At 35.8% G+C, this 64,157-nt stretch overlaps 4 protein-coding genes across 5 annotated transcripts; 3 read left to right on the top strand and 1 right to left on the bottom strand.

The window, feature by feature from the left end:
* The first annotated feature begins 13,401 nt into the window (after positions 1-13,401).
* LOC127974882 (calpain-7) lies at positions 13,402-24,568 on the top strand. The gene is made up of 21 exons (XM_052578439.1): positions 13,402-13,779; positions 14,015-14,123; positions 15,171-15,328; positions 15,967-16,034; positions 16,262-16,468; positions 16,806-16,892; positions 17,579-17,705; positions 17,858-17,943; positions 18,194-18,287; positions 18,416-18,562; positions 19,275-19,381; positions 19,674-19,794; positions 19,899-20,043; positions 20,129-20,228; positions 20,313-20,448; positions 21,282-21,357; positions 21,465-21,610; positions 21,687-21,749; positions 21,850-21,980; positions 22,315-22,407; positions 23,565-24,568. Exons 1-21 carry the CDS (start codon positions 13,678-13,680, stop codon positions 23,707-23,709), a joined length of 2,448 nt encoding a protein of 815 aa, XP_052434399.1. The 5' UTR covers positions 13,402-13,677; the 3' UTR covers positions 23,710-24,568.
* Positions 24,569-25,172: 604 nt separating this feature from the next.
* On the bottom strand, positions 25,173-42,013 carry sh3bp5b (SH3-domain binding protein 5b (BTK-associated)). Its single transcript, XM_052578440.1, has 9 exons — positions 41,733-42,013; positions 40,854-40,916; positions 36,237-36,365; positions 29,646-29,810; positions 29,441-29,571; positions 28,935-28,977; positions 27,978-28,197; positions 27,441-27,752; positions 25,173-26,635 (listed from the first exon to the last, which is right to left on the bottom strand). The coding sequence occupies exons 1-9, from the start codon at positions 41,811-41,813 to the stop codon at positions 26,421-26,423; spliced, it is 1,359 nt and encodes a 452-aa protein (XP_052434400.1). The 5' UTR covers positions 41,814-42,013; the 3' UTR covers positions 25,173-26,420.
* Positions 42,014-44,136: 2,123 nt separating this feature from the next.
* Positions 44,137-52,097, top strand: mrps15 (mitochondrial ribosomal protein S15). Its single transcript, XM_052578620.1, has 8 exons — positions 44,137-44,397; positions 49,733-49,795; positions 49,891-49,966; positions 50,093-50,141; positions 50,335-50,419; positions 50,544-50,602; positions 51,511-51,702; positions 51,789-52,097. Exons 1-8 carry the CDS (start codon positions 44,244-44,246, stop codon positions 51,885-51,887), a joined length of 777 nt encoding a protein of 258 aa, XP_052434580.1. The 5' UTR covers positions 44,137-44,243; the 3' UTR covers positions 51,888-52,097.
* Positions 52,098-54,131: 2,034 nt separating this feature from the next.
* On the top strand, positions 54,132-62,681 carry oscp1b (organic solute carrier partner 1b). 2 transcript variants are annotated; one of them, XM_052578619.1, is made up of 12 exons: positions 54,132-55,006; positions 55,533-55,535; positions 57,079-57,117; positions 57,660-57,814; positions 58,133-58,300; positions 58,606-58,686; positions 59,020-59,123; positions 59,760-59,888; positions 60,125-60,194; positions 60,345-60,484; positions 61,337-61,400; positions 61,635-62,681. In XM_052578619.1, exons 1-12 carry the CDS (start codon positions 54,895-54,897, stop codon positions 61,758-61,760), a joined length of 1,191 nt encoding a protein of 396 aa, XP_052434579.1. In that variant the 5' UTR covers positions 54,132-54,894; the 3' UTR covers positions 61,761-62,681. The 2 variants fall into 2 exon arrangements, with proteins under 2 accessions (XP_052434579.1, XP_052434578.1); XM_052578618.1 differs by lacking the exons at positions 55,533-55,535; positions 57,079-57,117.
* Positions 62,682-64,157: the final 1,476 nt, after the last annotated feature.

Below are 64,157 nucleotides of genomic sequence, written 5' to 3'. Positions count from 1 at the left end.
ACATAACGTTCAGTGGCCCAGGAACGAACCGACAGGGCAGGAATCCAGAGAGGAGCGAGGTAGAATTAGAGCCATGCGGTCGAGACAGAAGCCCACCAGGGCGGCGCAGATGTCCACCACAGTGGGATCGATGACACAGTAGAGCTTTGGCTAGGCAAGTCTGAAACAGAGAACATGAACAAGTTAAGGGTGGCCTCCGTGGCCACGACAGGATCAGTCGAGTGCTGAGAGAGTTCGGCTGAGACGTGACAAAGCTTTGGAAGTTCTGCAGAGATGAGGAGAGGCTCTGGTAGTTCAGCCGAGATGAGGAGAGGCTCTGGTAGTTCAGCCGAGATGAGGAGAGGCTCTTGTAGTTTAGACGAGACGAAGAGAGGCTCTGGTAGTTCAGCCGATGCGTGGAGAGGCTCTGGTAGTTCAGCAGAGACGTGGCGAGACCCTGGTAGTTCAGCAGAGACGTGGGGAGGCTCTGGTAGTTCCGCAGAGATGTGGAGAGACTCTGGTACTTCCGTGGTGTTTAGACTGGATTCAGGAAGATCAATGGTGACTTGACTCTGCTCATGAAGATCAATGGTGACTTGACTCTGCTCATGAAGATCAATGGTGACTTGCATTTGTTCAGGAAGATCAATGGTGAATTGACTCTGCTCATGAAGATCATTGGTGACCTGACTCTGCTCATGAAGATGTATATTATAAAGATATATATATATATATATATATATATATATATATATATATATATAGATATATATATATATATATATATATATATATATAAGATATATATATGTTATTTAAAGAGCGCATTGGTAGAAAATGCCCCTTGGGTGGGTCCATAGAGTACCTTGACTTTGCTTATTACACATGCGCATCACACAAACATGCCAAATATTAAAAACAAAATGATGACAGCGTATTTTGTATTGGGTACAGAAATATAAAAATGTAATGATGTTCATTGCGTGTATTAGAATAAGGGCTACCTATTTGCGATTCAGCCAATTACTACTAATGATGAATGAAATTGGCTAATTAATTGAACAATCATGCCAAAACACACACATATTAACTGACTCATTGCGCGGAGCTTTGGTGAATTCTTGCTTGTCCCGGGGTAGATGATGTCCTCGCACGCTTTAACTTCGCGCACGAGCAGATCGGTTTCTTCGCTTGAGAAGAGTTCAGCTTTTCCGCCAAGAAAGTCCGCCATCTAAATAGTAGGGCTGTAGTACTCGAGTCCGGTCTTGGACTCGAGTCCGGACTCGAGACATTTTTCTGTCGTCTCGGACTTGTCTCGGACTCGTTGAATTTGCACTCGGACTTGTCTCGGACTTGGCCATTGGACTCGCCAAGTCTTCTAGTTGGTCTCGACCGAGTCCAGCAAAAAAATAAAATAAAAAATTTCTCCTTCAAAACAAAACCACATTTGCATGATGTCGCGACTGAAAACGTGTGGAAAACGCTAGGCGCGCCGCTCTCCTTATTTCCAAAGCACTCTGTAGCCTGCGCTCGCGCTCCAGTGGCGTCTGCTGTTGCTGGGCAACCATGACCCGCTCTCCATGATGACGCAGAAGTTTCAGCAAAGAATAAATGGAATTCCAGCACTTAAAATCACTTGCAGTAGCTCTGCTAATAGATTCATTTAAAAAATGGCTATCCTTGTACAACTATGATCATCTGTTTCTCCATCTTGCCTTAGCTTTCAGTATTGTTCCGGGAAAGGATGTGCATGACCAGCGGTGCACTTACTGCGACCTGAAAAGTTTAGATGTTTCTAATTTAATTTTCTACCTGTTAGATTGTGTTTTATTTACGTCTACACCTAGATAGCCTTTGATAGCCTCTTTTTTTTTTTATCAATAAACGCGTATTAATGTATAGCCTTATGCAACAATTACATATGTAAATTTTAAAAACTTTATATATGACATTACATATTTACATTTTCATGTAACAGCCAGTATTTGTATCTGTAAAAATCACAAAATTTTTCCTATCTGCATTCGGATACAACATCGTACAGTTAGGCCTACTTGATAAGACTGTTATGACTTTTTATATATTTTTTCGTAGTTATCACTGAACAAGTATGTCGTGTTAAACTGAAATAATTATTAATTTCTAAAATAATATTTATCATGCAAGTAGAGAGATGTCATGACAAACGTTAAGTGATCATTTGAACACGACTGAATCCATTCAATGCGCACATTCTCATTTCGCAGAACACTTTGAGCGAGTCTTAATGTTAATGAACTTCACTAAACAGATGTGTGTGTTCCACGCAAACCAGCAAAAGGTAAATACATGTAGGACAAGTAGACAATGTATCCGTATCGAAGCTGATTATTAGCCGACTCTTGAACTGGTTTGGTTTTTGAGAGACTGAGACGCGCAGCGCGGCTGTTTGATTGGTGAGCGCGCTGTGCTTATTCCATTCATTCGTATCATGGTAGCCTAAGCTTTCAATATTTGCCTTTTAAATATATACAAATAATTTAACGTGTAGCTATGATGATCTTGCAACGCTCTGATTTCTGAGAGATGCACAGAGAGGCGACAACAATGCGGTGTTTGATTTGCGATCTTTTCACTCATAAAGTTTACATTCATTCACTTCTGGCACTGATGCCCTGGCTCAACTGTTATCTAGCAAACACCAGACTCTGTCAGCTTTAGCCGAGTATTCAGGCAGAATTATTCCTTGAGCGTTATTCGTTTTTTAAGCCATTATCCGTGCCATTCCGAATAAGGCATTCGGCTTCAGGCACAACCCTAATTATTACATTACATATTTTATTTTGACATGCAACATAGATAAGGTCATATAGTAACAGCTCCACGCAATATTGTAATTCTAAAATTCACGTCGTACTTGCAAACACTATGTATGCATTATGGTTAATGCATGCTGGAGTAGTCGATTGTTTCCGACAGAGCTCGACGTGCGCATGTCCAGTAGAGCCAAACGTATCCATTCTAGCCTTGCTGCGCGCATTTGTCATATCCCGAGCTTAGCGTGTGTCTGTGCACTGTGCCAATTAGGCATAGTCATATACATTTTTGACCACAGATATAATGTCAACAAAAAATAAAGTACATAAAAATGATTTGACCTTACAGTTCCAAACTTTGTTTGTTTATCCAAGTTTAGCTCCCAGGGTGGGACTGGGGGTAAAACCGGTACTCATTAGCAAGGCCCCAAAGGAAGAGAGGGCCCTTGAAAAGTATGAATCTGAAATATATATTTTTTACCTGGATATTTTCATGGGTGGGGGCCATGGGGGCCCATCAGGACTGCCTATGCATAGGGCCCAGGATCTTGTTTAACGCCCCTGTTAGCTTTAACCCTAATTATACACACTTGAACCTAATCAAGCTCTTACTAGACACACTAATCGTCCAGGTGTTTTAAGGCCTTCAGGACATTGGCCATCCAGGATGTAGTTTGGAGACCCCTGTCCTACAGAGTTGTTACTTTGCACATGCTTTTTGATCATTACAAATAATAATGTAAAATGATTTTCTTAGAATAGGAGATATGCTTTCTCTCGCATCACAAACATTATCAGTACTTAAGTATGTGGTCTTGAAGAGGACCCTTTTTTCTTTCATTTGGACTCGGTCTTGGACTTGGACTCGAAACTTTTGGACTTGGACTTGACTTGGACTCGAACCTCTTTGGACTCGGTCTTGACTTGGTCTCGACTAGTCCTGGACTTGGACTTGACTTGGACTCGACAAAGCCGGACTTGACTACAGCTCTACTAAATAGAGATCCGCCATGGCGCGAGCGCATCTCGCTCTTAAAGGGAATGGGAGATGACACTCTGGTTGGTTTATTGAACGTTACGCCCATTACAAATTAGGAGAATAGGGACAACCCAGTCCCAAAAAAATTTCCGTCGTTAAAATAGCAAAAATGGATTTGGACACGTCCTGAGTTCACCTGCGCCGTGCGCTTTACACTTTGCATTTAGATCGTTAGAGCCCATTGTGTCTGGCAGCGGATTGCCTAGTCTCATAAAAGGGAATTGTAGCTCTCAGTCAGAGATGAAAACATGTGAGGCAGACGATTGTAAAAATGTTTCTGATTTAGTAGTAGTGTCGGAAGCAGTAATTTCAGTTATTGGCATCAAAAATAATCATGTCTTCAACAAACATGTTCCATTTAATGCTACCAGCTCCCTGTCATACAGCTCATAAACACTCAAATCAAGTGACTTATGGCTTCTGGGGAAGTGTTTCTCTATATGGCATGAGGCCTTGCAAGATTGTAAAGGCCAAAATGAATAAGATAAATTTTATAAATCAAATGCACTGCACATTGTTTTTTTTAATCTTACAGTATTGATTTTTATTTTCCTCTCCTCCCTTGTGTCCACCCCTTGTCAGCATACTTTTGTTGTTCACTGTTATTCATGGTCTGTCTTTCTTTTTTATTCACTGCTTGCTGAGCAGTTCCTGGAAACTTAGTCTTGAACTCCCTTATCAGCTTGCAAATTTCCTAACCAAAGCCCCAAATTGGCTAAGATCTTCTCTTGTTAAATAGTTTCTCTTCAACAAGTATATGTTGTTTGTTCTTTTTGTATTTATCTTCAAGCTAGCATAATGACCTCATACTCCAAATGTGTCTGATTGGAGAATATTAATCTCTCAAATTCTGTCACTGAGCAGTTCTCCCCTTTCTGCTGCCAAAAAGTTACTTGGCAACTGAAGGATAACAGTCCTTTCCTAACTATCTCAAATGTACTTGGCGTCATGGCCCAGCTGAGGGACTACTTTCTGGATCACAGATGTTATAATAACTGGTTGCTGTTGCCATTGCTATTTGTAATTGTATATTTCCAGAATTTGGAAGTTTATAGGGAATAATTGAAGTTAATATCTAATATGGATGTAATGTTTGGCTTTAGATCGACCTATAAGGCATAAAGTGAAGTCCGTGTAATAATAAACTGTAATTTGATTTGATGGATTAAAATAGCTTCATCCCTAAATAAAAAATTAGATAAGAAGGCAACTGTGACTCTGATTCATTTAGTCACTAAATATTATATATATATATATATATATATATATATATATATATATATATATATATATATATATATATATATATATATATTATTTTTTTTATTTTTTTTATTTTTTTTTTTTCCTGAAGCTTGATTGAATTGGCTGTAGATTACTGACTCTGGGTTGTTTTTGGTTCAAAGCCAAGGTTTCACACAGTCATAAAATAGTTTATCATGCAAAAGCAAAGAGTTAATTTGTTGTGCTTATTTCAATGTCCATCAGACTTGCCTTTATAGTTTGAATGTTTAGTTTAGAAATATTTGTGGGGAGGGGGGGGGGGGGGGGGTTGTGTGTGTTTTTTGATGTCATTGTTTTGGCTGCCAATAGTTGCACTGCACAAAACAAATTGTGGGCTATGTTTATTCTTGTCACAAATGAATCTGTATTTAATGTAGGCAATAGCTTTTCTTTTAACTTACTGATGAAGCAATGATGTGCAACATGCTGGCTGCATTGCTTAATTTACCTTCACAAAAGGAGAGGTTCATTTGTGCCAGAATATAACGAAAGAAATGGAAAGTGTGTTCTCCAACCTTTTAAAATATTTAAGTCTATTTATTTTGTTTTCCTGTCCAATGAAGTTGATGTTTATTTGTATAGCACTTTTCACAATACATATAATGTCAAAGCAACTTTACAGAAAATGTAAATGTTTCAGTGTCAACACAATGTAATTAGGACCTAATGATGCAAAACAAATAATGCATTAAATCAAGAAATTACCTTTAATCTTTTTGAGACCCACTGAGCAGCCACAGTTGGCTGAGTCAAGGAAAAAACATTGAGGAATTTTTGATGGAAATCAGACTCACATTGGGGCCCATCCTCCCCAGCTGCAAAATTATCTCATAACACTAACATTTCATATGAACTGTAACATTAGGTTTTAAGATGGGTTATTTGAAAGCTTATGCTAAGAGATGTTATTTTAATCTAGATTTGATCTCAGTTCAGAGTTTAGGAGCTAAACATGAGAAAGCTCTTTCTCCTTTTTTGACTTTGATATTCAGGGTACTAGATATTCAATAGTCCAGAGTATTAGGTCTGTTATATGGTTATGGCAAGGGTGATTTCAGCAAGTACAACATGTTCCTGGATCAACAAGGAACAACATTCCAATCAACCAATCAGAATTGAGATATAACGTTTTAAGAAATATCTGTTTTAGGCTTACAATCAGGGGTAGGTGCTTCTACACCCTTGTTAATCAGTTATCATTTCCCACTGATTTTAGGAATAAATTATGGTTAGGGTTAGGTTTAGGGGTAGGGACTGGGTTAAGTCTATATTTTTTGGAAAATAATGTTGATCCAGGGTCATCAAATGATGTTGATCCAAGAACATGTCTTACTTGGCAAAATCACGACGACCTATGCTTAGTAGAATTTTATTATTCAAATCTAGCGTTGTTTTGCAGACTTACAGTGCATAAGCTGCCTGAGAACCACTGTTCTAGCTCATTAGACATGATGTAATGGTTTCTTTGAAGCCTGTCTGAAACCGATTAGGGGGCTCATTTACAAAATGTGCCTGCAAAGTCACTGACTGACTGGGAAGCACAACTGGACTTTTAGTCCCACATTTTGTTACATTTTGTATTTGAACTACCAAATCACACAATTTATTTTAAATTGCTTGCAAAACTCTTTTACACCATCGTCTGTTTCAAAACTTAAACACTCAGAGAGCAACAGGTGGCAAATATCTGAAATGAATGTCTCTTTAGCCAGATAAATCTTGTTTCAGTTGCTTCTGGTTATATGCCATCTTTCTTAAGCTCTTGGAACTGAGAATGCCCTGTTTAATAAAATCCCTCCATAGCCAAAAGAACAGTGAGAGATGAATGTTGACTGTTGCCAGGAACTCACTATGATTCCTTGGAAATTTTCTCATGGACCATCTGGTTTTAAAACCACTAGCAATATTAGCTTTAATAAATGAAGTAATGCTAAAGGGATAATTCCTTTCTTTTTTTCTGTGGAACACAAACTAATATATTTTGATAACAGTCTTTTGGTTGCTTGCTAACCAAACAGTTGGACTTTCATAGATGAAAAGGCTTCTTTTAAGAGAAGATAATATTAAGATTATATTTTACTGATATTTTGGCACAAAACACTTGGCTGAAATCATTGTTAGAACTTAACTGTGATGTCAAGATGATAGCACACATTAGTGATGCTCTACTCCAGATGTTCCCAATTTCCTCATTAAGCCAAACATGGATAAAAGTGAGTTGTGATATTTGACAGCTGCAGAACAAAGTTGGAAATGAGCTCTAAACATATGCAGTTTCTGTTTTCTCAAATGAAGCTGAAATGAGTATAAGAAACTGAAGTAGCAAAATGAAACACTGAAACAGGGTTGGAGTTTTATGAACTTGAGAGAAAATTTTCCATGTAACAAAACTCTCAAAAATTGAGAGATGGTGTTTAGAAGTATTTAAGCTCCTTTTTTGCATAAGATTACTCAGTGAACTGCGGAAATGAGTTTCCTTTGTTTACTTAACTTAAAGGATAAACACTGACAAAGGAAACTTTTAACCCTTTATTTACATTTCCAGGTTAAATTGATAAGACTAAAGACTTTAGTGTTGTCTGCAGTTCTAATAAAGTAGAAATCCATCACTGAGATCTTTAATAAAAACCTCCCTTTCTAAAAAAAAAAAAAAAAATATATATATATAGGCTATACTCTCAGGTCTTAAAACTCAGCTTAGACATTTAACCTTATTCAAAGCCATGTTAGAATCGATATTGCTTCAAACTTTTGGTGTTGTTCTGATGTTTTAGACCAAAATAAAAAAAATAATTTTTATAATTTTCTACAAACACTACTTTATTGGAATGGTAGAAACTCTGTGACTTTTGTGACAGTTGCTACAGTATCTGACCGCAAAGAAAAAAGGACTTTATTAAAAATGGTCTGGCTAAATGGTCTGTTGTAATTAAAGAAAATAAATATGCAAAAATACAAAAATACAGTATTTTTTGTGTGTAAAATCTATAAATCATTCAAGATGCAGAAAAAGAGTGCACAGCAATGAAGGAGTGTCACTCTAAAATATCAAGAATACAAAATAGACACACTCCACTCCACCCACCCCTCCCCCTATAGGCTCACATTTGTGCTTCTCAATAAATTAGAATGTTGTGGAAAAGTTAATTTATTTCAGTAATTCAACTCAAATTGTGAAATTAAATAAATTCAATGCACACATACTGAAGTAGTTTAAGTCTTTGGTTCTTTTAATTGTGATGATTTGGGCTCACATTTAACAACAAATCTCAACAAATTAGGATACTTCATAAGACCAATTAAAAAGAAAAACACCCACATTTTTAGTGAATTGTTGGTCTTCTGGAAAGTATGTTCATGTACATTAACTCAATACTTGGTAGGGGCTCCTTTTGCTTTAATTACTGCCTCAGTTCGGCGTGGCATGGAGGTGATCAGTTTGTGGCACTGCTATGGAAGCCCAGGTTTATATATATATATATATATATATATATATATATATATATATATATATATATATGTAAAACTAAACCTAAAAAAGGTTGTCTTTGAGAATGTCTAAATATATATCCAAATCCACAACTTTATAATATAAGTCTTTATGCCTAAAACAACTAGAGAATTTATAAGCCTTGCATATAGAGCTATAAAATCTATCTAGTGGCTAAACCATGGTTCGTGTTTTCAAAAAGTTAGTGGATACGAAATAAATGTATACCTGATCCCTATCACGTGTAAATGGTGTGTAAAACATTGTGGTTTCTTTTTGGAAAACTGATGACACTGAATTCTCCTGGACATGCAATTTGCGTGTCTGTATTTCATAGGCGGGGATTATGCTAATTGTAATTGAGTGTGCATGAGCATCTTCTTTACGAATGATGGGAATTCATTAACATACACGTTTAACTATCAAATCAAAATTTTACGAAGAGTTTGTGGATCCAGAGGAGAGTTTTCGGGTTTTCGTTATCTGGATTACTTGGAAATTACTAATTTACGCAAGTTTCATTAATGAAGCCATTGTCTCTATTTTAACATTAAATACTACCATAATTGTAAAGTATTACGATTTTTTTTTTTAATGATCATAATTATTGCATAAATATTAATTAGTTCTATTAAATTCTTTCAAAATACAATAGAAAAAAAATATTATGGAACCAAAAATATTACAGTCCAATTTTATATGTAAACCTAACTTACTGGCAACTGCTGTGTAACATCAGAGTAATTACATGATAAATCTAATACAAAATAATTACATTAATAATTATATACACTTTCGTTACACATTTGTACTTTCATTACCAAAAAGTGTTGTTACCAATGTGCTGTTACACATTTGTACTTACACATACCATTCAGTGGGTTGTTCCATATGTGTAGTTACACAACCATTATGCACCAATGTGTACTTACACTTTGATTACATGTACACATCTAGTTACTATGTAAGTACACAGGTATTAGGGACACTTAATACACACTTAAAGCGTCAGCTAAATGCATACATTTTAAATGCATGCATTTAATATAAAGTGGGACCAATATTACAATGATTTTACAGAAGATACAAAAGTTACATTTCAGGTGTCTGATCAGTTTTGACCACGAACAACACAAGTGTGACCCCAAAATGAACAATACCAGAGGGTTAAAAGGAGCAATTCCTTAAATGACATTCTCTGATTGCAGAAGTTGTTGGTCTTGGCTTTGGTTTTAAACTTTGTCAGTTTGATTAATAGGTTTTGATGCCTGAGTTGAGAAAAAAAAAGTTACAATAGGAATAGTGTTTTTCCTGCATTTGAGGTCGCTCCATCTGTCTAACTCTGTTTCTCTCTCATATTTAGCGAGTCAAACGTGTCATAAGGAAAACACAATTTCTTTCCCAAAGTCATCAAAAGGCTGAGTCAAAGACATTGATTTATAAGTCTCACAGTCTTTCTTGTGTTCTCCTGTCTTGACTGTGACCTCTTCCAAAAGCAGAATGAACAGGCTTGCAATAAAAACAAAGTATTTCTTTCATTTTTCCAATGACGTTTTATGGCTTTATTCACCTCATCTCAATCAAATGATCATGGTTGTAAAGTTAAATATAATGTAAACACAATCCAAACTTGGTTAAAATAAACAATTCTGGAAAGAGCTGTAATTCTAAAAACAGGGTCAGAGAACTTGTTTTAGGACTAGCAGGTTAACAAATATTCCAGACCTGGGGCCAGATTCTCAATGGCAAAATCATAACAACACAAAAGGTATAAATAGGACAGATGAAAGAGGTATAAGGCCAAACAAAACAAAAAAGAGTAATGTTTCTGTGAATTCCTGCTTTTTTTATCAGCCATTACTTCAGGCTTCAATGTCTCGTGAACCTTCAGAAATCCTTCTAATATGCTGATTTTGTGCTTAAGAAACATTTCTTATAAAGCAGCGGTGGTGCAGCTTAATTTATTTTGTGGAACTTATTCAGGTATCTACTTAAATTATTATTATTTTTTTTTTTGTGAAATGTATTATGTGTTTTCTGAGTCTGTCTAGCACATTTGAAGGCCACCCAGAGAGTACATCTTAACAGGCATGATCCAATATGTTGACCATATGGGGCTGTAAACTGATTAGGGGAGGCGTGACTGGAGACGTTCCTCCCTCTCTCAGTCACTCTTGATAACTATTTGCTATCTTTCTGTTTTTATGAGAAATTCACACAGATGTCGATTTTCATGCCTGACCAAAAGGTTGTGGTTTATATGGTTGCAACAGACAAAAACACATTATTAAATTTCTCACCAAATACACAGATGGACTTTGAGAAGTCTATTTCTTTTTTAAAGCAAGCTATTTATTTGTTTATTTTTGCAAATTTTGCCTTGTGTTTAAAAAAAATCTGAATGTTTTGACATGTTTAAACATTAAATCATTGATATGACTCTCCAAGGAAAAATGTAGACAAACCCATTTTTCTCAGTGACGTGTTTACAGTCTTAGAAAAGTCAGTGAAACTGTAATGGTCATCTAATAGCTTTTCTGAAACAGACTTCAGAAGACTAAAGACTAAGTTAATGTGTCTGCTGTGGATATCTGTATACATACCGTGCCTTGCAAAACAGTTTGACTATATCCAAAAAAATGCATTATTTAAAAATCTTTATGTGTTAGTATGTGTTAGTATGTGTTAGTATGTGTTAGTGTTAAAATTTCATTTTATTAATTTTTTTTCACCATAAACAATAAAGTCAAAGAATGTGCTTTGCTTGTTTATTTCTCATAAAATCATGAAAGAACATAGAGGAGTGTCTGCAACCAGATAACAAAGTCCAGACAGACTTGATTAACATGCCACTAGGGGAGTCACAGTTTACAAGTCCATACTACCTATAAAACTGCATTTTATGGCCAGCAGCTCCTTTATATCAAATGTTTCAGGGTTAAAAACACAGCATCAGATGTGTTTGTTTATGTATGGGTGCAGAGGATGTGTTTGTTTATGTATGTGTGCAGAGGATGTGTTCATTAAAGTATGCAGAGGATGTGTTCATTTATGTATGTGTGCAGAGGATGTGTTCACAGGTGGAATATTTCAACACTGTGTAACTAGGTGTAAAAATCTCAAATGATCATACATCATTGCCATCTGCTTCTTAAACACTTACACAGACATACAGACAGACAGACAGACATACAGACAGACAGACAGACAGACAGACAGATAGACAGATATACAGATATACAGATAGATAGATAGATAGATAGATAGATAGATAGATAGATAGATAGATAGATAGATAGATAGATAGATAGATAGATAGATAGATAGATAGATAGATAGATAGATAGATAGATAGATAGATAGATAGCCCTGAGTTTCAGTTAATTTTTGACGCTTAATTTGTACACAGAAAGGAAACTCAAATAGCAGGAAGCGACATCCTATTTGTTTTCTGTATTTTACAAAAGCACAAACACTAAGAAAACTAAATTAAATCTAGGAAATCGTGTCAAACATTTTTTCCTTTATTGTATCTTGCACGTTCAATCAGCGCATCTTCTCCGCAGCACAGTCTCCCGGGCGCAGTCACAAAAATGTGCACGGGTTCCAGGCGCGTTCTCGAGCGAACATTCACGGAACAGTGACCTCTAGTGACATTTTTCTCGATTTCGGCAACGGCGCCAGCATTGCTAACTTTACAGCACAGTTGGTACTTTATCAAAATAAAATAGTGAAACAAACATCAGCGCGCTCGCCTCTGCTGTCACATTTGGAACGTGAATGAAGTAAAAATCCTATACTTTACATCATAAATAATAGTTTAGCATTCAGGTACATCGCAAATTTTTTATTTGTGCCGAATGAGAAAGGTAGGATAAACGAGCACAAAGCTCTATTTAGCAAAAAGTTGAGTACACAAGCATTTCAAGTATAGTTATTTGTCAGTGAGTGAGAGACTCGTTCAGAATCAGCACCCCTTATACTATTGGCAAAAACTAAAACACATTTTGTAAATTTAAAAATAATACAGGCTATACTGTGTTGTTGTTATGGCACGTTTACAAACATTTTCATACATATTTTGTTTTGTTTGAAGTTGAGAAATAAAGATCTGTACACAGATTTTACACATCCAGTTTGGGCATGATTAAACTAATGGTTTACAGGTGTACGCTTATGTACAGATGTTTCTGAACAGCTGCAACATGACCGTGATGTTTCCAATCATAGGGTAAGTTGTAAAGTTTTCAGAAAAAATTCCAAAACTTTTTACTCATTTCTGAGAAAGCGGTGGATTTTCCCACACTCTACGCGATTCGTAAGTGAATCATTCTGTGGGTCGGATCTTTTCAGTGTATTGGTTTACAAAAGTAGTATTTGTTCATTGTTCACTATTTGCTTAATGTTACAAACAAGATATAAAAATTGTTGGATGAACCGGGGGTATTACAACGTCTGTAACATATATATGTAATTTTTTTTATTGTTTAATGTAAATAAAAATATACGTAAGTTCAAAATGACATTGTTTTTTATGAATTGTATGCGTCTCCATGTCTAGGAAGATCACCATTACTACATGATGTGGTATTACTGGAACATTTTAGTAATATGTAATATTACTATAATATTATAATATAATATTAGAGGTAGGAATGTGTAGCGCCACGTAATAAATGAAATAAGAACCACTGAATTGTTTTTAACCGGTTCTTTGAAATGAACTCTTTAAAGGAACCGATTCGCGGAATGAATCAGATGGCGTCCGTTCTAAAAAAGAAATGACGTGTCGTGACAACATCAGTACACGCCCACCGCATCCGGAAGTACTGCGGAAAGGAGGATTTGTTTTGATGTCATCGTAGCAAGTTAAATCGTTGTGTCTTCACGCCTTATTTAGAGTCACTAAGTTTGAAAGCTCATTGAAATCGATATTTTCAGGCTTGTCTTTATTTTATTTCGAAGTTCAACTCAAGAAAGAAACGCTAATCCTCGGAGAAGCTGCTATGATGAAGAACAGGTTAAAATTATTTGCCATATAACGTTAGTCCTAAAGCTGAATTAAAGTCGACAGCCTTTCAAAGATAATCATGGATTGTACAGCGCTTGAACTCGATGCTATTACATTTGCCAAATCAGCTGTACTGCATGATCAGAAGGGGAAATACAATGAAGCTGTGTTCTACTATAAGGTAAGATTCTCCTATTTGACATTTAAGGCTAATTGATCTTAAACTCCCTGAAAAGGCTTTATTCTTTAATGGAAATATCAGCTTGTTCCATGTTATGGCAATAAAAGCTGCCATTAAAAAATTCCCCATTCAAATAAATAATATATGAATATACAGTTTATTCAATATATATATATATATATATATATATATATATATATATATATATTCATATTTGTTTTTGGGTTCTGAATAGGAGGCTGCCCAGGCTCTCATCTATGCAGGCATGGCTGGATCCAAACTAGAGAACATTCAAGACAAAGTAAACGAGTACTTGTATAGAGTACAGACTCTACTCAGTGCCGGTCAGTTTACGCAAATAATACCAATTCAGTCTCATCAGAAAGCTGTTTTTATTTATTGATGCTCAGTGTTATGGTTTTCACTTTCTTTTAAGTTGATTATTTAGGGCTGAATGTTTTCTGCTGTTCTCTGTGGTCGACATAAGTGAAACCTCCTCGTCGTTGTACATGGAAGAAATTATGCTCATATTTTCCGCGGCCCAACCTTTAGAAAGCTTGCATGGGTCATACCTCAGTTGAAAGTGGTGTGACTAATGAAGCATTTGGGAATCACAATAGAATTCTGTCAGATTTTGTCCTTCACAGTTAAAAGCAATTCTCTTCCTCGTTCTCTTGTGTTATGTAATTTGAACATCATTCCATTTGACTAGTCTCCATTAATGTTCTCTCATTTATTACTCACCTTTAGGTCATTTGCAAAATTCTATGACATTCTCCCTTGGGACACAAAATAATTGTATCGTTTGCTCTTTTTAACATTCATTGGTTTCAAGCTTCAAAATGGAGGCAAAAGGGCCATAAAAGTATAATGAAAGTGATACAATTCATGTGCTGTATATTCTGAAAATATCAAAATGTTAGCTTTGTTTGAGGATCAGTCTAGAATACAAGTTGTTGTTCACTAACAATCTTCATTTCCTTTCATTTTTAACCGCTACAACAATATAATTTAGTCAGTGAGCCTAAAATGTAAATTTTATTGCCAGAAACACAGAAATAAGAGAACACAGAAATAAGGAATATAAATTAATGACTATTTTTTAATTGAAGAACATATTGAATGAGATTCTGGGATCCTCTGGAGAACCACTGATTAATTTTTTTTTTATTTAATTGGGGCAGATATCAAGACTTTCATTGAACAAAAACCTAGGATAAATATGTGTGTGTTAACGCTAAATTATCGTGTGACTTCAGAAGATTTAGAATATAGTACATAAGTCTTATGGACATCTTTAATTGTGCTTTTCCTTACTTTTCAAAGTTTGCAAGCCTAACTCTCCATTCACTGTAAATGTTTCAGTTCACTGACTGAATCCCTGTGATTAGTTCAAGCACAGAGCAGTGACCCTCTGAAGAGTAAGCATCAGCTGGATCTGGAGAGGGCATACTTCCTGGTGACACAGGCTTTTGAAGAGGATGAGAAGGAAAACGCAGATGAGGCCATTGAGCTCTATACACAGGCTGTGGAGTTGTGTATTCAAGCAGTGAGTCAGATTATACCCTTTTGTTTTAAAAGTTGCAAAAAGGGGTCAATAAACAGTCAGTAGGGTTTTTTTTATTCCTAAGACATTAATATCTTTACTAAGCAAGGGGACTTTATACTGATTATACTGATCAAAAGTTACAGTACATTACATTGTTAGAAAAAGTTAGATTTCAAATAAATACTAGTATTTTTTTTTTTTTCATTTTTTAATTATTTTTATAAAAGAATTCTAAAATAATATATCATGGTTCCACCAAAATATTAGCAACTTACAATAACTATTCAGATTTGACATCGCAGGAATAAATAGCGTTTTAAAATAATTTCTTAATTGTTTGTTAATGTTGTTTTTGCCTGTTTATTCTGTCTCTTTCAAAAACATAAAAAAATGGTACTAACCCCAAACTTTTGAACAGTAGTGTATATAAAGAACTCTATAATTCGATCGTAACTATTCATGTGGACTTAGATACTAGCAGCAGTTCTGTAGTCATAGTTGTCAGTCTTTAAACAGGTGGTGGTGTCAAGTTGGTAGTTTTGGTTTCATATCTCTCACTGCTGGTTATATGGGCTCCTCTGTAACTAGAAACTGAGCCAAGCCCTGTAATCTTTGAACTCTTTCTCTCTCCCAAACAGTCCAGTGAGACATCAGACCAAGCACTACAGGGGAAACTGAAGCAGCTTGCTCGGCAGGCTCTGGACAGGTGCTTCACTGTTTACTCTAATGCTAAAATACTAATACTCCACTGTATTATGAATATTTTGTGTGAAATACCACATAATCAACAGCAGTATCTACAGCAGTTGTGGCTTATTGACGATTACTACAGAAAATAACAACTCTCATGCATTTGAGAATATAATAATGCACAATCAATGCAATGCACGTTTACCCATAATCCTTGGTTTTCATTTCCTTTTCCCCTTTCAGGGCAGAGGGACTGAAAGACTCTCTTAGTAAACCAGCAAACCAGGATAAAGCTGCCTCCCCTGCATCCAAAGGCTCTGCTCAGGTGAGGCAGTTCTCTCCGCTGGGCCCAGACTTTTCCCTCCAGGACAAAGCGCAGCCGGTCCGAGCAGTGCATTCCAGTGAGCCGCAAGGTCAGCGTTACACATCGGAGGAGATTGAGGTGCTCAGGTAGGCTTAGCAAACTTGATGTCTCACCCCAGTTAATCTTACAGAAGTGCTTATAATTGTATTGTAGTGTTAAGTCTATTTTTTGTGTATCTCAAAAGGAGTATCTGTTTTTTTATGCTGTGCATTTATAATGTTGTGATGCTTAAATTGATATTAATGTATTTAATTTGGACAAAACATTATATAATTGTATAATATGGGTGTTAATTTATTGGTTATCATATGGTTTTGCAATGTTTCAACATAATGCATATAAATTCATTAATGTTTTGAAAGTGTAATATTTTGAAAATATATTCTTATTTATTTTTTTCTCTCTTTTTTTGGTGTTTTGCAGGAAGACTTCCAAGATAAATGGAATTGAATATGTGCCATTCATGAGTGTTGACCTGAGGGAACGTTTTGCGTTTCCTGTTCCATTCTCGTGAGTACTTTATGTATGAGTGCAATTTGAACAAGTGCAGCTGTTTCTCTGACATCCACTGGTATTTTTGTGCCGTGCAACAGCTGTATTTTGCTTAGAATTACAATAACTCCAAAGTTTTGAGTCAGTAGGAATTTTTATTTTTTTAAGAAACAAACACTTTTTTTTCTGCAAAGAGACATTAAATTCATCAAAAATGACAGTAAACGAAGAGTTCTATTTCAAATATATATATATATATATATATATATATATATATATATATATATATATATATATATTTTTTTTTTTTTTTTTTTTTTTTTTTTTTTACCAAAAAATCCTGAAAAAGGCTATCATACTATCATGGTTTCCACAAAAATAATAAAAAAATAAAAAACCTTTTGAAAATTCAGCTTAGCCATCACAGGAATACATTACATTAAAAAATATATTAAAATAGAAACCAGTTATTTTCATTTGTAGTAATATTTTTCAGTAGAACTATGTTTACCATACCTCAGATCAAATAAATGCAGTCTTTGTGAGCATAAGAGACTTATTTCAAAAACATTAAAAAAAAACTTTTCTTTTATTACCCATCCCATATTTTATAACAGTAATGTATTTAAGAGCAGTAGTCTTATAACACTGTGAAATATAGCATTGTCAAAATATTTGGGTGACATGATTATGTTTATAAATAGGGACAAATGTGGGAAACTAGCTCTGTCGCCAAAGCAGAAAGCTATATTCTCACGCTGGGTTCGACCTGATGACATCTGCAATAACCCCACCATGATCTTCACTGTGTCCAGCTTCAGCATCAAGCAGGTCAAGCTTTCTGCATCTCTGCTTCTCATTTGAACTTGGCCAGTAATAGTTTCCAATAGTATTTAAAGCAGTTTTGCCATTCAGAAAGCTCTGTTGTTTGCTCATGTGACTATAAGCTTATGTAATGTTCTTTTGTTTGTTCATGTTTGCAGACGGTTGTGTCAGACTGTTCTTTCGTTGCATCGTTGGCCATCAGCGCGGCGTATGAGAGACGCTACAACAAAAAGTTAATCACAAGGTACAACGGGTGTGCTAGGCCTTACTCTTTACACTAATTTTTTGACTCATGTGTAACCCTTGGATTATGAAGTGGTTTTTTGGATGCCTCTTGGACTGAATCAACTGTGTCAGGTGTCCATTCAGGTGGAATGTAAAAAATTTCTGAACAAGCACTTCTGTTTTACTGTAGTTTATATTAATTATAATTATAAAACAAGAATTATAGAAGTCAATGGGTGGTTCCCACAATGATAAATGTTTGTGTGTAGCATCATCTATCCACAGAACAGGAAAGGAGAGCCAGAGTATAACCCTTGTGGGAAGTACATGGTGAAACTGCACATTAACGGCGTCCCAAGAAAGGTGCTTACCCTCTCTTAGCCCCACCTCCTCAAATAAACTTCAGTTTTTTCTATTGTCGTCTTCATCGTTTGAAGATAAACAGGTTCAGGATTGTATTGTCATAGTTCAGGCGTGTGTTTCTCTGTCAGGTGATTATTGACGATTTCCTCCCGGTGGATCGCAATAGTGAGCTGCTTTGCTCCTACTCCAGTAATCGCAATGAACTTTGGGTGTCGCTCATTGAGAAGGCTTACATGAAGGTCATGGGAGGATATGATTTCCCAGGCTCCAATTCTGTGAGTGGCACTTCAGATGCAGATGATCTTTGTCTCTTTAAGATGTCTCTTTTACAGAAAAATACAAAGGGATACACAGATATTTCAGTTCTGGTTGATTTTCATGTTACGGCTGATGGTGAATGGATAAAATAATATTTGTTATTCTTGGTTTTTTGATGACGTTTCAAGAGAACAGTGTTTATTTGGAATACAAATTTATTAAAGGGACCGTTCACCCAAAAATGAGAATTCTGCTTTTAATTACTCACCCTAATGCCATTCCAAACCTGTAAGACAAATTATAATATTTTTGATTAAATCCAAGAGCTTTCTGACCTTGCGAGAGCTTTCTGCTTTTCTGCATCATTCTTCGACACAGTCAAAACGAATTGCTGAATAAAGTTATTATTTTGTATTTATTTGTGCACAAAAAATATCTTCATAGCATCATAAAATTATGGTTGAAACCCTAATAAGTCACATTTTAAGGATTTAATATTAGTGTTTCTGTCTATGCAGGGTCAGAAAGCTCTCAGATTTCATAAAAAATATCTTAATTTGTGTTCTGAAGATTAACAAAGTCTTAACGGGTTTAGAACGACACGAGGGTGAGTAATTAATGACAGAATTTTCATTTTTTGGTGAACTATCCCTTTAAATTGTACTGACCCCAAACTTTTGAACAGTAGTGACAGGACTATGGTGACACTTTCATGTTTTCTTGTTGTAGAATATTGATTTGCACGCTCTCACTGGCTGGATCCCAGAGCGTATCGCTATGCACTCAGACAATCAGTCCTTTAACAAAGATGACACTTTCCGCATGCTTTACCAGAGGTAAGTACACATTCACAGTACACACACAATCCACTGGTTTGTATTGTTCTCTGACCACTGTAGGTCACGTGTTCCTTTAGCTTCAGTAGTCTGTAGCTGCTTCAATACTTTACTGGCCTTATTTCACTTGCCTGTATTGATTCTGAGCATCAATAGTTTGTGTACAGTGTTCTTTATGTAACATTATAGTATTTCTTAAGATTTAGCATATCATATGCAGAATTGTTTTTTTTTATAGTTTCAGTATTAATTAACATGAACAATACTGGTATTCTGTTGAACCTTTTGGCAGATTTCACAGAGGAGATGTTCTCATCACCACGGCGACAGGGGTCATGACTGAAGAGGAGGGGGAGAAGTGGGGTTTAGTGCCCACACATGCATACGCTGTCCTAGACATCAGGGAACATAAGGTGAAACTCTCGACCCCTGGTCCTTGTTAAAAATCTTCTGCTTAGTGGAGTTTAATGACAATAACAACAGCATTAACTTAATTATCTCATGCTTGTTCTCTCAGGGTAAACGCTTCCTCCAGCTGAAGAACCCTTGGAGCCATCTCCGGTGGAAAGGGCGATATAGCGAACGTGATGAGAAGAACTGGACACCAGATCTTCTCAAATACCTCAATTTTGACCCTAAAACCGCACAGAAGTTTGACAATGGTAATTCGGTGCTAAACTAGCAATGACACATGACAACTATTGCAAAAGAAGCTGTTATTGACCATATTGTGTGATGTTCTTTAAGGTGTATTTTGGATCATCTGGGAAGACTTGTGCCAGTATTACGATGTCATCTATTTGAGCTGGAATCCAGCACTGTTTAAAGAATCCTCATGTATTCACAGGTCTGTCTCACCTTCATTACATCTATATAAGTGTCTGATTATTAGCAGATAACTAGAAAATATATGTGAATTGTGCTAATGCAGTAGCTGGGATGGCAAACAGGGACCGGTGAAAGATGTCTACAGCTTGGCCAATAATCCTCAGTACAAGCTGGAGGTGCAGTGTCCTCAAGGGGGCGCTGCTGTATGGGTCCTACTCACCAGACACATCACTGACAAGGTACTGCAACAGATTACAGTGCAGTGCACTACAATCAGATTGAGGAGACACAGTTAAAACTGGTAGCTTATACCTGTTATTAAATATGCATAAAGAAAAATCCAGTATCCAGAATGCCGGTGTTGTGCCAAGCGCTTAAACAAATGCATATTTGTGGTCGATATAAAATGCTTTAACTACCTTGGTAGTCCGGTACCTTCACATTGTTATCACCCTCTTCTATGTGGATTTCATCTGATCTTGCACACACCACAACTCGCTGTTGCCAAATTGTCTCCGCTGTTGCAAAACCTCAACTGTGCGCATGCGTCAGTGGAACCAGACGATAGGCTTAAATGTTTCCCGCCTTAACTGTTAAAAGCAGATGATTGGCTTTCCAGCTGGAGGGGTGGGACATGTGCATACAACCGCCATCTTTGCCGTTACGGGTTTTCCTAATATAGTTGTATTGAGGATTGAGGAAGTGGCATGTCTCTTATTAATTGTCTCTGCTTTAACATATACTGACAACCACCTTAATCACACAAGTGAAACAAGTAGATTTTCTTTAAGCTGAGATGCTGTCGTATGAAATAGCATCAAATGTAAGCTGTCACACAGGGAATTCTGGGAATATCAGAATTGGCAGTTTTTTTTCTTCTTGTCCATAAACTGAACATTTAACAGTATTTTACTGTAAAATGCATGAGATGTAAGGTTATATCTATTTTCTTTTTCCCTTTTATATAGTAGGTGGATCATAACTAATTAACATGGTTTTGCTGTAGTATTTTAACAGATATAATTACAATCAAGTTCTTACGATTTTTTTTACTTTCACATTTACTCTCAAGGATGACTTTGCTCAAAACCGGGAGTTTATTACTTTAGTAGTTTACAAAACCAACGGCAAGAAAGTCTATTATCCAGGTAAGTAAGCACATAATTCAAGAAGTCAAATACATTCAGTTGTATTCATCTTTATTCTCTATAGCTTCTAATTAATTTTTGAGCTCGGTTCTGATTTTTTTCTGAAGCTGAACCTCCTCCCTACATTGATGGCATCAGGATCAACAGTCCTCACTACTTAACCAAGATCAAGCTGACTGGACCTGGAACTCACACCTTCACACTGGTGGTCTCTCAGTATGAGAAACAAAACACCATCAACTACACACTTAGGGTAAGACACAGTCAAGTGCACTAGTTTTTATTTTTATAGTATTTTAATCATATTAAGATGAATATGCTCTTTCCAGGTTTACTCGGTATGCAAGTTTAATTTCTCCAAAATCCCAACACCCTTCACCCATACCAAAAGAGTGAGTTCACACCTCTGCTTTCGCGGTTTTAAAATATTCTTAGTGGGTGTTTTTGTTGGAAACTTCTTCCAGATGGTTTAACACCTCTCTCTATGTGTAGATAAATGGCCAGTGGAAGGGGGCCAGTGCAGGAGGTTGTGGAAACTACAGAGATACCTTCAAGAACAACCCCATATACCAGTTCAACATGGAGAAAGCAGGCCCTTTGCTAATCGAACTACGTGGTTCAAGGTCAGACTGCTTGTTATTTTATTTGATTTCACTACATTTCATTTCATAGGAGTGCTAAAATAATTGTAATAAATCAGATTAGGGTTAACTTGCATAGAGTATGGTAACCTTAAGCAATCATATAGAGTTTTGCATGAGTTTCGGATTTAATTTCTGTTGGATTTCCCTTTGCATCAAAAATGACGTGGGCCATCTACTCCATTGTGGAAGAAACACCTACACACTTTCAGATCCCTTCTGTCTTTCTCTCTCTCACTTTTCACTGTAGAGTGTGCGGATGTGTAATGTTGCGTGATGCCTGTGAATATAAATGAGTTTGGTTTTCTCTCTGCAGGCAGTACAGCGTGGGCTTTGAGGTGGTGACCGTTTCTGCTGCAGGGGATTCTGGATCATCAGGCTCTCAAAAGAGAGGGAGCGGAGATTACCGGTAAAGAAGTACTCTCTTTGTGATGAAAATAACTAGACATAAGGTGAAGCAGAACCCATTTCATTGCTTTAAAGAAAATCATAGTGTAAGAAACCCTGTGCTGACTTCTGTTCTTCCATATGAGACTCACTGGCTGTGTTTAGGATGGCATGCTAGTGTACTACTTATTGCATATAGTAAAAGTATACAGTAAAAACACTTAAATACTGCCTACTACAGTCTGCTTTTAAAAATTATTACGTGAAGTGCTTAATGATTTCATAGTGTTGCGTAAAGCCCAATCATTCGTTTGCTGAATGTCATTATACAACCTCAAAACAATTTTTTAATCAGTTTTGTGTAAAAACATTTTCTGCTTTGATTATAAAAAATGTAATAAATTATCATTAAATAAAACATAAGAAATTGTGGCTGATATTACTTAAGCTTCATTGATTTTATCAAAGTACATTAAAAACAAATATTATAAATATTTTTGTTGTTTAAAATAAGAGTTTTTTATTTTATTATATTATTTAAAAAAAATGTATTCCTTCGATGGCAAAGCTGAAGTTTCAGCAGCCATTACTACACTCTCCAGCCTTCATAAATAATTTTGTTATGCTGATTTGAGGATTCTTTGATGAATAGAAAGTTTAAAAACATTTATTTTATACTGTAACAATATGAAAGCATTATAAATGCATCATTGCTCAATGAAAGTACAGTATTTTGCCTTTCCAAAACATAAATGAATATATCTTACTGGCCCCAAACTTTTTAACAGTTGTGTTTTTATTTGCCAAGACCCATATAAGAATCCAAAAATAGCTAAAGTAATGTGGTAGCATCATGATGCTATTCTGAATACAACCTTGTGGATTTTATTTTGGTTTACCAACAGTCAGTTCAGCTGGACTGTGTTCCACTTTAGTATAAGCATGCAAATGCTTGAAATGCACAGCCTTGTCTCACAAATAAATCTAGGTCAGGGATAGTTGATCATCTATAAAGTAGTCATATGACTGTATAATATGTTTGAGAAAAATATATTTCATGGTTTGTCTCATCCTGAAAGCAGTAAAATGGTTATCTTTGTTGATGGTCTGCAATAGTTCAGAGTTTTAGCATGTGTAGAATAGATTCAAAACATTTTAATTTGATCTCTTTATCTTCAGATGCGGTTTCTGTTATATGGAGGTTGAGAACTTGCCTGCTGGGATTTACAATGTCATGCCCACTACCTTCCTGCCCAAACAGGAAGGCCCGTTCTTCCTGGACTTCAGCAGTGCCACTCCACTGCGGGTTTCTCAGCTGCAATAACGGTCCCAAATCATCAGCCCACCGGATTGTTTCCACAATTTTAAGACACTGAAAATGCTCTAGATAACAATTATTGCTGACTTAAGCATGGTTATGCTCATTTACCAAAATAAATAAGCACCACCTACTGATGGTACCTGACATAGTGCCATATTTGTCATGTTAGCATGTGATAGTGTGCCACTGCATTGCCATGCTTGGAGGAAGTGTGTTCAATCAGCCAAAAACACACTCCTTTAAGTTCTGCAGTCCAAAGTTGCATTCAAAGACAACAGTGTGCATGTAAAATTGACCTGAAATGACTGTTTTTCACTCAGGAGACTGCAATAAAAACAGGGATGTATGTTAATGATGTCTGATGATAGATCAGAAGGATCTATTTCTGATTCTCCATACCAAGGGCTCTTCCTCTGGTCTGTTCAATGATGTCCAGGTAGAAAGACTTAAAAAGTTGCAGGGCTGCTCTCTTCAGCAGGCACAAAAAAAAGACAAAATAGATACGCAACTATCTGAAGCATTGTTGTTTTTGTTTTTTTAGCTTTTATCCCCATTATGTGCATCAAATGTAAATTAGCTTAGTATTAGTCACTATCTAGCAGCACAACAGAGTACTGTATGTTAACAGAACATAATGGCAATGACCTGAATGTTCTTACATCATAAACTTTTGACTGAATGTGATGTTCTGTAATGGGGATTGCTTAAAGCTGATTTTCATTCATCTGCTCTGATGTATTTATTTGCTGATTAAAATGGTGTACATGTTATCAGACAATATAAAATTTTTTACCCAAGTAACTATTTTACAATAAGGTTTTATTAGATAACACAAATTAACAATAAATATAACCATTACTCATTTCAGTATTTATTGTTTGTAGTTGATTTCCACATTTATCAATTTGGCAGGTTCTTGGTTTTAATTTTGGCTGGTTGTATATTCCCATGTTGTTGTTGTTGTTTTATTTTTAGTAATTTAGTACTTATTTTCAGCAAGGATGCATTCAATTTATCAAAGGTTAGAGTAAATGTTTGTTACAAAAAGTTTCCATTTCCAATATACATATTTTTTAATTATTAAGACTGGAATAATGGCTGATGAAAGCTCAGCTTTGCCATCTAAGGAATAAATTACATTTAACAATGTATTAAATAAATTAATCAATAAATAGAGTAATAAATCTATTTCTTACCGACGTCAAACGTTTGAGCAAAGTCTCCACAGCATGGCTGGTCTTCCTCAGCACTCGTCAACATCATAATGAATCCGTTTAAAATGAGCGGGAATATTAACGCAACGCTTCGGTTTTATAATGTGGCTAAATATTTGACAGTCGTTATTATGTAACAATTGTAAACAGAAATATTCAGTGATTTAAAGTACGCCAATTGTCGGCATTTTTAATTGAAAATGTAAAATATTTAGCTGTTTGTGATTTCACCATTATGCGAACATTCAAGGATTCATTTTCAGGTAACATTTTATTTCAGTCTGAGAACAATTACACAAGCTTTGTAAACAACATAAGACCAAGTCAAACGCCATTAAATCACTTAAATACTGCTACAAGTTTTCTTACCTCACAATCAGTTCTCAAAACGACAGAAGAACGTTTGAAAGGAGAAAAAAACTAATCCAGAGAAAAAAAAGATGAGACACAAGGTCACACAAAAACACCACACAGCCTACCGACTAGACCTGAAGCTGTGCCATCTGTCTCAAAACCAGTAACGTTAGCTACTGCAAGCAGAAGCTGGATGGAGCATTCAGTAATTGACCTCTTCATCAGTGCAGTAAGTCCACCATCGGGATCCAATCATCAGTGCAAGTACAATATATCCAGCTTTTTATGCTACTTTTTGAATCATTGTCTTCCACAAAAACATTGTGAATCAGAAATCTATTGCTCTTTTTCTATTTATATTGAAAGCAATGTTTGTTGTTTACATAGAGAGAGCATCGGGCGGCATGCAGTGGATTTGGCTGGTGGAGGAAGGTGATCGTGACCAATATGGATCAGCCTGTATCTGCTGCAGGTCCCTGGATGACGCTGAGGTGGTGACCTGTGATGCAGGTAGTTGGCTTCTCTGCCTTGTGAGTCACTGTTACAGCGCAGAAGTTCCTCTGAAGATTTTGAGTCCTTTTTGAAAAAGGACATGCAGGCGAGTCTGTTGAACACCAGGCTGAAGCACGATCATGTGCAGAAGTCCTAGCTATACAAGAACTCAGTAACGGTTCAAACATTATACTGCCACACAAATGACTGTATATTTTCCAATGGCACTGTTACAAAGACATGAAAGACAACCAGTGGCATAAATCTACATCATAACAAATCTCTTAAGCATTTTCTAAGTAAAAAGACAAGTGCTTCTTAACTGACAAGTGCTAACAACATCTTCAGACTCTCTAGATCTGAAACGTTAATTGTGTTTTACAGAGACATTTGTCTTCTTTTCAAGGCTTAACTCAGTTCGTTGCCCCTCCAGTGGCAGATTTGTCTCCTCAGCACATTGTGTCACAGATTGCTTTTATCACACCCGTGAGATCGAGTGAAAGTTCAGTCTGAAAGTTGAGGGAACATTCTAGACAGTGAGACAAATGGGCTGCAATGACACACTGGTGAAGTGGAGGACGGGTGGCTGCCAGTGCCTCTCACACAAAATGTGGATGAATGCATAAGATACATTGGGTGTTGCACGCACTGCAGTCACATCCCATCCAGCAGGATTGTGGCTGGGGAGGGGTGCTGAGCCAGACCCCGGGGGTCTCGGCCAATGGTTTTTCTGCTTTCGTTTCGGCTAAGTTTTAGAGAAAGCAGACGGAAACGGCTATCGAGGCCAAAGGTTGTTTTGGTGTTGCTGATACTGTTGTTGTTCTTGAGAACGTTGTCCAGTAAGGCCTCGGCACCTTCTGCTCGGTCACCTTTACACAAAGATTAAGCCAGTTAACCACATCAATTATGGAGCAAAAATTAAAAAATACAAAAATAAGAATAACAATAGTAAAGATAATAATTATAATAATTATTAAATTGTATATTTTGTCATACACATACATATACATATATGTGTTTGTGTGTGTGTGTGTGTGTAAATAAATATTGTAATATACATTTTCATTCTATACACTATTGTATAATCTCATGATATTAATAAAAACATTATGGAAATGTTTTATTATATTATAGAATTTTATAATATTAATTATTACTGTATTATAGACTGTTATAATAAAATGTTTCAATACATTTTTGTATTATAATATTTTACAATGCAATATTTTTGTATTGCATTTTTGTATGTATATTATACATTAAAAAAAAGTAATTTAATTTTGACTGTAATAATATTAATGTAATATTTTTCATAATTGCATGAAATGAATTCTTTGTGTTATATAAATGTAAAAATACGTATTATAACGTAATATCATAAATATTCTAGGTATTTATATACATTTCTGTGTTAAATGAACAGTCATCCTTAAAAAAAGTGTTACCAAAAAAATTTATTTGTTGAGCTTTTCAGACTAACACACCACCCAGCTGTCCATCAGTGAGATTAATGAACTCCTCTAGAGGGCACAGGTGCAAGCAAGCAGGAAACCGAGAAAAATGACATTGTCTCACAGGAGAAACAAGAGCAAGCCTTAATGCAATCCCTCACGTGCAAGTGCAGCGGTATTTGGGTCCAATCCGTCAACACAAACATATCTTAGAATATCTCACCTCTCTCTAGGTCACACTCGGGGGAGGAGGCGCCGCTACATTCGCTGCGTGGCCCAAGGATGGGAGACATCAGGCTAAAATCAGACAAAGAGACAGTGCTGGGCAGGTCCAGACTGCAGGGGCGAGAGGAAGGGGTGGGGGAAGTGGAGCTCGGAGAGCCAGAGGAAGAGGAGGATGAGGAGGAGAAAGGACAGGGCAAGTCCAGAGGGCTGTTCGGCCCAGAACTGAAGCTACTGTTGGACTGAGTCTCCGGGTCTTCCTCGGACATGGCACTGGTGCTGCAGTTTTCATCCTCGTAGGACCCAGATGCCACTGCAGGAAGACAGAGAGGAAAAATCAGACAAGGTGACACAGGCTCTGAAACATTCTTAAGCGTGTTAAAGGACAATATTTGTTTTTTTGTTTGAACTGAATGAGGATCTATATCAGTGTAATATTATATTGTATCATACACAGATTCTATTTCTTATCTACAGAGTTACTAAGTAAGTAGTTCTACTTGAAAAAATGTTTAAGCACAAGATAATTGGTACTCACTAGAAATTCCATCAGACTCCAATTTGAAGCCAGACAGGTCTTCACCAATGACACCATCACCCTCTGCCCCTACGCCTCTCTCCCGTGGGCCTATGCCTGAGGAGCGTCTGCGCTCATGGATCTCATCAGAGATCATCTCCAGGTTTCTCAGGGCTGACTTATATTCCCCTTTAGCATTTGTCAGCTTGGCCTGGAGGTCATCCACATTCTTTTTCAGTTGCTTAAGAGGTAAGGACAGAAAAAAAAATAACCTGACATTGAAAACATTATATGTAAACATGGTCTAAAAAAAATGAAATAAAAATAACTGACAAATACAATGAACAAAATTATTTTGGCCAGCCTAAAGGCACACCTGTGCAATAATCATGCTGTCTAATCAGCATCTGGATATGCAACACCTGTGAGGTGGATGGATTACCTCGGCAAAGTGCTCACTAACACTGATTTAGACAGATTAGTGTATAATATTTGAGAGGCCTTTTGTGTACATAGAAAAAGTCTTAGATCTTCTCGAGTTCAGCTCATGAAAAATATTTTCTTAATATATATTTGAGAAGATTTGCGAAGATCTGTTCTTAATGCAGTTGCAATACATTTTTAAGCATAAACCTACTGAAATTTGATTAAATATATACTTAAAATAAGATAAAAGCTATATGCAAAAAGGGTAAGAAAATAAACTTAGAGATGAAGTTTACCCAAAAACAAACAAAAAAAAGTTGGAAAAAAATGCTGTGCAAGTCAATAGCTACCAGCATTCTGCAAAAATACCTTTTTTATGTTCAGCAGAAGTAAAAGTTTTATCTTGTGAAATTTTGTAAATGTTTTAAGAATCAAGTGATTGATAAACTTTTTTAAATAGGATAAGATATTTAGACAGGGGAAAACAAGACAAAATTCTCATACTCCTGTATTTATCATGTATTAACATTTCCATGAGTCACATTTAAGTACCTCAAGCTGCAAATAATATTTTGCCTTCATTTCAAAGTAGGGCCTGAAAAGGATAGAAGGAGAAAGTGATTAGTGCTACTGTAAAGACCTATAAATAACATCATACATATCACCATGGCAACTGTCCATGTATGCTGACACATTAGGCAAATACTGAGTGAGACAATAAGAAGGGTTCAGCTTCCCTATGATCCTGCTGAGTCACGATCACTGGTGAGAAACCCACCCTAGACTAGATATTATTTGGTTTACCATGAGTCTAGTCTCACAGACGCTTGACTCTCTGCATAAAATATGGACAAAAACTACCAACTTGGACTGGAAGATGCTATCTGCTGAAATTGCTAGTAAATCCACTATAACAACAAAGAAAACCTACAGTTCCCATAAACGCATAACCCAGCAATTTTGTGTGCAATATGCATCAGACATGTTACAAAAAGACTGTTACAAGCTTCCATGGTTTCACTGAATGCTTGTGTGTTAACAGAATAATCGGTGCATACTTAGATTTGTTGATGGTGCGTTTGAGCTTCTTCTCCAGCTGTTTCATATGGCTCATGGCAGCGGTGTATTTAGCAGCGGTCTCCTTGTGCAGAAGCTCACTGCGTGTTTTTATCTGCTCGGCCTCCATCACCTACTCACCAAAAGTTTTTTTTAGTGTTTTCTGGTACACTTCAATCTATCATCCCACACTTTTGCATCACTCACTCGCTGTGTTGCGTGGTTGAGCATCTCCTGCCATGCAGAGTCAAATTGCCGCTTATCATCCTCCAACAGCTTCTGTTCAGCCAGAGCGATGGTCTCTTTGGCCGCCTGCAGTACCTCCGTTGCCCTCTGGAAGTCTTGTGTGGATCTCTGTGCTTCCAGCTGAGTCTGTGGAACAGGTAGAGGGCAGGAGCATCAACCATGCGTGTCTGATGACAAAGACAGCAGCCAGGGCTCCGTCATGATTAAACTTTGAGCAGGAGAGTGCTGGCAGATGTAAACCCCCTGCTCAGATTACCAGCTGGCTAGAGACCTTGAGGCTCAATGCCTAACCACTTCCATTAAAAACACTGCCTGGATAATAAGAAAATAATTTGATACTGATGAATGCAAACAGTAGTAACCAGCATTATTAACTAGCTAATTATTTATAGAATATAAACATAATCGGGCAGTAAGTAAATAAACAAACACACACTTGTTATTAGCTTTAACTCTTAATTTATTCAAATTAATTTAATTTATGCTACAATTATCTGCACACATTTATGTATTGTTCTTCTAAATAAAATAAATCAAATTATTACATATTAAAATAAACACACACGTGTGTGTGTGTGTATATATATATATATAATTATTTTTTTTTTTTTACACACACACACACACACACACACACACACACACACACACTATAATGAACCATAAGTAAAAAAAAATAAAAAAAAACTGTATTATGACCGAACATACAATTTTACACAATAGTAATCAACAATGTAGATAATTTATGAGGCAATGAGAGTGAGAAACTTTACTCCCGCACAGAACATCCTGTATCTTGACATAGTGACATATTAAAGCCGCACTTGAACTTCCTTCATGGGGAATTAAAGCCAGCCATGCTAAAGCCGTGCAAACATAATTCTTTTTTATTCCTTCACTTTTAAACTTTAATCTCCAAGTTACTCCCACTGACAGAAAAGCCTGCGGAAATCTCTTACTGATTCAGCCTACTTAGCCAAACAAAGCTAGTTGGAAATAAGTTTTCCAGCCAACCAATGGCAAGGAGGCAGTTTTACACTTTGAAGTGATTTACAGTGTAGAACAGGGATCCTCAAATCTGGACCTGGAGATCCACTTTCCTGCCGAGTTTAGCTCTAACCTTAAATCAAACACACCTGAGCATGCTAATCAATGTCCTTGGGATCATTAGAAAATCACAGGCAGGTGGCTTTGATCAGGGTTTGAGCCAAACTCTGCAGTGCATTGGACCTACAGGGCAAAATTTGAGGAAGGGGGGTGTAGAGAGATCATGTAATTAAACTCAATTTAGAGAAAAATACAAGGTTGATGTAAATGGAATATTACTAATGACATCAATCTATCGATCTATCCATCTAACCATACATATTTAGGCGTATAAAACATCATGGTGCCATTTTAAGCTAAAACTAAACTGATTCTATTGGAAGAGAGCAGCAAGAATATTCTACCTAACATTTTGTTTTATTGTTTTAAGATGAAAAAATACAGGCTAGTCATTGCAAACAGTGATTTTCATGATAAAACTGAAGAGTTTGAATATGTCTGTGATTCACTTCTGTACTATAAGACCTTAAATGCCATGAGACAGAAAACTGAATATGTACAGTATCAAACCCTGGAAATGGCCGTCCCACAGATATGCAGTAATCCCAGGGATAATCCTCTACCTTTCCTCCAATCTGACCTATCATTGGCTTTCATTCATTTGAGACCGCTAAATCCATTTACCTTTTATTCCCTCTTCACTCCATCCCTTCTTCACTCATGCACAGGCTATTTTTAGCTCAGACTTCAAAGTTGATGTGATGCTGCCGCATTGCCACGCTGACAGCAGGAGATCGCTGCAGACGGCAGGACAGACCTCAAATCCAATCAGTAAAGGACACAGACGGATGGAAAGGCTGGTGTGGAAAGTTGTGATATGAGTCTATTTTAGCAACATAAAACATAAGACAATCCTCAAGCTATATGACTTTAAAAATGGCCAGTACACTAAAGAATTCAGCAGACGTCAAAGCTTTGGAAGCTTTCATGTTCATGCACGGGTATATATTTTTTAAAATATTCATTAAAATTATACTCAAAGGTACTCTGGGGTCAAAATCTATTTCCTGAGTAGTAGTGTGTTAATATTAAGTGCTTTAAATCAGCTCCACGGCACAGTGAGGCATTGAAATTAACTATTTAACAAGCAGCGCAAAAATTTTAAAAAATTAAATTTTTTATTCAAGTGATTTCATTTCAGCTGACTTTTACACAGAGAGGCTGATTATCAATTTCACAGAAGTACAGAAAATGTACTTCTTTTGTTAAAAAGTCCTATTAATTCAAAGCTTTATCCTCTTTCAAACCCCTGATTTGATTGACTACAGCTTTAACCACATTCTGATCAAAATGAATACATAGGTAATCTCAAAATGAGATGTTTTGGGTCAATGTCGACCCAGTTGATATGCTGTTTTGATGTTCTTAACCAATTGTCCTGGTTCTGACAAAACTAAAGACATTTGAGATACTTGTATGCATCATCTATTACATGGAATGAAAACAAGGCCATTGTGTCACTTTCTGACCTGGAGATCATCCTACTGATGACTAATGCTTTTATTGCTTCAACGCACACTGGACTGGGACTTCAAGCTTAAACGTGCAACTTCAAAGATCATCTTATCAAACGTTTCTTCAGAAGAAAATAAACCTTGGACTGAATTGGGGCTGAAAATACATTAGATAAAATAAAATAAACCCCAAATTCTGTAACCAAGGGGTCAAGTATAGCTTAATGCTGGGAAATATAGCTATTCTGAACCAACTTATTGTTAAAAGATTATTGACTGAAGGCGGAAGGCAGCAGAGAGGTTTTGACTCAAACTGATTGCCGTAAATCTGCTTTGGTGTCATGTGGTCACCATTATAACAGTTCTACCAAGCAAGCAAGCATACATGCATTCCAATTCCCAATTCCCCAGCAGAGGTCATGAGGACTAATGGACACAATTTTCACCCTCATTCCTTGGAGTACTCTGGTTTATTAACTTCCTGCCAACATATATGTCATGTGAGGATTGATACAGAAAAACAATCATTTCAGCAATCAGAGAAGAGTGGGAAAGATGATAGGTAGCCACGGATGAGATAAAGGCATTTACAACCACCCCTCTTGACTTACAGCCAAACATTGCAGAATATTATCAGAGGGGTTTCATTGCACTGCCTCAATATGACTCAATGTTTGACTGCCAAAATGATGTAATAGAGTATACTAACAGACTTTCCTTACATAACAGAGCAACAGAAAACTGAATTTTGCACTGTTGCCATTAGCTTTTCAGAGTTCAAAGAGGGACTGAACCATCCAAGAAAGGCACATTGTAGTTAATAGGTGAATTAGGTCTAGTTTAAGCATATTTGATGCTGTATAATGATTTAAAACATTAGGGCAGAGAAAGGATACTAGTAATGCTGTGCATGTTTATACGTACATACATCCTTTTTTTCATACTATGTCTACTCGTCCATACAACATGATAGAACCTTGAAAAACACAAACATATAATATTGGCTTTAAGGTCACATTTAGGGCATCTGAGATCCTCATACAGTGAAGGAATGTATATTCAAACTACTCCTTTTTATGAGAAGGCAGAAGTGCTGCAGTGGCACTCTGAAGAGAGTTGGATGACACTCTTATATAGCTGCAGGTGTTTTAGCTGTACCGCTCATCTAAACAATGCTTAGTTCTCAAAGAGCTAAATGAGACCATTGAAATTATTATTGGATATGACAAATCGGGAGCATAAAGGTCCTTGCCTGTGTTTAAGTGCACTCTGAGGGCACATAACTTCAAAAAGATCTCCCTGGCTCTTCTAAAACAGACGAGTTTAGTGTTATATGTAGACAGAGTCTAATTTTTTACAGTATAAGCATTGGTACTCATTACCACACTCTACATTGTTGTTATATAATGATTAGCCAAACACAAGAATAGCAAATCATTATGCAAGTTATTTACATACAGAAGTCTCAATAGTACAAGAGCAAAAACAGAATGTTTAAAAGTTATCATATAATTAAAATAAATTTAAATTTAATTAAGCAAAGGTGCATTATATTTACAGTTGTAAAGTTTTTTTGTTTGCTGATAAATGCAGTTCATCTTTTTATTCATTAAAGACTGTGTTGCCTGAATTAATTAAAAATAAAGCTTTAAACATTTTTGCACAAAATTGAAAAATTATATATCATTGTTTCCACAAAACACCAAGCAACAGAACTTGGGTACTGGACTGGAGTAATGGTTGCTGAAAAGACCAACACAGAAATAAATTACATTTTAAAATATATTAAAATAGAAAATGGTTATTTAAAACTGTAATTAATTATTATTATTTTTTTTTACTATATTACCATTTTTACTGTAGTCAAATCAACTTTTCTCCCAAACCCAGTCGTGTAAATGTCCAAGACAACATTGAGCCCCATTGACTTTTATTATACAGCCAAAAAAGTATCTTCTATTGTGTTCTGCAGAAGAAGGATACAGGTTTGGAACAACATAAGGGTGAATAAATTCCTTTAATACTACCAAAATACTAAATCACATAACTTCAAAAATTTTATTTAGTATTCAACTTTGTAAAAATGTTTCAAGCCTCTTGAATAATAATGCTTAATAATAATAATAATAATAATAATAATAATAATGCTACAAATCATTTTACAAGCATACTGAAAGAGCTTTACACAGAATCTGAAAAACTGATGTATATATGAGTGTATATGAGAAGGAATACGTCCATGCATTATTTAGAAGAGCTCTTAATGAGATATGTGTTGTGAATTATTAATATGAGAACAGCACTGAAAAATCTTTCAACCTCGCATCAGCAAACCAGTCATAGACGGTGATGTTACACTTTCCTGCATTCATTATACATCACGGATTCCATCTAAACTCAAGAGTCTTCAACTGCTTTCAGAGCTGAGATACTGACAGAAGCCTTGTGATCCCTGCAATTTTTCTAAAAGTATTCTGATGGACCCTTGACAATTGTATGAGTGTAAACTAGACTTTAAAGTGGGCCAATCGAAGCACATCAAAGCACAGATCTAGGAAATGCTCTAGCTTGATGAACAAGCGGTTTAAACCTCTGAACAAGAGGTGTTAACTTCTGAAGGTTACAGTACAATTCCATGGTACCTTTAAAAATGAGACCCTGCTTTTTATTCAGTGAGACACTGGAATGCATAAGCTCTACAATACACTGTAGTCGGAAATCTACAATCTGAAAAAAGGAAGTAATAAATCAAGAACAAGCTCAGAAGAAAAATATTTTCCCTCTATATAAGGTCTTATTTGAATTGGGTGGGGGGGTTTCCACTGATGTTTCTGACTAAAACTGGCAACAGAGGTCATACATGGTGACTGGAAATATTTTTCTAAATATATTAGAGGAAATTTAAGGGGAGATGGTCAGTGAGAGACAGTGCAGGGGAGGGGGAAAGAAAGACACAACAGAGGAGAGAAGAGAGAGACATGAGACCGATCATGCAGAGTATAGACAAGCCTGACATCTCTTTTATACATATGGAAACTCATAAAATCACATCAGGAGAACTTTGAGGCTTGTAGTCCATGTTTGAATATTTTTTCTTAGCTTTGTGGCCATCATTATGATACTTTAATTTATTGTTTAAGTGTTAGTGTTGCTTTTCGCCAAGAGGCAACTGGTGTATCAAATTAGAATAACCTGTCAGTATAAAAGCACATCCTTCAACAAAATGAAGATGGTTTAAACCAGTTCAAACGAATTACCACCACATTTTTCATAATGAAGGACCTCGACAACCCAGACAGGACTGTTTCCATAAAAACACTGCAGTTTGTCCCTGTGGAAAACAAGAACTTTTAAGGGCACATCTCTCTCTTAAGAAAACTGCCTAAAAAAATCCAGTGCTTTGTCAGTGAAACTAAATAGGCCATTAATAATTCTTCTTTCATGGAGTGAAAAACACAACACTCTAAACTGCCTTGCCCTAGTTTCAGAGCAAGTCAGCGCTCCTGTTGTAACTGATTCAGTCAATTAAAGTTCACTAAGTGTTGTATAAAAATCTGAGGAACTTTGCTTTTAAAAGGAAGTCGAAGCAAATGTAACATTTTACACCCCTTTCTTCATAGCTCCAGCTGCAAAGGCACTAACCGAGATAAACTGATAATCTGCTCTTAAAATAGCACAGGCTCTAGAAAAAAAGAGAACTGAGATTTGAGCATTTAACCATTCACTCTCTCTCAGTGTTTTGAGCCCCCGCTAAATGAAGAGTCAAATCTAGAGGTAATGCTACTGTGCCATCCAGCTTATAGCAGATAACAAGAAGACAGCACAGCAATCTCTAGAGAGGGATAAAAGAAAACACACCACAGACAACATGCCACCATGACCACATGCCACCACAAAATGGTGTTATGCCAACTAAAAACAGACGTTGTGTGGGTGAAGTTGGCTTTAGGAAGATGATATTGGGTTCTTGTTTTGATTTTCTTGGCCTTACCTGCCGTGCCACCCGCCGGGCCTCCCAGTAGGGTTTCGATTCCTCCACTGCTTTCCCAATCTTCTTCACCAGCTCGTCTAACTTTAGAGTAGCTTCCACCAGCACGGAGCGAAACTTTTGCCTGGCATCCTGGAGATGGACAAAATATAAACAATCAACAGTTTACGTTCAGGGATGTACAGTAAAAGCCGCTCCACCTGAACCAGTGTTGCCAAGTCTGCGGTTGTTTTTCATGTCTGCGGGTCGAAGCGATCCCAACACAAATAACGTGATGTTTAGCCCCTAAAATACGAATTTTACCAAGGGAACCCCGCCAAAATAAATGCTTTTATTGGCCAGAACGAAACGCAATTGGTATAGTTTTTAGAATTGGGCAAGTTTTGTTTTATAAACCTGGCAACCCTGATCTGAACACACGTGCTGGAGATATACTACTAACAAAGTTCTTTTAGGCAAGTCGTGCCACCCGGCCGCCATCTTGGCAACACCTCCGGGAAGCTATTTCAGACTAACAAGACCAGGCTCCTATCTATCTATCTATATATATATATATATATATATATATATATATATATATATATATATATATATATATATATATATATATATATATATATATATATATATATATATATACACACACACATATACATATATTTAAATATATTATTTTAATATATCATTTTAATTTTGCCCATAATATACAAATAATCATCAGCTTATTGGTATCAGCCAGAATTATAATTGTTACGTGCAAAAGTGTTTAAAGTTTTATTTTTAATTCATTCAGGCAAAACAGTATATTAGTACTTATAGGTATGAATCAGAATTATAATAAAATTAAATATAATTTTGTGTACATTTTATTCAAAACATTACTGGTGATGCATAGACCAAACCAGCTAATAGCTAATAGACCAAACCATTTGGTAGATCATGCCTACCAAAATAATCTTACATGTTGTGATGAGTTGAGATGGCACTAACAAACTTTACATAATGTTCCATATTGATTTATGAAATCAAATTAGTTATTGGTGACACAAGGGATGTTATGCAACTACATACATATTAGGCACTCTAAGAATTACACAGTCAAGATATTTTAAACGCTTGATGCCCTTGGAATTCTGGAAAGTTTTCAATTTGTCATGGCATTCGGGTCAACTGCTTTGCAAATGAAAAAGGGCTATACATAAAAAGAGAGCAAAATTAGTTTATTTGATTTGCAAGAAGATCTGTGAAGATGTCTAAAGCTCACTGAAAATACGCCTTTCACTTGCGTTGTAAAGCTTATTCATAAAGGTAATTAAATCATTATTTTATATTTTTTGCTCAAGGCAAAGTAATGAGATCAAACCCAGTTCGTCAAAACACAGATTGATTATTTGCAACAGCCAAACATTCCAGGAAAATTAAGCTTTGAAGTGCAACATGGCTACTGACACAAAAGGAACATTAATTTGGATGACAGCCAAACAGCTCAATTATGGGATTCTTATAACAATCAGAAGTGTTGTATTCAGGAAACTCTGCACAAGCAGAGATACATATTTCTACAGCATGAACTACTGTCATTTCTTCACTGTTGTGCATGTGTGAAACAACGTAGAAGCTTACCTTGATGTCTTAAGATGGTTAGAGAAGTCTTGGCTTATAAAGACCGTCTAGAATAACCTCAGGGTCCCTCATCTTCCCTCACTAAATTTCACATGCAGTTAACATATACCCTACTTTATTCATTTAATCTACAGAAAAACAGCTTGCTCATATGTCCACTGTGCAAGACTGTGTTTTGCTGATGTTTTAATATGAAGGACACAATAAGAATCCTATTTAGGCCAAGTAAACAAAGCTGGACTACCAGAGAAACCAGCAAACAGTTGAGTATTTCTCCTTCGGCTTCTGTTTTTGACTCACAATCAGACTAAAGACTAGCTAGGTCATTTTATTCAATTATTACATTAGGACATGCCCGAACAATGAACTCCGTGTATGGAGTTAGAAATGTGTCTTTATTACATGCGAGAAAATAAAAGATCTGAGAGAAAAAAAAAAGTTTGAGAGAAAAAGTTATCACACTGATAGCAAAAAAACATTTCATGAGAGAAAAAAGAATATTTGAGAGAAAAAGTTTTCATGCCAATAGCAAAAAATAATAATAATTGAGACTAAAAAAAGTTTTGAGAGAAAGTATTTTCTCATAGAACATAAAAAAATATACATTTGAAATTTTTAAAATTATATCTGAGAAAAAAAATCTCTCTCAAAATACTTTGAAAAAAACTCTCAAATATATATTTTTTGCTATCAGTGTGAAAATATTTTCTCAAAAAAAAAAAGTGTTTCTCTCGAAACGCTTTTCTTTGCTCTTGATGCAATTTCTTGCTCTCGTGTCAGGATTTTGCTTTCACTGTGAGAATTGTGTCATGGGCGGGGCCACGTTCCTATTGGCCAGTCGGGTGAGCATCGTCTTGTCTTGGGAGTCGAACTGAATCATTACACCATTGTTCGGTTCACCTGCATAGAGGCCGCCTCTGCCTTATGGATAGTTAAGTTGAGCACGGACATATGACACTCCAATGTTTGGGTAAGATGATGACACACAGCTGGCTGAGCAAGTTCAGTATCACTGAAGATTAAACATTAAAAAATAGCAGTCATATTCATGAATGAACGTGTTTTATATTATTTGCTTGCTAATCGCTAGTAAAGCTAACCAGCCATCATGCTAGGTAAACTTGCAAACTCACCTGGTTTATACTATGTTTAAATCAAATGCCAAATTAATGTTTTGATTTAGATAGTTTCACGCCTTATTTAGTGAGTAATGATTGATATACCGTTTGAAAGTGTCCCACCTAGTTTTGTTTAAAATAGTCTTTGTATGGTTGTTGCACATGTTTAGCTACACTGCATGTATAGCTCACAAACTCAGCTACACGGGGCTTATTCTAAATATTTTTTACCATCTAGTCGAGGTCTAGAGCTGACAAGGTAAATTGCAGGTCTAGGACTAACTCTTACATTAGCAACCCACAAATATGTTTGTGCCTGTACTGTCATGGTAATTATTTTTTCTTTTAAATCTTTCAAACGGTATGCCAATCATTGTCTAACGTTAGCTAGTTGTAGAGTTGCCACCTTCCATGCATACTAACGTTAGTTGAAAGTTGTGCGGGAGGTTGTAAGAACAAGCAATTACTCTTCAGGTGCTTTGAGGCTAGCAAGTGCAAAGGTAGAAACTAGCTCACTACTCACCAAATAAGGCGTGAAACTATCTAAATCAAAACATTAATTTGGCATTTGATTTAAACATAGTTTAAACCAGGTGAGTTTGCAAGTTTACCTAGCATGATGGCTGGTTAGCTTTACTAGCGATTAGCAAGCAAATAATATAATACACGTTCATTCATGAATATGAGTGCTATTTTTTAATGTTTAATCTTCAGTGATACTGAACTTGCTCAGCCAGCTGTGTGTCATCATCTTACCCAAACATTGGAGTGTCCGTGCTCACTGCTCAACTTAACTAGCCATAAGGCAGAGGCGGCCTCTATGCAGGTGAACCGAACAATGGTGTAATGATTCAGTTCGACTCCCAAGACAAGACGATGCTCACCCGACTGGCCAATAGGAACGTGGCCCCGCCCATGACACAATTCTCACAGTGAAAGCAAAATCCTGACACGAGAGCAAGAAATTGCATCAAGAGCAAAGAAAAGCGTTTCGAGAGAAACACTTTTTTTTTTAGAGAAAATATTTTCACACTGATAGCAAAACATATATATTTGAGAGTTTTTTTTCAAAGTATTTTGAGAGAGATTTTTTTTCTCAGAAATAATTTTAAAAATTTCAAATGTATATTTTTTTATGTTCTATGAGAAAATACTTTCTCTCAAAACTTTTTTTAGTCTCAAATATTATTATTTTTTGCTATTGGCATGAAAACTTTTTCTCTCAAATATTCTTTTTTCTCTCATGAAATGTTTTTTTGCTATCAGTGTGATAACTTTTTCTCTCAAACTTTTTTTTTTCTCTCAGATCTTTTATTTTCTCGCATGTAATAAAGAACCAAAACTCACTCCATATCCGTGGCATTGGGAAAATTCAGTGCGACCAAAGTGACCACATGACTGACCCTGAACAGCTGAGTGTGTTTTTGTTTTAACATGTCCTTGTTTACTGCGTGCAGGCAGTGTCTAAAAAAGTTCTGCATGGGTAAAAATGAAAAGATAAGAAAGCAAAATAACACCACATCACATTACTTATCACTTCATTTTAAAATTCAATTAAAGCGTTAAAAAAAAAGTAGTTTAATTTGTACTTTTTTTGTGTGTGTGTGAATTGCAATATTCTCTTTTTACTGGACACAAGTTCCAGTCACTTATGGTGCTCAGAGAACACTTGATCTCTTGCATAATGCTGATATTATAACCATGGTTCAAAATTCAAACGAAAAAGAGGTGACAGATTAACAATTTGGCTTTAAAAATAAATAAATAAAAAATAATAATAAACATTGGATAAGGCATTTTCCTTATTAGAACAAGATTAAACTGACAAAACTATTTTAAGGAAAAAAAAACTTTTAGATATAGGATTGTGAAGTCATACCTCAAGCTCAGTTTCACATCTGTTGATGTCATCTGTGGACTGATTTAGCTTCTCAAGCTCTCCCTATAAAGAAAACTCAGAGTCAAAAATCTGAAATAGGGACATATTCCACGGATGAATTCATTTCTGTGTTTCATAGACTGCAGTAGCACAAAAAAGAAATAGAGAAGTGGGTTTATGTTGCATATGTATATATGTTGATAGGGGGACAGTGGAAAACTCCAAAGCAGCAATGCTTTAAAAGACGACATTTGATGCAGTGTTTCCATGTCCGCTTATTACAATCAGCTAAATACAATCAGTCGCTAAATGGGCAGTCTCCAGTTGCGTTTTATTATAATTATTATTTCTGAAACTGATAGTTCTTTACATCCATAGTAGCATATAGCCGAATGAAGCACGTTCAACCAGCACTTGTTATTAGCTATAGTTTGTTTCGCCATTTCATTCCTGTTTCTTGCCTTTCTCGATTTTATCAAAATTGAGCAATTTTTAAGTTTATTCTACAAAGGATTATATCGATTGAACAAGGATATTTTCACTGCGATCGAAACCCAGCGTCGTTTCTTTCAGGCGTCTTGTTTGTTTTGTCAGAGCTAGTTTTTCCTCTGAGATCTGGCAACACTGAATTGGGGCACTCTGTGCCGCAGACGAGCCGTCAATTAAAAAATCAAGTTGCGGCGAAATAATCAATAATTCCCCTCCGGATCAAGGAGTCAATATAGAAATTAACATGCAAAGTCACTGATAAGCTAAATATGATGTAATCCAACCAACTAAATCGATGTGTAAATGCAACGAGGGCATTTGAAGCGATCGCTCCTTTCATCTCATTCGAAAGATTGACATGCTTTTAAACAAATATAAATGGCAGTCTACCTGGATTCTCGGGTCCACCTCTTCTTCCTCGGGTGATTCAAATTCTTCATCCGACCTGTTCTCCTTGTCTGAACTGTCCATAATTTTTATTATTATTATTATCTTGCCAAATAAATTATTTAAAGGAATGTCCTCCTGTGAGGCGAATGCTAAATATGTGTCCGTTAGATATTATTACACACCGATCGCCGAGATCATTCCCTCACACTGTCTGGATCCTTCATTTAAAGAGAGAGATGCTGAGATGCACACAGACACACAGCTGTGCCGCATGTAAGCCGTGAAGACAAGGTGAAGACTGTCCCCGCCCCCTTCGCTTTTGTCTCAGTCTCTCTCTCCAGCTCAGCGCTTACTGGGGGTGAATGTCAAATTGTTGACGGTGACAAAAAAGCTTTGTCTAAAGAGAAAGCAATGGACTTCCAGTGTTGGACCTGATATCTGTACAGGTGTCATTTCACATTAAATTTTGCCTGCTTTGCCAGTAATGAATATGAAAACGAAATATAAAAATTAATAGCTGACGCAAACTTTTATTATTTGCCTACAGGCGTTATATAGCATAAGTAAAAAATCCATCCTTTAACTTTTCATTTTTATCCATTTTAACTTTATTTATTTATTTATTTTTCTAGATGTATTGTACTTGCCTAATTGCTTTACGTATGACATTTTAATTGAAAAACAAAATATCAGCCTAAATCTGCTATTTTTGATCTATCTATCTATCTATCTATCTATCTATCTATCTATCTATCTATCTATCTATAGTAGCCTATATTCTAATAAATCAATACATTTTATATTATTTATGTCATTTATTTTTAATAATAAAATATTTTAAACAATAATGATATTTTCTTTATGCATAAGTAAATATTCCTCTTTTTTTTATAACATAATCTTTGAGGTTAGTCAGTTGAGGATCTCAAAATGTTACTATTATCATGATAGGCTACTTGAACAACGGATTATTACAAATTGTATATTTATTGAAATTTCAGCAATAAAATCTTATCGTATAAGCCCTGCATATCATGTTGTTAAGAAGTATATAGCTGAATGTGAACCATTTTACTGTTTTAATGCAGCTATGTCCCATTGATGAATACAAATTATTAGAATTTGAAGACCTTGAGGCCTCATCTTTTCAAAATAAAGGAGGCACTCATTGCATTTGAATGACCCTTTGGGAAAGTTTTCCAAAAACATTCATCATTATTATCTTCATTATAGCCTAAAATCATATCTCCAGTGCCAAAATGTTCTCAAGGCATGATTAGATATGCCAGACAGTTTGTTAATCTTCCTAAAACGCATGACATCAAAACTATTAAATGAGTCAAAGGATCGTTTGACTTGTGATTAAAGGTCTATTGAACTTTATGTACAGATTTGCAAAGCAATACTTAAATTCTTGATATAGCATGATGTGATATAACACTCCTGCATTTTGTGGCATGATATTAATGTATTGCACATACCTATTCTGTACCACAAGAGGGCAGTTTATGATGATATGATATGCCCCAATTAGATGCCTCTTTTGAGCTAACCTATTTAAGCAAATAATTAAAACTACTGTAAGTTTGCATGAATTGAGTGTGTTTTCACCAAGGGATTTACTTGTTTTGTTTGCTGAAGTCTTTGGCTTCTGGCTCTTGTGTCTGTCCATGGAGTGTAGCCTCTTCTGCGCTTCTGATCTTACATAGACAGACAGAAGTGCATTAATAATCTCATTACTCAGTTGCATTACTGATAATATTCATCACATGGTAGACACATAAACTGAAGTGTTCACTTGAAAGATGCACCATCTTCTATTTACATAAGATGATTAAAGTGCAATCCTTTATTCAGTTTCTCTTCACTAAACTGTGACTTTTTTTTCTAACAAGGACCCCAGATCTTGTGTCTCAACAAAAAAGTTTTTGAAAGAACCGCTGAACCACATGTGCTGCTTGGGCACCGAGAAGGACCAGGGCACATTTTATTGGCTTAAAAACATACTTCACTAAAAGTGTTTCTTTGATAGTTCCTAATATTGTCAACACTTTTTGATTCATGTTTTGATACACATATATCACATATATCATATATATATATATATATATATATATATATATATATATATATATATATATATATGCAATCGGATATATTATTATTATTTTATCTGTAAAAGTCTCCAAAAGTGCAAGTATGTGGTGTCCTGGCCTTAAAATGACAGAAGGGCAAATTAAAGTATTAGATAATGATAAAAACTGTAAGCACATCGTTCTGTTCTTTTTCTAGGTCACAAAGCAAAAAACAAAACGTATCTAAATAAACACAAATGTTCACAATGCAAGGCTGCATCGATTCATTCGTCACTCGATTGCTTGAACTCGCATATAATTTTCTGCGCAGATTACTAATGTCTGTTTTAAGATGGCGCCTTACATGAACTGAAGAGGGCAAATGCGTTCTGCGAGAGCATATACAAATTAAAGGCGATTACTATATATAATCAGAATGGTTTTAAAAAACATTTTTCGATCTACGGTGTTGGGTTTACGGAAATTGAGTGTTTTTGTAGGCGCGAGGCAGGGCAATACTGTCTTACCTGCCTTCAAGCAACCTCAATGCAGATTGTATTCGAACTGGACGTTAACCAGCATTTGTAAACGTAAGTATTAATATTATAATATATTTTTGACACCCGAGTTCAGACTCCACGACTAATAGTCAGCTTCAACATACTCTCTTAAATGCACATATTCACAGACACGAGACTGTTATTGACATTATGATATTGATGGGTCATCTCAACACTTATCCGGTTTTATTTTTGATTCGCAGACATAATTTATCATTTTCTCTCACCTTGAGATTGAGTTTTTATTATGGTTGCGTGTTTACATTTTGCACAGCATAGTTTATAGACGTTTTATGGACAGCGTGTGCAGTTAGAGTGTTAACCCCTAGGTGGCTCCAAAAGCCAGGTCACTGCATGTCCTGACTCCTGACTGAATAGGCATCAAATCATCAGTTTTGTCATATGACCTTTTATGTTTTGTCATGTCCGCATACGTTTAAGCTGTAGAGCTTAACCTATGATCCTATAATAGTTCTCAATTTTCAAATTGTTATTCATCATGTTTGGAAAAAGCTACTTTCGTCAATTCCGCTCTGATACTCAGACTTATTACCTTTTTTGTTAAAATTATTACTTTTATGTACACTTTGTGGGGATAGCCATATCCAGTTTATTTCTATATCAAATTAAAATATTTGATACCATTTTTCAAATTACAAGGGCTGTCAAAATAGCTGAAAACTAAATTCAATTTTTTTTACTTAAATATTATCAAAATTCGAATTTAAAATGCATAATTTCAGTTAGGGTGAAGAAAAGCTTTTTGTTTCTCTTCTGAGGCCACTAGGGTATACTTCGGTAGTCTGCGCACTGTCCATATTATGTCATATTTGTTTTTTTAAGGCAACCACACAGATGGTGCGCGTACACGAGGTAAATGATGAGACAGAAGTGGTACTGCGTGTTGAGCTTGTCCGACTTTGAAAGTTGTGTGGCTGTTGGCGAGACAGAACGGAACAAGGAATGTGAAGTATACCCGGGGCTTATAAGGCAGCCTCCTTAACGCACACCTAAAATTTGAATGCAACATTTTGCATTCGAATGTGGATTTTTATTTTAAATTCGACTAATATTCTAAATTAAAAAAATTTTGACAGCCCTACTTAGCACTTAGGGTTACTCCGACCCTAAATGAAAATTTTGTTTTTAAACACTTACCCCCTTGTCGTTACAAACCCGTTAAAGCTCAGTTTGTCTTCGGAACATAATTTAAGATATTTTGGAGGCTTGAAACTGTCTCATAGACTGCCAGGTAAATAACAGTGTCTAGGTCCATAAAAGGTATGAAAAGTCGTCGTCAGAATTTTCAAAAGTATGTAAAATAATTAAAGTTTGCAGCATAGAATCTTTAAAATGCATCCAAGAGATTTTCACACCGGTCTATTACTGTGGCAACATTTCCACACCCCAAAACGTGGTGATGAACGAAACAAACTCTGATTGGTTGTTTGGCCTCATGGGCGGGACTTGGCCAATGAATGCTGCCATGAATTTCCATAGACAGTAAAAGAAATGGACACAGCGACCCCATTGGGTTCAACGGAGACAAGTGAAGTCAATTAGAAGCACGCACTTCCTGGGGGTCGAGCGTACTGCGCAGACTCAAACTGAGCTTCATGATGTAGATGTCACGTGAGCAACCTGTCTGACAATTGTAAGTCTTCTAATGGCTGTGCCAAGAGAAATCTGAATCTCACACCGAATCTTGCAGACGTTGTTGAACAAATTTGTCCAGTTGCTTTTATGGACTCTCTATGGGCTTCTCCCTTGACTTTATGCCTTCACATCCCCTGATAGCCAGTAAAAGACAGTAAAAAAATAGACAGTAAAATATTGTCTGCGAGCTTCTCCTCCTGTCCATACGGTAATTTCTCTACTGTGCGACAGAGAGTCGCAGGTTATGACGCAATCGTTAGCCTATTTTTACAAAAACTGCTTCTACGGGGCAATAACATAAGATACAAGGTAATGGGGCCTTTTATACATTTTCGTGTTTCTTTAGAAATAATAAATGGACAAATGGAGTCTTTAAACACCTCAGATGTAAAGTTATTCGCTCTCAAAGTGAATGGGAGTCAATGGAATGCTAACAGCAGGTGGGGGTCCGCTAATCAATAGCGGCGCCCAGGGATGCTTCAATAAAATATGAAACCCTGCCCCTCTGTTAATTTCAGACCTTCAGCACCCGAGACTAACTCGGAAGTGACTTAAACTGTAATTCGTGAACTGGCCGCTAGAGGCTGGCTGTAAAAGGGAGTCAATCCCATAGACTTATGTTATAATGCCCAACTTTACAACAGAAAAAAAATCATGTTTACGGCCTGGTACGAAAAGTAGTTTTGATCTATATAGCTAATTGTGGCCTTCATAACAACTGTGAGGGGGGTGAGTTTTTATTTTTTATAACTATTAACTATATTAAGCCTTTAAGTTCTGCATAATTAAGGGGCGTGGTCACTTGAGTGACAGGTGTATTGCCACTGCTGTCACCACCGTCGAGCAACGTGGGTGTGGCTTCAGCAAGCAGCTCCTGCCTTCTTACCCATTTTTGATTATCCAGGAGTGATGCACTGCCAAGATGGCGATGGCCCGCTCTGCCCACTTTTCGCTTCGAAAACACTTCAGAAAACTACGGGTGATGTCACGGACACTACGTCCATGTTTTTATACAGTCTATGATGGAGACAGATAAGTGCCATCTGCTGGAAATAAATTATTTAAATTATGATTTATTCTCCTGTCTGTATCTATACAATAGATGGTGTACTGCGTACAGTTTTTTGTTTGTTTTGCTTTTCCGATTCATTTCTTATTGCAGTATTTTTTGACAGAGAAGAACATGAGTGGCCCTTTTTTAAGACCATTTAATCTTTTCTGATTCATGACAATTTTTGACGAAGTGTCATACCGTTCCAGTGAAGTAAAAACATGATTGAAGACCACTAGATGGTTAAAACGAGAGAAAAAAAATGTTTTGACAGATACAAGTCAAGAAAATCACAAGATGGTTGTCACTTATGTGTGAGTAAGTATCGCTTTGACTAAGTGTGAGTTATCATCCCAGCAATGTGAGAAAATGAAAGATTCTGGGTCTAAATTGATGAAGTAGCCATACTCTTTACAGATCTTGATCTATGTGTCTGTTGTGGCTTTGTACTATTATTTATTTTTCGGATGATTTCTTATTTAAAGTGACGTACTGTACACTTATTACAGGGAAAGTCCCTCTGGAGTTAACTGGGGTCACTGTAGAGTGATGGCTTATGAATTATTCGTTCTCTTTTTTTTTTTTTTAGTGATCTGAAACAAATGGGTTTTGACCTAGATCTCCTATTCACTGAGCTAGACCCACCCCAATTATGAAAATTACAGCAGCACAACTGTTTTTATCATTTATAATAAAAATAAATGTTTTGGAAGAAAAATAAGAACAATATCTATTATATGTTAAAAAAAATATTTTAATCATTTTTGAAGGATCATGTGACAGTGAAGGTCTGGAGTAGGAATTACGATTAAAAAAGAAAATATATGAATAATTTCTAATTGTAATAATGTTTCACAATATTACCGTTTTTAATGTCTTGGTGAGAATAAAAGCTTGTATGTCATTTAGCAGATGATTTTTTCAAAGCATTTTACCGTATCTTAATTAAAGGGACAGTCCCGTGGATATTGTGGTTTGTTGTTCATGACCCTTTTTTGTAGCTCTCAAGAGAGGTTGCCACCAGTTTATTTCACTGGCGTTACGTCTCAATTTCCCGCGCATGTTTTCTCTTTCTTGGGGCTAAAAGAAAGTGCTGACTTACCAGTTCCCTCAAGACTTATGAAAGATTGGGTGTATACTGTATAGGTTATTTAAAACATTTATTATGCTGATTTGTGAATCCAGCTTTGAAGATTTTCCCATGCATTGAATTTATAACTCCCTCATATTTGCATATAAATACACCAGCAGATGTCTTAAGCATCAGCAAAATCATTTTCTTCGTAATCAGAGTTAACTAGGTCACTGCTTTAGTCTTTCTTTGACACATACTAATGGTACAAGTAGTACCATGCTTAACAGAGTATTTCACCCTGATAAAATCACGTACTCACCCTCATGTTGTTGTTCCACACCTCTATGACTCTCTTTCCTCTGTGGAACATGTTTGCTCAGTGTTTTTTTGTCTATACAATGGAACTCAACTGTTGGGTTATGCAGAACAAAGCCATTCAGGTCAGGTTTTGAATGATGCGCTAATTATGATTTATTTATTTCAACATATTTATTTAGTATTAACATGGCCAATGTACAGTGCACTTTCCTTCTGGAGAAAAAAATCTGTTTAGACTATATATATATATATATATATATATATATATATATATATATATATATAAATTACACGAAAACCTTATAATAGTGATAATAAACAGAAATAACTATAATAGAGCCAATTACAAGTGACTGGAAGAAGTCAAATGTAAAGTTTTACAAGTAACATCCAAAGAAAAGCGCATGAAAAGGAGGTTTCAATTACATATTCATTTTCATCTCGACTAACAGAACTTAACATGGCATCATTTGATGTGTGGACCCAATGCATCTCTGGCTGTAATACTACCATTTAACCATTAGGGGGTAAAGAGGGCGTGATCAGCTACAGATAGAGTTAACAGTTAACACTATTCCAGAGTTTACTTGCAACGTCCTTTACTTGCACTAAAACTGATCATCTCTAAATAGAGCCCTTTTTCTTCATGGTTGGTCAGTAAATGTCTAAAACAGATTTACTGTAGGCATTTGAAATTAGAGCAACTGCTGAAATGATATAGTAAATATAAAGCTGTCTGTTGGAATCCAGTGCTCGTCATTTTATAGTTACATGATATGACAGTGCAGAAGTAATAAAAAGTGTAAGGACACCCGTTTTATTTTGCTATGATGATTATGATCAACTTTTTTTTTTTCTTTTGACGAGGTATCTCAGACTTTTTTTTTTCTCTTTGAGTGGGTGTGAGGGAAGGATGTGGCCAACCAAATCACCCCCACCCTTGGTGATAGTTTGTCACCATTGACGTGTATTAAATAGTCTGAGATGCAGAAGAGAGTGACTACGAAACTTTTTGACAATCAAGTACACATTGAAACACCTCCATATTAAAGGGTTCTGCATCATTAATAATTATAATTATTAAAGCAGACATGCAGTGATACAGCATACATCAAATAAAAACAAAGTTCTCCTTGATTCTTGGGGCTCTGGGAATGTAGTTTATTAATTATGCATTATAATTTTTTTATTAAGCAATTTTAAAGGGCCTCAGGCAATATATATATATATATATACATACACGTTGACTTTACTGTTTGTTTCAGGTGATGAAATCCTCTTAAATCAACCAGTGAGGCAGTATGCTCGGCCCTCTAGAAAGAAACAAGGTAAGAGAAACAAAGTAATCTTTACACACAGTCAATTTGATAGCCTGCCTGGTTGATATAAATATTTAATAGGACTCTTTGCTTTTTCTTCCTAGAATTCCCAAGTCAGCTTCAGGACCTGCATCCATCCATGCTGAAGCATGAATATGCATCTGTCCCACTTGCACAATCGTATGTTCTTGCATCCTTGTGTAAACGTTGATTGTATATTTGGAATTTGGAAGTACACGATTTCTTCAGACTTCCTTTATATGCTTGAATGCAGAACAGTAGCAGTATTATGTCATATCTTTGCAGGGTAGACGATGTGGTGAAGAAACTGCTTACGCTGGAGTTTGCAAATCATGTACGGGTTTTCATTTCCTTGTGATTCTTTATTTAATATTTTTTGAATTCAGTATAGGGTGGAATAATCTCAGCTGCTGTGCAGTTATGGTAGCTTTTTATTTTGTAAGTCACGATGGACTTCACTATAAAAAGTGATTGAATTATTTTAATGAAATTTTAATTGAATTATCTGTTATAATGTTTTTCTTTAGAGTGAAAAACTGCGTTTGAAAGAGGAACAGCTTATTGCCAAGGTGCGGAGGGATGAGGACGACCGCAGCTCAACAGAAGTCAAGGGTAAGTTCTCTCTTTTTGTGTGTGTTTTTTTTTTTTTAACACAGTTAACAAAGTCACTGTTTTAACCATACTGGAATCTCAGAACTTGACTCAATCATGTGCAATTTCCTTGTTTGCATTATAGTGGCGATTTTGACAGCACGTATTCGCAACTTCCAGGAGCACTTGCACAAGCATCCTAAGGTAAACCCAACTCTTCAGCAGCATGACTTTTTTGGTCTGCCTTTAGTAAAGGTGTCAGAACTGTTGTTCCCACTCCACTTGATCAACACCCACAGAGAAACAGGATATCCTGTGCATGTGTTCAGTAGTAATTGAATCATACACTATGTTTCAAATTTATTTTTTTAAAGAAATTAATTGATTTATTCAGCAAGGACACATTAAACTGATAAAAAGTCACAGCAAAGACTCATTGTGTTAAATGCTGTTCTTCTGAACTCTCTATTCATCAAAGATTTCTGAGAAAAGTGTATCACAGCTTGAAAAACTGACCTTGAGAGGAAATTTCTTCATACCTCCCCCAAATATTAACTTTGGACCAGTTGGTAAAACGTTTGCAAAATAGAAAATTGCAAAAATACATGAAATAGGGAAGTAAGCTGTTAGAATCATTTGTTTGCAGATGTTACTTTTTCATATTATGTTTAAATGTATTAATCATTGTATACTGTACTTGTATATTAATTATTGTAAGCACATTTATGTCATAAAGCATTGCTTTCTATTCCTAGTCCTGTTATTTAAAAGGATAATGATTTACTCACCCTTAGTTGTTCCCAAACCCATCTTCAGAATACAAATAAGAGATTTTTTAATATTCTCTCATCATATATATGCATCCATTAAAAGCCTGTGCAAAAGCAATGGTGTCTCTTCAGAATACTTGCACTAAACTGCTTGATTCACATGGATGACATTGTAACGCGTCACAGTTTTGGTTGTGTGGGCTTTTCAGTGGATGGACAAAAACGATGAGTCTTACAGATTTGGAACAACATGTGGGTGAATAAATGATGACAGAATTTCCTTTTCAGAGAGACAAATTAATGTGCCACAGCATCAAAACCTCTTCTGTTTCATTCCATCAGGATAAAGCCAACAAAAGATGGATGCTCATGGCCATCGACAGGAGGAAGAAAAAGCTGAAGGTTCTGAGAAGAACTCGTTATGATTCCTTCGAGAAGGTGTGTCAAGAGCTTGGAATAACATACACGTTCCCTCCTGAATATTATCGGCGGGTCACCCGACGTTGGCTGGCCAAAAAGGCCTTTTGCAATAAGGTAATGTTCTTAGCTCAGTTCAGCCGAAATACCCTAAGGTTTTTTGTTTTGTTTTTCATAGATTTCATGTATTTTCTTCCTTTCAGGTCTTTCAAGAAGTCCAGAAACAAAAAGCAGAGCAGAGAGAGAAACAGAGAGCAGCGGAGGCTACGTCCTCTACAGATCCACAAGGAACTGTGGCATAATGATGTTCAGACAGCTGACAATACTTGTGTGCTGACAAGCCCAGAAGAATAACCTGATACATCCTTATCTGATGTCACATTCAAAGAAAATTTAAACCGAAACATCACGCTCCACATCAAATTATCATCATTTATTTTACCTTTCATTGTTAAATCACTTATTTCTCTGAATTTGTTTTGGCTGCACAAAATAAAAGATCTTAAAATGCATTTTTTTGGTCATCATTCCTCGAAATACTTATAATTATATCAGGATAACTTCACAGAAATACTTTGATGACTTTAGTTTCACTCACTCAGGAGTTTTGGATGAAGGCCTGTGTCATATGCAAGACAGATGCATTGTGGCTGTGTGGCTATTGCAAATGATTTGGTTGCTCTCAGTTCCTTGAACTCTGTAATCTTACAAAGAACTGTGCTACAATCAGGTGAATGATCTGAAGTCAAACTATCGATACTTTACTCATGTGAGATTATATATTGATTGTTAAGAATTCTGATAGTTGGCATTTCCTATTACAACTCCGACCTCCCCCTTTGTGATGTGCTTTGTGTGAAGTTTATATGCGTGGATCGGAAACGTTGCATACAAGAGTAGCAAACGCGGTGTGTTGGTGTGTGTCACAACTTCCTTTTCAGCTGCCAGCCCTAGATCAAGAGGCTCAGAAGAACACGAGGTACTTTTTTGTAGTCTTCTATTTTATATCATGGTACATTTTTCAGCTTTATTTTAAGGCTTCCTTGTTACAGTGTAAATATACATTTAAGTACTGTGTAATTTTAATGAACTACTATAAAGTTACGATTTGGATTAGGGTTTGACTTAGGGTTACTTGCATGTAATTTTGCTCAATTTTATTATGATAGTAAGTACATGTAATATGTGGAACAAGGACACCTTAAAATAAAGTGTTACCCATTTTGCAAAGATAAAAATAGCCATAATGTCAAAGCTGTTAGTTACTTATATTGCATTATTGTTAATAATCAGTTAGTATTCATGTTAGTGGGATACAGACTATAATTATCTGTTAAAATATTAAGTGTAAGTAGATCTGGTGCAGATTTAAATCAAAATGTTTATGGAAATGTTAAATATTCTATCCTGTAAAACTATTTTTTAAAGGTACAGTTTACAAAAGAAATATATATATATATATTTTACAGTAGAACACAAAAGAAGATTTTGTGTACAGTGTTATAACTGTTTTTACCCATTCACTAACAGTTAATGGGGGTCAAAAAATAATACTGGACGCAACTGTCTTTCATTGTATGAAAAAAAAAAAAAAAAGAATTTGTAGAAACATATTTTGTTTATACAAATGAAACTATACAAATTTGGAACAAAATGTGGGAGAGTAAATTTTGACAGAATTTATTATAGGTAAATTATTCCTTTATTTGTACAAAAGACTCAAAAAAAAGAGTGGAAAGTATTATGAAATACATCTTTTTCTTTCTAAAATGGTGATTAAATATTACTAAGTGTTATTTTGAAAATTGATAGATATGCATTTGTCAATCTTCTAGGAAGGAAACCTCTTGAGCCATTTTCTCATCTTTGCTGGACTGCTCATTTTGACTGACATGTCAAACCCCGTCATCACTCAGCCCGGTGCTGGATCTTATGGTACAAATGTGCAGACAGGAGAGTGGAGCACCGGTCTTTGTTCTTGCTGCAGTGACGTATTTGTCTGTAAGTTCCAAGAGAAGTCAGCAAATCTTCTAAAGCACTTCAAAGACACCATTTGACTGGCATATTTTAGCTGTGGTTTAATATTTAACCAAAGAGGACTCATGACGTTAGTTTACTGCTTTTGTCAATGCCATGTCGTCAACATAAAAGGCAGGATCTTTGAGCTATTTTCTCCATTTTTACATTGTCTAGGTGCTATTGGCTGTGTCTGTCCGATAGCTCTCAGCTGTTACACAGCAAACAAGTACGGTGAAAATGTATGTCTAGCATGTGTACCTGGAGGAATGGCTGCAATGAGGACACACATGCGACTGACCTATGGAATACAGGTAATGTATACTACTACAAATTAAGGATTGAATTTCTCATATTGAGTATTTAAGAATTATTATTCATGCCATTTGTATGTACTGTATTACACAATTATATTCTCTCTTTTCTCCCCCTGCAGGGCACAATATGCAATGATGCTTTGATGACCTGTTGCTGTGGAATATTTGAGACATGTCGAATGACCAGAGAAATTCGGATCAGGAATGGAGAGACCTAGTTACTGTGTTTACTAATAACTTTTTCAGTCTTAAGATTTTTTTTTTTCTTCTTTTTTGGTATGTTTTTTTAAAAACATTCAAATTAATTGAAATCAATACATCATTTATAAATATTCTCTTCATTGTTAAAGGCAGGAGAATTCAAACCAGGATATAATTCATTAACATTCATTCTTTGGAAATGAGTGTTACATTACTGCAGTTTAAATGTCTTGAATTTGTGTAAATTATTGTAATGTTCATTAATACATTGTATGTGCTGACAATTCTGCTGTAATGCTCAACATGTGCCAACCTGCAGCATTAATATGAGACTGTACAGAAGCTCTGTGTCATATATTTAATAATCACCCCAGCACAGTACAATGGAATTAATCATATAGCCTACCTAATCATATTAAATAAAACAACAATTTTATACTCTATTTACTGATTACTGTTTATTCTACTGCTTTTGTTTTTGTTTAATTTCACAAAAGACCATTCTTTCACATAAACACGTGAAATATATAAACGAACAAAAATGTTGCTTGCGTTACGTCCTTGATTTTCATAGCGAGACGTATTGCGTCATCGGAGCGCAGCAGTACGAGCGCCTCTGATTGGCTGTTGTTGGCGGTGACCTGGCAACCGAGTCAAGGGTTTACAGACGCTTATTTATTCTGCAGGATCTTCAGAGAGCGCAGATCGTGTCTTTTTATTGACAACCTGTGATTGCCTACCGATACTAGCTGCTCTTCATCCATCTCCAGAGAGGATGTCGACGCGAACCCTGCCTCTGCTCTTCATTAATCTGGGTGGAGAAATGCTCTACATCCTGGATCAGCGCCTGCGGGCTCAGAATATCCCAGCAGATAAAGCCAAGAAAGGTAGATGCAAGCTAATATGCCACGGAGCTGATGAAGCAAGTCATCTAAACGTTGTATTTATGGTCATGGTTTATGATCTTTCTAAAGAAGCTGCTGGATTATCTGCTATTGTTATGCATCATTAGCCAGTTAGCCCGTGTATTTGAATACAGTGATCCAATGGCCCCGTTCAGTTACAGCCTTATGCAGTAAAACATGTCATTTTTGCAATGTTATGTCATTCATTGTATACAACAATATTTAAGGCAAGACAAAATTTTCATGCCCTGGTCAATTTTGAGATTTGGGGCTATTTAGCTTTCCATTATGTGTCGTTTCAGACTAGAAGGAAAACACCCAAATCCAGATTTAAGTGCTTATTAGTTGTTTTCTCAAATAGATTTTTTTTTTCTCATGAACTGAGCCAGAAATCTCTGTATTTACATAGGCCTATTTAAAGGGTTAGTTCACCCAAAAATGAAAATTAGGCCATAAATGCACTGCATCAGTCCAAAAGAATTTTAATAAACAGCGAATCCATTTAAAGTAAGTGTCTCACACAGCTCTGAGGGGTTAACAAAGGCCTTCTGTAGCGAATCGATGCATTTTTTACATTTTTAAAATAACTCAGACTGGATTCGTCTGAAAGAAGAAAGTCATATAAACCTAGGATGACTTCAGGGTGAGTAATTTATGGCTTAATTTTAACTGTTGCATGAATTAACCCTTTAATACAGAATTTTGAATTTGGCTTTATACAGTGCTCAGATTTCTGGTCTGTAAACTATGCAAATTAGTGCATTTTTAATTAATGCATCATTTTTATTTTATTTTATTTCCTCAATAATACATTCAAACAAAACATTTCAGAAAATTAGAAATACAAATCAATCAACTGGATATGGTGATATTTATTAGTACCGTATTTTTCGGAATATAAGTCGCTCCTGAGTATAAGTTGCATCAGTCCAAAAATATGTCATGATGAGGAAAAAAACATACATAAGTCGAACTGGACTATAAGTCGCATTTATTTAGAACCAAGAACTAAGAGAAAACATTACCGTCTACAACCACCAGAGGGCCCTCTATGCTGCTCAGTGATAGATTACAGGAGCACTGAGCAGCTGTAGACGGTAATGTTTTCACTTGGTTCATTTCTCTCGGTTCATGTCAAATTAATTTTGATAAATAAGTCGCACCTGACTATAAGTCGCAGGACCAGCCAAAGTATGAAAAAAAGTTCGACTTATAGTCCGGAAAATACGGTAAATATTTTACCCTGTTCACCTGGCGTGTCTTACTATTTAAATTACATGGAAGACTATCCATCGAAACATATTGTTGACCCTTAAAAATATGAGTCAATGCATTAGAAATCAGATATAGTAAGTTAAATTACAGCACAAGCACACCTTTCTAACAAACATTTTACAAAAAAATACTTTAATAATAAAAAATGGTAATCAAAATACACTGAGAAGAAAGAAAGATGTACTGGTGATCTTTTGTAAGGAAATTATCCATTAATATTACGTTAACCCTAAAACACGACCCAAAGTAGTCAAACTTAAAAAAATACAATAAAATAAAAAACCGCTGTAAAATGTGTTTACTTTATATTGTATACTTTTATAGTGTAATATCAAAATGCAATATATATAGATGTCCAGATATTTCGAGGGCCGCTTCCTAAGACGTTTTGACTGTGTAGGTTGTCAGTACGTTCACACCTTGCAGTTTATAAAAACTGTCATGTCAAATGGACTGCATGTGTTCACTTCTGTTGCAGGCAACACTGTGGCTCAACTACATTTGCTCAACAGCTTGTCAGTTTCATGGTTTCCTGTCTAACATATGTTCCTGTATCAGGGTTTCCTGTGTCTTTTCTGCATTCTGAAATATTCTTAATAAACTTAACACACTTATCACACTTGGGTGTCAGATCATACAAAGACCAAAAAACACATAATTAAGTTGCTTGTTGCTTGCTGATGTGATGTATACATGTAGCTTATGCTGTATCTGCTCTTTAGTTAACTTCCTCCAAGGAACATATTAAATATGTCCTTTTTAATTTGCAATCTTTGTAGCCACTGTAGCAGATTGGCTAGAGGAGGACAGAAAAAGAGGTATTGTTAACATTCTGCTTGCTTTGCTGCTGGCTGTAGAGCAAAGTAGTGCGCGTGTGCACATGCCAGCTCTCATAGGCACTCGCTGTGTAGAGGCAGATGGGGTTTCTGTGCTTTTGAAAAAAATTTAATTTCACATTTTGAATGTTTTTGCGTGTAAAAAAATAAATACAAATACTATTGTAGAATAAGAACCCCAAAGATATAGTTCTAGGCTCATACAGTTATTTTTAGTTCTGAGATATAAATGAAATCCTCCATATGGCAGTATATGTTTCTAGCACTTGTTTTTCCGGAGTCAACATTTGGCGACAATTTTCAGCCTACTTCTCTGTGAAAACATCTGCCAAGACCATAAAGCTTGGTTTTTAAATACATTTAGATTTATGTTCTTTTTGTTTATCTATATTTCTTGGCAAAGGAGCTTTCTACAGTACAGACTGCATTCTGCTTGCTTGGTTTCGAGCTTCACATTTGCATAGAACTGCTTTTGACTCACTACAACTCTCTCTCTTTCTCTCTCTCTGTTTGTTTTGTGATAGTTATGAATGATATCATTACCACCATGTTCAATAAGAAGTTCCTGGAGGAGCTGTTCAAACCACAGGAGCTGTACTCCAAGAAAGCCCTGAGGACAGTGTTCGACCGACTGGCTCACGCCTCCATCATGAGACTCAACCAAGCTAGTATGGACAAGGTAAAGTCTAAAGTCAAAGATGAATTGTCATTTTCTTGAATCAACTGTTTACTTTATCTTTCAGAGCAATCCTTGCACATGTGTCTAGTGAGAACCTTCTACAAATACCTCTGTATTTGTGGTAAATTGATCAGGGTTTAGGTTTGAAATGTGATATAGTTATAAGAGTAACATCTGTTCACCAATATTATTGTTTTTTGATCTTTACTTGAAAATTCTCATTAAATATTATCAGTTATGATAAGCGAGACAGTGTTGAATGGCTCCCTCTGGTGTATAATATGATGAAATATGTAATGACTGTTTTTCTGTGCATAGCTCTATGACTTGATGACCATGGCATTCAAGTATCAAGTCCTGCTGTGTCCTCGCCCTAAAGACATCCTCCTTGTGTCCTTTAACCACATGGATGCCATCAGGGACTTTGTGAAAGACACTCCCAGCATCCTCAGCCAAGTGGATGAAACAAACAAGCAACTTGTAGAGGTAGCAAGCTCTCTTCAATTTATGTGTAAAGGTGCTATATTTCAGTATATTACAGTATACTCAGTATATTTTATTTTTGGATTATTTTCTGTTATTCAATATAATTAACCTGTTTTTTTTTTTTTTTTCATTGTCAGTAACTGTTCATATATTAATATTTCTTATTGGTATTATTATTTATTATTGCATATTTTTTCCATTGTTGGATATTTAATAATAATATCTAATGTTATTATTTAAAAATAAATATTAATATTACTATATAATGTCAGCTTTGAAAAGTGTATTTTGCTTGTAACTCCTAGATCTATACACCTTTATCTGGTGGAGAGTTTCAACTAATTAGACAGACACTCCTCATCTTCTTTCAAGATATGCATATAAGAGTAAGTCTTTTCTCTATTTTGATATACCGTATTTTCCGGACTATAAGTGACACTTTTTTTATAGTTTGGCTAGTCCTGCGACTTATAGTCAGGTGCGACTTATTTATCAAAATTAATTTGACATGAACCAAGAGAAATGAACCGAGAGGAAACATTACCGTCTCCAGCCGCGAGAGGGCGCTCTATGCTTCTCAGTGTAGACTACAGGAGCACTTAGCAGCATAGAGCGCCCTCTGGCAGCTGTAGACGGTAATGTTTCCTCTCGGTTCTTGGTTCTAAATAAATGCGACTTATAGTCCAGTGTGACTTATGTTTTTTTTCTTCTTTTTTTAGGTATCAATTTTTCTGAAAGACAAAGTACAAAACTCCAATGGGCGCTTCGTTCTCCCCACATCAGGCCCTGTTCCGTATGGGACGCACACCCCAGGACTCATAAGGTTAGTAGGAAAGGATTCTGCTTCTGTTCGAGTAAGTGCAGCAAAAACACATTTTTGCATTGAAAAGGCTGTGAACAGCAGGATCTAGTTTGAACATTATAAATAAATAACCTCTTATTCATAGTTGGGCATTGTGCGTACAGTATGTTTTTTTCCCCGAAATCACCTCCTTCATTTAGAACTGACAGAATATGACGGTAAGGGTTTATTGTTAATTGTATTACCAAGAGACTTGGACCATTTCTAAATATAGCAGGGTCTGTGTTTAGTTTAGACTGTGACAGAAAGCAGTTAAAAATAGAGTTTAGTAATAGTTGGCATATGAGATGTCCATGAACTCATTTTTATCAACCTCAATATTTAGATACAATTTTTAATGAATTTCCAGGTTCTCTAATTGGTTGCCATCTTTTAAACTATCATTTTTGATCAACAAATACGTTTAAAAGTACAAATATTGCATCTTGAACTCAATTAACATAAAGTCAGAAAACTTTGTGTATAATAATTATTAATGTTTTCTAAAAGTATTATGTAATTTCTTACTAGAGAGGCTGTAAAATGGTTAACTTTGGTTGGATCTTTTTATGATTTATTAATTATTTTTTCATTACTTTTTTCATGTTTATTTCCCAGAATGTTTAGCTGTAGTGGTGAGGAGGTGAGAAGGATGCAGTTCCGTGACGGTGGCAATTACTGCGGCGCTCTCCGTGAGGGTTCTTTTGAAATGTATGGTGATCGAGTCATCAAACTGGGCACAAACATGTGAGCATCAATCACCTTCCAATAATACTCACTTCTACTGATATTCAGTAGTGGAATCATAGGACTCCCACATTCTGTGTATCTTCAGATACAAGGGTGTAATTCATCACGTGTTGAGTTTGATCAGTTGCAAAGCGTCATCTCTAATTGAGATGTGAATAATTTAGCTGCAAACCTGAGACAGGTAGCCTTTCACTGGAGCATTAGCTGTACAATTGTCCTGTTTGTTCTTTTAGGTACAGTGTGAGCCGCCCTGTTGAGACACACATGTCTGGAACCTCCAAAAACTCCTCCCAGCACACCAAGGTAGGATTATGAATTGATTATATATATTAAAAAAATCTAGTTGAAATTGATAAACACTATCCTTTCCATACAAGCTGGTCTCTTGATCATAAAAACTTTAAAAAAGGTTGAAAAAGTGTAATATTTGACCAAATTCATACACTTCTGTAGGTCAACACAACTCCGAATCCTTTGGCAAAAGAAGAGCTGAACCTGCTTGCTAGACTGATGGGAGGTCTGGAGGTGCAGAAGTCAGCTAACACTGACTCTGGCTTCCGTGTGAACCTTTTTTCCACTGATGAGGAGGAAGAGTGAGTCTTTTTTTGAAATTTGATACTTCTTCAGTATTATTGTGCGTCTCACTGAAACATGGAGTAGTATTTTTCACCCCAAAATAAAAGCAAAATCATACCATTGTTGAAAGCATACCTGTAGACATTTGATTTTATTATTATTTTATTATTATTCTCTTTAGATTCTGATAACTAATTCAGTATTTTTTTTTATTATTATTATTAAATAGGTTTTAGCAATGAATATATTACTGTTTGGGTAAGATTTCTTTTTTTAATAATGTTTTTTTCAGCTAGGATACAGTTCCACAAAACATTAAGCAACACAACTGTTTTAAACATTGACAAAAATAAGAAACGTTTATTGAGTGGCAAATCAGCATATTATAATGATTTCTGAAGGATCTTGTGATACTGAAGACTGGAGTAATGGCTGCTGAAAAGTCTTAAAATAGAAAACAATTATGTTATATTGTAATAATATTTCACAATTAATAAAAATGAATAGTTTACTATATTTTTGTCAGAATAAGAGACTTATTTTTGTAAAATAAAATCATTCTGTGATTTTTCCTAAAAACCTTAATTATTCCAAACCTTTGACTGACAGAGTTAATATGCAGTTGAATAGATCTGGCTATATATACGTACATATCTAAAAATAGGCTTTAAATACATTTTCTTTAGGCAAAATATAATGTATTACTTTTTATCGTGCTGTAAAATGTGACCCTGCCATGTTCTTGCCAGGTTTTGTGAGTCAAACATAACTGTATGAAGAAAGTTCAGCTAGACATATCAGTGAAATTTATGCCGTTTTGTTTTGCATGAGATTTCATACAAATATTCACACACAGATTATCCCCACAGGGAAGCTTTGATATCAAGACCGGATGAGCTTTCCTATGATGTTATTAATATCCAGGCAACAAAGGTAAGGCTGAATGTGTGTATGCTTATACAGTGATACACTTAGGTTGTTTCAGCACAATGCATTTAATCCTTGGCCTTAGAAAACATTGTAATGCCTGATTACCAGTGATCCACCCACACTGAGAAAAAGCTCTCAGCTTGTCTAATTGGTTTTTGGCAGGCTAAAGATTTTGAGTCTTAAGTTAACTTTAAATACCAGAGGACCATGGGAGTAACAATATACCTTTCGTTTCAGGACAAACAGACCAATGCAGAGCTGGCTAAGATCATGGGGGAGTTTGGCGAGACGGGAGAACCCGCCCCCAGCTCCAGCTCCAGCAGCAAGGGCGACGACCTCCTGGCCATGATGGATGAACTGTGACTTAAACTTGATGTTCCCTTTGACTGAGCAGAGTGACTGAGCTGTTAAGCAGGATAAAGTGCTACAATGTCTTACTCAGCAAAGAGGCCTTTTTGTGTGGAGCTACAGTGACAACCGTATATATTTAGAATGACAGCAAAGCTCAACAAGAAAGTCTCTCTTTGAGAATTTCACACAATTGTTGTCTTCTGCCTCTCAGCGAATGTGAGAAATGCAAATAGCAGGTGTAGAAATGTAATATGCATCTTGCTGTGGGACCATATTCACCATATTCTCATATTCGTTCTGTCAAGTTACTATTGACCTACTGAGGTGGCACAGGCCATATCATCACGTATTTCAGCGAATGGTTTGATATCAGGCTTCACAGAGACGTCTGTGAAGCTCGGATGTCAAAGACACTTCTGTGACATTTAGATCAGTGGACAGAATAAAATGCCTTTTCTGGACTGTCTTAGCTGTCTTAGAGGACAATCCGTGCACATGGAATTCATTTAAATCTGTCTGATGTGCAACCTGGAGGTGCAGGATATGCATCCACACAACAAGCGCTGATTAAGACAGGGTAATGGAGGAAACCGAAGTGCACTTGTAGTAAATATTTAGTGCAGATCCCAAAACTGGTTTACAGGACAATTGATGTGTGTGTGTTTTTGGCTTTATTTAAAGGGGGTGCAACTAAGTCAGTTATTTCAAGCTCAAGAATTTAAATGTCTTGTTGTTAAAATGTGCAGTTGTTGCATTATGTAAAGGGACAATGTGTACATGAAACCACCTTCCATGGAAAGAAAGCAATGCAATATGTATGGTGGATGAAATTGTTTATTTTTCATAACCATGATAGAGCTTATTTATTGAGGTTAATGTACTGAATGTTCATTTGTGTCTGTTTATGGTTATATTAAAATAGATTATATTGGATGTTTTGAAATCTCAATCGTTTTTCAAAGAAGAAACAGACTCATCTACATCTTGGATAGCCTGAGGCGAGTAAATTGGAAGGGAAATTTTTATTTTTCGCTAATTTATTCATTTGAGGTAAACAGAAAATCGTACATTCGTTCTTACATTCAAAGGTGAAGATACTAAAATCAAATAGTTAAGTCTTCTAATGAACACTAGATGGCGCAATGCAATAATGCAGCATTGTACATCTTAGGAAAATAAATATTACTTTTTTCACAAAACAAAGATTAAGTTTTTGTTTTCACATATGCAATATTTTTTAATTATCATTATTACAGAAATGAAAATAAAAATAGTCACTAAGAAGTAGTCACTTTAATGTAAGCTTGTGGCATTAGTGTATACATTTAAACATTTTGAACTCCCTGCACATAATTTTCTTTTATGTAAAGGGAATGTAACCTTTATGAAAATAAGCTCCTGTTAGAGCATTTTCCCCCTAACTCTCCAAGTCTCTCTATGGCAAGTGCTGTTTAAGCATTTGATCTGTTATGACTTTTCCAGACAAGCAATACTGAAAACCCCTGTGCTCATTTGAATAGTCGTGGGAGATGAATCTCTCACCCACACAGTTATGAATGAATTGCTGTCACAGTTGTTCCTCCATGGGAAAAAGCTTCTAATATTCATTACCTGTGCTTTTTTTGACTCCCACAGCTAAATATTTTGACATGATGTGACTGTGCGCTGATGCATTTCTGGTACACTTTATCTTCCAGAACATCTTGAATATTATTAAAAACAGCAAAAAAAAAAAAAAAAAGTCATGTCACCTACACTGCAAAAATAAATAAATAAATAATAAAAATTGCACTCAGAAATTGCTTAATAAATATGTAAATAATATTAAAATTAAACAAAATGATAAATTATTTATATATATATATATATATATATATATATATATATATATATATATATATATATATACAGTACAGACCAAAAGTTTGGACACACTTTCTCATTCAAAGAGTTTTCTTTATTTTGATGACTATGAAAATTGTACAGTCACACTGAAGGCATCAAGGGCTATTTGACCAAGAAGGAGAGTGATGGGGTGCTGCGCCAGATGACCTGGCCTCCACAGTCACCGGATCTGAACCCAATCGAGATGGTTTAGGGGTGAGCTGGACCGCAGACTGAAGGCAAAAGGGCCAACAAGTGCTAAGCATCTCTCAAGGAACTCCTTCAAGACTGTTGGAAGACCATTTCAGGTGACTACCTCTAGAAGCTCATAAAGAGAATGTCAAGAGTGTGCAAAGCAGAAATCAAAGCAAAAGGTGGCTACTTTGAAGAACCTAGAATATGACATATTTTCAGTTGTTTCACACTTTTTTGTTATGCATATAATTCCATATATAATTCCACATGTGTTAATTCATAGTGTTGATGCCTTCAGTGTGACTCTACAGTTTTCATAGTCACGAAAAT

The sequence above is a fragment of the Carassius gibelio genome, chromosome B16 (assembly GCF_023724105.1).
Source record: "Carassius gibelio isolate Cgi1373 ecotype wild population from Czech Republic chromosome B16, carGib1.2-hapl.c, whole genome shotgun sequence".
NCBI classification, from domain to species: domain Eukaryota; kingdom Metazoa; phylum Chordata; class Actinopteri; order Cypriniformes; family Cyprinidae; genus Carassius; species Carassius gibelio.
The sequence above is the reverse complement of the archived record's forward strand: the minus strand, read 5'-3'. Positions and strand labels throughout refer to the sequence as shown.

Bases quoted from the DNA above. Each gene is read 5' to 3' on its own strand.
- LOC127974882 (XM_052578439.1), top strand. From the start codon at position 13,678: ATGGATTGTACAGCGCTTGAACTCGATGCTATTACATTTGCCAAATCA. The intron at 18,288-18,415 runs GTGCTTACCCTC...TTTCTCTGTCAG, and splicing joins TTAACGGCGTCCCAAGAAAG to GTGATTATTGACGATTTCCT. The intron at 20,044-20,128 runs GTAATTCGGTGC...ATGTTCTTTAAG, and splicing joins CGCACAGAAGTTTGACAATG to GTGTATTTTGGATCATCTGG.
- sh3bp5b (XM_052578440.1), bottom strand. From the start codon at position 41,813: ATGGACAGTTCAGACAAGGAGAACAGGTCGGATGAAGAATTTGAATCA. The intron at 29,811-36,236 runs GTAAGGCCAAGA...CCTGTTCCACAG, and splicing joins CCCGGCGGGTGGCACGGCAG to ACTCAGCTGGAAGCACAGAG. The intron at 26,636-27,440 runs GTGAGATATTCT...CTTTGTGTAAAG, and splicing joins CGAGTGTGACCTAGAGAGAG to GTGACCGAGCAGAAGGTGCC.
- mrps15 (XM_052578620.1), top strand. From the start codon at position 44,244: ATGGTTTTAAAAAACATTTTTCGATCTACGGTGTTGGGTTTACGGAAA. The intron at 44,398-49,732 runs GTAAGTATTAAT...TGTTTGTTTCAG, and splicing joins GTTAACCAGCATTTGTAAAC to GTGATGAAATCCTCTTAAAT. The intron at 49,796-49,890 runs GTAAGAGAAACA...TTTTCTTCCTAG, and splicing joins GCCCTCTAGAAAGAAACAAG to AATTCCCAAGTCAGCTTCAG.
- oscp1b (XM_052578619.1), top strand. From the start codon at position 54,895: ATGTCGACGCGAACCCTGCCTCTGCTCTTCATTAATCTGGGTGGAGAA. The intron at 58,301-58,605 runs GTAGCAAGCTCT...TGTAACTCCTAG, and splicing joins CAAACAAGCAACTTGTAGAG to ATCTATACACCTTTATCTGG. The intron at 61,401-61,634 runs GTAAGGCTGAAT...CTTTCGTTTCAG, and splicing joins TTAATATCCAGGCAACAAAG to GACAAACAGACCAATGCAGA.